Source organism: Melitaea cinxia, chromosome 24 (genome assembly GCF_905220565.1).
Source record: "Melitaea cinxia chromosome 24, ilMelCinx1.1, whole genome shotgun sequence".
NCBI lineage: Eukaryota > Metazoa > Arthropoda > Insecta > Lepidoptera > Nymphalidae > Melitaea > Melitaea cinxia.
The window spans coordinates 91,613-163,701 of NC_059417.1; the positions used below are offsets into that span (position 1 = coordinate 91,613).

At 40.4% G+C, this 72,089-nt stretch overlaps 3 protein-coding genes and 1 non-coding gene across 4 annotated transcripts in view; 2 read left to right on the top strand and 2 right to left on the bottom strand.

The window, feature by feature from the left end:
* Positions 1-11,375: 11,375 nt before the first annotated feature.
* LOC123665787 lies at positions 11,376-11,494 on the bottom strand. The gene has a single exon (XR_006745106.1). It is a non-coding gene; the product is annotated as a 5S ribosomal RNA (ribosomal RNA).
* A 1,141-nt stretch (positions 11,495-12,635) lies between these two features.
* Positions 12,636-17,986, top strand: LOC123665727 (influenza virus NS1A-binding protein homolog B-like). The gene is made up of 6 exons (XM_045599988.1): positions 12,636-12,657; positions 12,732-13,255; positions 13,339-13,497; positions 15,403-15,987; positions 16,977-17,660; positions 17,954-17,986. The coding sequence occupies exons 1-6, from the start codon at positions 12,636-12,638 to the stop codon at positions 17,984-17,986; spliced, it is 2,007 nt and encodes a 668-aa protein (XP_045455944.1).
* A 4,834-nt stretch (positions 17,987-22,820) lies between these two features.
* On the bottom strand, positions 22,821-31,380 carry LOC123665728 (chondroitin sulfate glucuronyltransferase). The gene is made up of 9 exons (XM_045599989.1): positions 31,113-31,380; positions 26,298-26,645; positions 25,702-25,997; positions 25,244-25,395; positions 25,065-25,170; positions 24,598-24,984; positions 24,260-24,553; positions 23,856-24,039; positions 22,821-23,328 (listed from the first exon to the last, which is right to left on the bottom strand). Exons 1-9 carry the CDS (start codon positions 31,378-31,380, stop codon positions 23,078-23,080), a joined length of 2,286 nt encoding a protein of 761 aa, XP_045455945.1. The 3' UTR covers positions 22,821-23,077.
* Positions 31,381-52,570: 21,190 nt separating this feature from the next.
* LOC123665729 (solute carrier family 2, facilitated glucose transporter member 6-like) overlaps positions 52,571-72,089 on the top strand; it is a 25,648-nt gene continuing 6,129 nt past the window's right edge. The window contains exons 1-10 of the mRNA XM_045599990.1: positions 52,571-52,646; positions 56,215-56,453; positions 57,823-57,863; positions 57,986-58,082; positions 59,416-59,522; positions 63,500-63,602; positions 64,687-64,813; positions 65,318-65,706; positions 67,363-67,536; positions 68,756-69,009. Of these exons, the coding sequence (XP_045455946.1) occupies positions 52,571-52,646; positions 56,215-56,453; positions 57,823-57,863; positions 57,986-58,082; positions 59,416-59,522; positions 63,500-63,602; positions 64,687-64,813; positions 65,318-65,706; positions 67,363-67,536; positions 68,756-69,009 (1,607 nt within the window). The remainder of the gene's footprint in view (positions 52,647-56,214; positions 56,454-57,822; positions 57,864-57,985; positions 58,083-59,415; positions 59,523-63,499; positions 63,603-64,686; positions 64,814-65,317; positions 65,707-67,362; positions 67,537-68,755; positions 69,010-72,089) is intronic.

Here is a 72,089-nt window from a genome sequence, read left to right on the forward strand (position 1 = left end):
TTTAAAAGTCACGCACTGACACTGTATCCGCAGATCTTGACACTAAATATCCGTATCCGGATCCTGATCTGAGGATATACTTTTTTGACGATCCGAAAATATATAAAAAATATAAAAATACTAATATACATATGACAGAAGAAATGAAGGACCGGCTAAAGTCATAAAACAAGAAAGTTATTTATATTATTACGTTCTTACAATGTTTAGCATTTTAACTACATTATCATTATCATTATACTTACAAGACAAAATTTAAAGCATTTACTTAAACAGATTTTCTTAATGTTTATATATAAAAATATTTATGTCATCACAACACATCAGATTATTATTTCCTGACAATAAATTAACAAAAAGATACTAACTTAAGAAAACCACGAAATATAACACAAGTGTTGTGTTTTTTTACACATATATATATATATATATATATATATATAGTAATTCCTGTATGTAAAATAAATTATACTAATAAATTGCATAATGAAGTCAAACAGTACCCAAAAACACTTTTATAGCCTCAACAAAACATAGCTTAATGATTCAAATAAGTTGAAAAAGCCATATAAGCAAATCAACACACGTATATAAAATAAGTTAAATAAATTTACCTAATCTCATCCGTGGTGAGCTTTATTCTTCTGCCAGATGAACTAGTAGGTTTACACCACATCGTAACAAACGCCGGCATCGTAACAAACTCGTCCTCGTCCGAAGGACTAGCGATAGCCAGTTGGCTATCATCGGAACCAGATGCTATGCCATTATGACCAGCAACCGGTTCATCGAGGATAGATTGCACAGTAGGCACAAGCGGCTCTATTGAGTCCATCACTCGCGCACTACTCGAGGACGGCGTAGAAGAGGCCGTGACAAGCGGCTCCATTGAGTCCATCATTTGCACTTCACTCGACTCTTCAAACACAGAAGCATGGGGCTTCGGAGACGCCATGGTAATCACACGTCGGTATCGAACAGGAGTACGTGAAAACGATCTCGACTGCAAGAGCAACAAACGATAACCAAAAGAGTATAGCAGAGAGTATATTAATAAAATACAGGAGAATTTAGTACCTAGTCTCAATTCTAACAGATTGGCGCTTTTAAACAAAATGGCGTTGGCGCCACATTTCATTTTCACGTTTCGTTCTGTGCTGCCAACCCCAAGAAGCTAAAAAACAGCAGCTCATTATTTTCCAATTAAAGAGCATAAAATTTATTGTGAATATAGTTTGTCAACTTAAATAAATAAAAAAAATGAAAAAAAAAATGCGGCTCAGTGACGCTGAATGCCAAACTGTGCTAAACGCTTAAATGGAATGTGAATTTTTTCAAGTGCATCAGCAGAATGCGCTAACAGTGTTGCCGTTAGGACAATCTAGTTTGTGGCTACATCAAAGAAAAAAGTTGCCAGTTTTGTAAATAAATCACTTCCGAAATTCCGCTAGAAGTGGCTAAAGTGTGCATTTTCCAATTACAGAGCATAATGTGACTCAGTGGAGCACAATGCTAAATTGTGCTGATGCTTAATTGGAACTTGAATTAGTTTTGAAATACACCTAAAAAAACTACGACGACTTTACTTTGAATTACTAACTATAATATACTAGCTGTGCCCCGTGGTTTCACACGCTTTAATTTAAAAAAAAATGCGTATTGCGTATGCGTAAACAATAACAACATTGCGCTCCGTTTGACATTTTGACATGAGTAGTATTGACGTTATGCAAAACAAACTAGGCTCAACAGCAATAGCAATACGGTCCATTTTCATTCGATCGAACGTAAATTACGTTAAAGATAAACACTCATTCGGTAATCCCCCTGCCATAATGCGGATATTTTAGTTTGGTAGTATTGGTACCGTATGGTGGTATGTATTAGTCGGTAGACTTTTTATAGTAATAAAAATGTGTATGTAGTAACAATCTAAAAAGCAGCCAGAAGTAGCTAGATTTATTTTGGTGGCTAAAATGGATTGTTTTTTGGCTAAAACCGTTGAAAATCCGCTAGATCTAGCCACTAAATGGCTAAAACGGCAACACTGTGCGCTAATATCAATGTTGAAAAAAATAAAAGACTTAGCAACATCGTCAATGTATAAATAAAGTGATATGTAATAAAATAATTGGTCGAAAACTACTTACGGTTATTTTAAGTAATTTGGATTTTGATTATTTCATTATCACTTTTATATGTTTTCAATATTTTTTTTGGGCTATGCTTGGGTTCTCTCTCAAAGATAGGATTAGAAATGAGACTATTCGCGAGAGAACGAAAGTAACCGACATAGCCCACGGAATTCGCAAGTTGAAGTGGCAGTGGGCTGGTCATCTGTGTCGCAGGACCGATGGCCGTTGGAGTAGACGGGTTCTAGAGTGGAGACCGCGTCTTGGCAAACGCAGTGTGGGACGTCCTCCAGCCCGTTGAACCGACGATCTACGTAAGATTGCCGGCGTAGGCTGGATGAGGATTGCGGAAGACCGGGATGTCTGGCGTGAATTTGGGGAAGCCTATGTCCAGCAGTGGACTGCGATAGGCTGAAGTAAGTAATTTTTTTTAAATGAGTTTTAAAAGAATTATATACATTTTAATTGAATCATCTTACCCAGATGATAGTGATGATGATGATTTATCTAGTACTACGAGCTTAAATCAATCAATTCGTTCAGTACCTATCATGTGATATATTTATTGAAAATATGTCACCATCATCAACATCACTTCAGCCTATCGCAGTCCAATGGTGGCCATAGAACTCCACAAGTTCGCGCCAAACAATGGCGTGAACTCATGTGTGTTGCCCATTGATAGTCACCAAGCTGGGCAGGCGGGTTGGTGACCGCAGGGCTGGCTTTATCGCACCGAAGACGCTGCTCTTTGACCTGTGTATTTCAAAGCCTGCAGTCGGATGGTTATTTTATTTATTTATTTTTATTTATTTAACATTAACACCAACAAGACATACACTAACAAGAACAGAAAAAGAATGAATTTTTACAAAAATATTAAGTATAAGTATTGCCTTAATTATAGGCGTTACACACAACTCGCAAAAAGAAAACAAACGCACAATATACAAAGTTATATATAACAAATTCATATTAAATTAAATCAGCGTAAAAAAAAATTCTATCATATAAATCATAAAATTATAACACTATTAAATTTAACATTAAAATTTATCACAAAATATTAAAAAATTTATAAGGAATTCTAAGGACATTAATTAATAATCACAATATCATTCATACACATAATAGATAATAACAATAAAAATCATCATCATACTTAATCATATAGCATAAATGAACGAAGATACAAACAATATAACCAAGAAACATTATACCTAGTCCAGCCATAAGTTCTGTTACAAATGCAAATGCATTTTTTTTTTAAATGAAGTAATATAATATTACTAAAACTTATACCTACATATTTATTAACGTCTCAGTAAAAAATAAAAAATATTCTATTCGAAATGGCCACCTTTAGTTTTTATACAGGCCTTTAATCTCTTTGGCCACGAATCTATAGATTTACGCACTGTTTCCAAGAGAAATTTCGCCACTGCTTGCTCTAAAGATTTTTTAAGAGACTCAATGTCGCCGTGTCGTTTAGAGCAGGCCATGTCCTCTAAAACTGACCATAATTTGAAGTCTAAAAGGTTGAGGTCTGGGCTAGACGAGGGCCAGTTTTCAACTCTTATAAAGTCCGGAACGTTGGTTGCAAGCCAGGCTTGGGTAGTTTGTGCCTTGTGACCAGGTGCAGAGTCCTGCTGGAAAATCAACGGTATATTTTTAAAAAGTGTATTGCTTAGAGGTTTCACAATATGGTCCGAGACTGTATTTTGATACACTTTGGCTGAAGTTTTCACTCCTTTTTTATAAAAATGTAGTTTTGTGACTCTTTGATAAGACGCGCCCCACCAAACCATCACTGACGCAGGATGACCTGCACGTTGTACCTTTCTGACAACTTGAGCAGCTTCTTTAGAACTGTGAGCGTACACTTTATCATTTTGCTTATTGTAGTGTTCTTCAATCGTGAAAATTTTTTCATCGGTAAAGAGGATATTTCTGTACCTTTCACCTGCGTATCGCGACAGAAGGCGTTTTGATCGATCCACTCTCTTTAATTGTAAAAATTGATTTAGGGCATGTCCTGTATATCGGCGACAAGCACCGAGCTTCAGGTCTTGTTTTATAATACGCGACAGAGTCCTAGCGGGAAACTTCATTTCTCGCGGTAAGATTTTTTGCTTCCTAATAGGGTTTCGACGCAGTCTGGCTTTAACAGCATTAACAGCCTTTGTAGTTCTATCAACACGCGGCCGCCCCGATTTTTTCTGGTCTTCGACAGACGAAGTGTGGCTGTATCTGTTGATAGAACGATATACGAGCATATGGCTGATACCAAGCTTTTGAAGTGTCTGGAATATGATCGACAGCTCCATTCCCATTCTGTGCAAGGCGATCACTGCAATCCTATTTTCTTTAACGCTCCATTCCATTTTGTAATTTGATAACACGAAAAAATATGTGAAATGGCGCAAAATCGAAATAACTTTTTAAAATAATATACGTGTTCCAATTTCAAAACAATTCAAAAGTTGAAAAAGAGAAGTTTTTATGTAACAGTATTTATGGCCAGACTAGTTAATTATAAAAATTTTGCAAATTGTACTTACATTTAAAAAGATAGTCTGAAAAAATATCGATATCTGCTTTTATGTTTTTTTTGTTGATCATTAGGAGTTGATGCACAAAAACCATTTCCCTGAATCGATTTATAAATGGCGTTGTAACTCAATATTAACCTATTAATCGGAGAATAGCGGCCCTGACGTGAGCGTGTAGGTTTTTTCACGAAAGGTGTAAAAGCTGACGGTCTTATAGTTCTTGTTTGGGCGCGAATATTTAATTGAGTCAGTAAGTTGGGACAGTCAATGGCGCCATTCATTAATTTGTACAAGAATGTAAGATCAAAAAATCGTCTCCGACTCGAAAGTGACTGGAGTTGAATGTACTCAAGGCTATCTTCATAGTGTCCAAGATTTTTAACTACCCTATTTTCGTACGAGAGATGCCAAATAAATCTCTTGGATTCTTTCTATTCTCTGCGAATAAACATTAAAGTGAGGATTTCAAACAACGCTGCAGTATTCTAAATTACTTCGTACCAAGGCCGAGTAAATAATTATTTTAGTGTGAGAGTCCCTGAATTGCTTACAATTACGGAAGAGCCTAAAACGCCAAAGGTAAAACCACTGCTGAGAATGTTATTAACATGAATATTGAAACGGAGTTTATTATCAAGTGTAGATCCTAGATCACGTATGTAAGAGACTTCCGACAGTGCACTACTACCAATAAAATACGTTATCCCACCATCGGTCGGCTTTTTAAGTTCCAAGGTGGTAGTGGAACTGTGTTATTCCCTAGTCGCCTCTTACGACACCCAAGGTAAGAGAGGGGGCTGCTATATTCGTTACTGCCGTAGCCACACAATTGAAAGATTTCTCTCTCCTCGGTCGTTTGCTTCATTGCTGAAGGTCGATTCCACTCTGATCCAGGATTGAAAGATTTATTGAGCTTTATTGAAAATATATGTGATAATCAAACAGATAAGTTATTTGAGACATTGATAAAATATTTGATGACGGGTTTTTGAAAGCAAAGAATAGAAAATTATCTCATATCGTAGTAAAAGCTTGGATGGATACTGAATTTAAAGAAAATTTTCGACTATCGCGAACTACTGCATATTATCTGATAAGTACGTTATTTAAGAATAAGTATTTTTGATTTTTAGGTATTTATCCTACATAATATATTACTGAATCTTTTTTTGTAGATGAACTTTAAATGTCGATTTTTATTCCCAAGAATACCTTTGGAATGAAACCCATGAGCGCTGAAATAAGCTTCTTAATATTTTTGTGGTTTATTAGAAATACTGAACCATTGCAGACTATATAAAATATATTTGATACATCAATTTTTATCAATATTCTGAGTCATTCGCCGTGTCATAACTTGGATTTTAACGAAATTGGATGATGTTATCAAGTGGCTTCAGACTAATCATAAAATAATGAATACATGTAAAGGTTTTAACACAAAAAAATACATCAGATATCTTAGGAACAATTGATTGAACATATATAAGGATTGCAAAGCCTTCTAATTTGTAAAAACTAATAGATTTGATAAGGTAGATCGCCCCCTAACGAATCTGTGGTGCTCCTCGATAACAGTATGCTTAAGCCTCGATGATATGAAGTTGTGAACTAGTGTCTCAAACATCTTCGGAATAGTCGATAGGATGGATATTGGCCGATGATTTGGTATTTATTGGATTGCAGTGCGATCGCGCGGTACGAAGCAATCATAACTGCACACTTGAGCATTTAGGCACATTTTAGCATGCAGCGGTTCCTGACGCGACGAAGTAGGCTATTATAGCAGTGGGTATTAGAAATTTTCTACTGAGTGAAGTATCGGTACAAAATTACATCTATACAAATAAATAAAATCTGAGTGTCCGTTTGTAATGTTAAAATAAACACTTTTTATTAAATGCATTGGCTGTGTGGCTACGGCATCAAAGAATTTGAAGGCACTTCCTTAACCGCCTCGGCCAGCCTCGAAGAAACTTGGTGTGCTCAGTAGGGAGAAGTAGTATTTCATGCCTTCCCACCGCCTACAATTACACATGGAATACTGGTCTCACCTGTGGGCTGGAGCGTCCCAATATCAGCTCCTTCCATTTGACCGTATTCAACGCCGTGTCAAAACGTGACAGGAATTTTTAAAAAACAACTGTTAATGTCAAGTTGTGAATGTCCCGGGAATTCATGTTGAATTAATTTTTACTTCAATCCATGCAGAATAATCACTCACAACCTCCACAGCTGCATGTTTTCATCATGTCGCCATATTGCGAGCACACTACTGACCATAACAGCGCTCAAATATGCGTTCCACTTATAAAATTCGCCTAAAACGCCTGCGGCGTTTTTTACGTCAGTGGAATGGAACAGTAATTCCAGCGGTCGTGATCGATGGTATTGTGTGCCTTAGGTGGAACGCGGCCATTATCGAGTACCAATATTGTGTCATTGTCAGTGTCAAAGTGACAACAAAGTGAGTTCAAAACACGTTCAAAACAAGGCGCGTGCATCAAACAACGGTGGTGTCGCCTTGTTCCGTCGAGTTCCATGAGCGAATTGAGGGCTGATCTGCTGAGTTCACGTGTAATCAATTTAATTATATTGCGACGTCGACAGGCTGGGTCGCGGTGCGGCCATCTGACGAGCCATGTGACTAGGCGAGTCGAAACTGCGCCGCGGCCTTCGCCGCTGTGTGCTCTAGAGTAATCCGGTTAGCGAGCGGTCGGGCACAGGCCGGCGAGTGCCTCTGCACCGCTCGGTGTGCAGTGCGCTCATTCTGTGTGCGTGTGCAGGTCGTGCTCGCGGCAAAGCCGGCCACCGGCGACATGAAGCCGCAGGACGACTTCGGTAACGGAGACGGTGAGCGAGCCCTTGTCTCTCAATTGTATATTACTTACAAGTAAATTTATTATTTGCTTTCAAATAATATTCAACACTAGGAAGTTATCTCATTAAGGTGTAAACAACATATTACTTATCATTAATTCAATAACTATAATTTGTTTATTGTCTTATCATTATTAAATAAAAATACTCTTAACAAACTAAACAAATATATAACTATACAAATAAATTGTTACACCTTGTAATGTGAATGAAATATAATTTAAACAAAATTGGAAATAATATTGTTTTGTGTCCAGCTTTTATGTCATAAAAAGACCATGACCATGTTGTAAGTATGTTGCAAAAAAGTGGAGTGCTAAAGCAACTGCAGTATATTACTCTGTCGTAAATATAATTTAGCATCATTCAAGAAACTTCTCAAGTAATTACAAAGGGACTATTGACAAATTAAGACGTTAGTCAGCTGTGGCATGTTGGTTAGAGTACCAGATCTTTAATAATGTGTCGGATAGGGTTGAATGAAACTGTTTCAATGTGTGACCTTGAAACTACAGTTGACTCAGTATTAGATGGTTGTTTGAGTAATATTATGCGTTTTAACTTACAAGTTCTGCAGTACAATTTAATTGCATTGTCAGAATCATCTTTGAAAACAATGAAAAGAGGCTTTAAATAATACTTAGACAAAGCCACACTGTGGGACTATATAAATTAAATCTGTTACAATTTCCTATTTTGATGGAATTTAACAGTATTTTGATGCAAGCTTTCCTTGCTTATAAATTTGTGTATGTAATGAAGCTTAATATGCAAAAGTCAGTTATGGTCTTAGTTTAATTAATGCAATAGGCACAGGCAGAAGTACAGATCTTTCTATTCCCAGGCTATCTACAGATATGAGTATAAATACAAAGCCAGTACATCAATAGCTCGGCAAGGACTTTGTAAAAAGCCTAAATAGGTATATAATGCTATTCATGTCTGCTCCCAGTGTCAAATTTAAATATGACTGAAATCACATTATACATTGTTTTGAAAGATATTAATAGTGAAATTATCAGTGTATCAATTAACAAAATCATTATCATTAGTACTTAATGATTTAAAAATGGCTCTGTACAAAGCAACAGTTTACAAACCAGATTTAAATTAATTGTTACATCATATACTATTAGTGTGTACAGCTATTAGTAGAATGATGTTCTAATAGCAACAGTAGGCAGAGATCACTTCACTACGTCTCCTCGCACTGAGCTCATATTTCATTTCCTTTTATTATATTCTTTTATCAGTTATTTTTGTGAGTTGCTTATCTACATAGTATCTGTCATGAGGTACACTCCGTTCTTGTCCAGTTATATTGGTATGTATCACAAGCTTTGTATATTACCAGATCTTTTGCTTTGGAATTATTGTTGTTGATAATTTTAATAACATGGTTGTTTGATAACTTCATGTTGCAATACAAAAGTATTTTTTGTATGGAATGAATTATAAATGATTAAATTTCATATTTATTCAGCACAAAAATAATTGTTTGCTAGCAAACGAAAATAAACTGACTTTAATTACATCGACAAGTAATACAATGTAGGTAGATGAAAAAATAGTCAAGTAAATACGCATTATCAAAGATTGCTCCAAAAGTTGTAATCAGATCTCGAGGCAATTTAAATGTGACCACAAGATGATATATATATATATATATATATATATATAAAATATAATAAAATATAGTAATAAAATAATTACCGTGTGATAGACATTTCTTTACAATTTGTGTTTACTAATGTTCCCCTCTTATCTGACATCGCATGTTCTCACTAACTACCGAGTAACTTGATCAAACGTGTTTATATGATTTTTTTCAACCGACTTCAAAAAAGAAGGAGGTTACTCAATTCGACCGTATATATATATATATTATGTATGTTCGGGGATAACTTCATCGTTTATGAACCGATTTTGATAATTCTTTTTTTATTGGAAAGAACATATTCTAAGTTGGTACCATGATAAGGAGACCAGGATCTGATGATGGGATCCCAGAGAAATTGAGGAAAATCCTCGAAAATCCGCTAAAATAACTTTTTACTGGGTGTACCGATTTTGATAATTTTTAATTTAATCGAAAGCCGATGTGGTCACATTTAAATTTTATCGAGGTCTGGTTACAACTTTTGGAGTAATCTTTGATAATGCGTATTTACTTGACACATTTTTCGTCTACCTACGTTGTATTACTTGTCTCGTTGTAATAATTGAAGTAGGTTTTTTTTTTCGTTTTCCTGTAAACAATTATTATTTTATGTGTTACCTCAGAACTTTTTACTGGGCGGACCTATTTCGATAATTCTTTTTTTTTAAACGAAAGGTCGCGCTTCTCATGTGGTACTATTCAATTTAATGGAGATCTGAGAAGTACTTCCCGAGTTGTTATCAATGAATGCGAATGTACTTGACTATTTTTTCATCCACCTACGTTGTATTATTCCTCATAACCTTTTACTGGGTGTACCGATTTTGATGATTATTGTGTTTAATTGAAAGCTTGCCCTGATGCTTGTCATTTAATCTCATTTAAATTTGTGAGATCTGACGAGTACTTTTAGAGTAATCTTTGATAGCGCGTACATACTGGATTATTTTTTATCTACTTACGTTGTATTATTTGTCGATACAATTAGAGGTTTTTTTTCGTTTGCGAGTAAATATAACTAAAGTGTACAAAGGTCAAGTAAAACGGAATTTATAAGTAGTTTATTGTTACGTCGTGTCAAAAAAAAGGGTAAAATGTAAAATGAATGTTTTCGCCGGAGCTCGATGCAGACGAGGAAGTGGCTTTATTGCTTTACCGTTGAACGAAATCCAATAGATTGAAGTCCGCGAACTGGAAATTGATGCCGCATAAACAAGTCAAGGCTTTTGCAAAGTCAATTACGAGATTTCCACGGTAACGTGACGCCGCAGTCGCGACCGCCGCGCTCGACTGTCCGTCGCTACATTCCAACTACTGCAACACTGCACATGATATGTATATCCGAAACATACAGCCTCTATCACTACTTTACTTTGGAGGATGCCTTGCGTGTCATTCCTAGAAGCAGAATCGGTTCCAACTTACGGCAGGCGGCCTTGCCGATAATTTGATGGAAAATTTATGGAGTTTCTTATGTGATTTCAACTTATTGTCGATCATTTTCATTTTGTGATTTTAATAACGAACATGACTAGCAAATGTTCACGTGAATTATTCATTATAAAGTTTTTATAGCAGACTGCAGAACTAGCTGTGCCCGCGACTTCGTCCGCGTGGAATTGAACAAAAACGTTATTGTTCAATTTTCAGAGTAAAAAAATAATTAAATTTCTAAAATAAAGGTAGACTAAGTTACTCCTTATTACATCAGGTATCTGCCAGTGAAGTTGTCAAAATCGGTTCAGTTGTTTCAGAAATTAGCCGGAACAAACAGACAGAAAGAAAGACAAAAATTGTAAAAAAAAAATGTTACTGAAAAATGTTACATGTACTGTGTACATATACATCCAACGGACATTCCAATTTTATTTATTTGTATAGATGTTAAATCGAATTGTGGCATATATGGTGTGCGCTGACGCTTTCTACTCCAGAGTTCTAGATTTGATGTCAATCTCTAGTTTGGTTTGGTTTGGTTTGCCTATACTCGTATTATGTTTTTTACACCTATTCAAAAAAGACAAACGCGAGAGCGGGCTCTTACTTAACGACTGTATATAAAAAAAAAAATGCGTGCGTACAAAGTACTTCTTTGGCAAACTAATTGAATAAAATAAAATAAAAAAATGAATAAAAAAAAACAAAACAAAAATCCAACGTCACGCGGTGTTCCCAGGCGGTCACCCATCAAAGTATTGACCGCGCCCGACGTTGCTTAACTTCGGTGATCGGACGAGAACCGGTGTATTCAACGTGGTATGGACGTTTAAATATTCGTGACTCGTGACAAGTAGTAAAAAATTTACCCCCCTCATGCGCCTAACGAAGATTCACTTAAAAAAAAAACATGCTCTAGGCATTATCGGTCAAGAATGACCGTTGTAATAAGATGAACGATCTCGCGAGTAGTTCGCGGCGAGCAAACTGGAATCATTTAGCCAATTGACGGCGCATTAAACTATTGCTCCCGCATCGGTTCGTCTTCGGGCTCTCAATTACGATGAGATCATAAAACTGCGCGTTCTCGCTCCTCGGACACTCGCACCTCTACGTCTTAACGAAATAAGCACGTGTCGTATGTTATTGTTGTTTGTTACGTGAACGGAGCGACCGCGGCTCGCGCGAGCAATGTTTATGTAACGTATTGTTTACGACCGCGTTCTTCTTTTGATGAACGTTTCAAGGTAAACGCAGCGATCGCTCATGTCGGCCCGAGCCTATCAGCGGTAATATCAGATAACGTCGCACAATCGTAAGATAAATAACATTCAAATGTAAGGCAATTGAATTTTAGTTATGGTTATTGACAAATTATTTTTACAAATTTTGGTCAGTGCCGCGCCACAGACCGCAGTAGTGCGTGTCCGGGAGCTATGTTATGCGCTCCGTGCAGCCTAATGTTGAGTTCGTTAAATTTCCTTCTTGGCTATTGGTGTGAAGTTGGGAAGCGTTATAGTAAAGCTTGAAATTATAGTAACATATGTTAAACAAACAAAATGAATTGTTTCGTGTCACTATTCAAGTTCTGATTTTTAAAAGAACTCTCTTTTCTTTGTAGCGATAATTTCATTTGTTTCTAGTGTCTACCTGACAGCTTTAATAATAGGGGTTTTTACACAAAAAAAAAATGAGAGTGGACAAAGACGAAACTCGTGTTACAGGTAGAAATTCTTTTGTATGATTCGTAAGCGATGAACAATATGAGTAACCGAACACAAAACGTCGTGTCAACGACTGCGACCATGTTGTAAGTCTGCATTCTGTGATCTGCACTGCGACCGGCTGTCGTCTCGTGCGTTAGCAGCTTACGTTGCGGAGTCGATCGGTCGAACCTACCGATATCGTAAATATTGTCTCGGCATCCGCGGAGACGCTACTGCCCACGAAGACCACTGCGAGCTTTTCGGAACGATGTCTAGACTCGTGCTACTGGGTAATCGAGGACGCCACGTCTCATCGAATTTGTCGCCTTCGAAAACCGTGTCGCTGAAGTGAGTGTGTGTCCAGGTGGAGCGGCGTCGGCGGCGTCGCACTCGGACGACAGCGAGGGCGAGGAGGCGAGCGCGCTCGAGCAGGAGCTGTCGCTGGACGACCGCGAGGCGCCGGCGCGCGCGCTGGGCGCGCTCAACGCGCTGCGCAAGGCGCGCCAGCACTACGACGTGCTGCTGGCGGCCGCGGGCGCCGAGGTGGCCGCGCACCGCGCCGTGCTGGCCGCCGTGGCGCCGCGCCTGCTGGCCGCGCTGGCGCCGCCCGCCGCCGCGCCCGACACGCTGCGCCTGCCCGGCCTGGACGCCGACGCGCTGCGCGAGCTCGTGGAGTACGCCTACACCGGGCGCCTGCGCGTGCGCGACGCGGCCGCCGCGCGCCGCCTGTACCGCGCCGCGGCGCGCCTGCGCATGGAGCCGGCGCGCGCGCACCTGGCCGAGCGCCTGCTGCGCCGCCTGGCGCCGCCCGACTGCCTGGCGCTGCGCGAGCTGCCCGACCTGGCGCCCGAGCACCGCGCGCTGCTGGACGCCTACATCGCGCAGCACGTGAGTGGCGGCCCGCGCGAGCGCCGTGGAGCGCTGCGGAGCGCTGTGGAGACTACCTCGCTCATCGCACTCTCCGCTCCCAGTTCGACGAGATCTGCGAGAGCGGCGCGCTGGCGGCGCTGCCGCTGATCCGCATCGAGCTGCTGCGGGAGACGAGCGCCGACGGCGGCGAGGAGGCGCCCGCCGCGGTCGCCGACGCCGCGCTCGCCTGGCTGCGCGACCACCACGCCGCCGACGTCGACGTACGTTTGTCGCCACTTTTTTATACGGCTAGGTGATAACGAGCGTACGGATCACCTAATTGTAAGCGATTACCAACTTATAGACGCCTGCAACACCAGAAGTATCCCGAGTGCTTTGCCGACCCTCCCCAGTGTATAATATGTAAATTTTAATTGGTCTTTAATAGATGGCGGTACTTGTATTTGTAATCTCCCTATCGTTTAGATTTTTCTTTTTTTTTTGAAGTTAAAATGTTACATTCATGTATGCATGCACTTGGAAATATATACATAATAATAATATAATCCTATTGTCTGGTTATTGATCCACTGTAGCCGACCGATGGCGAGATAACCATCCGACTGCTGGCTTTGAAATACTCAGGCCGAAGACGGGCAGCAGCGTCTTTGGTGTGATAAAGTCATACCTGCGGTCACCAACCCGCCTGCCCAGCGTGGTGGTATGGTATGGGCAACACATATGAGTTCACGCCATTTTTGGCGCAAACTTGTGGAGGCCTATGTCTAGCAGTGAACTGCAATAGGCTGGAATCATGATGATGATCTTCTGTAAGGTCGAGGTACTTGCCCAGTCGGGCTGCTTTAAATTTTGAAGTGATTAATCATCCTGAGTTTGAGCTTGTTAATTTTTGCTGTGCCCTTACTAATTACTGGTATCGGTTCACTTTTTTGTAACTCGGCGTGCAGAACTCACTAACTATAATATAGCCAATTGACTAAAGGGGTACGAACCTTTGTGGCATATCTAGCCGCCGCCATCTTGGTTTTTTTTTCAAAATTTCCGAGTACGGTAAAAGTGGTATATTTGGATAGAGGACACTTATACAATCAAAAAATGTTATATAACATGTTATTTTAAAGTGTCACGTTTCCGAGATATTTAGAAGTAAAGATCGCCATATGAGTCCAAAGGCGATCATTGAAAATCGAGTAATTACGCGTGTATGTGCATTCCATTGTCTTCAAATTTTAGTTTGTACCTATGTACAAAATGAGGTGTCGGCAAACATTTGCAAACTACATACTATGGATATTTAAATAAAATGCGTATACACATGCGTATTTACTTATTTTGTTTATAACAATCAATATTTTTATATGTAGTTGCAAACATGTTAATAGCTAAATATACTTGGGGGCTGCTAGTATTTGAAGACAATGGAGTGCTCACTCACACACGCGTAATAACTCGATTTTCAATGATCGCCTTTGGACAGTCGGAAATTTTGAAAAAAAATCAAGATGGCGGCGGTTAGATATGCCAGGCTCCATACAAAAATGTTCGAACCCATTTACTCACTAAGCAAGTTCGTCTCGTATTGTGTTAATTTTTTTAAGCTCACAAGAATTATAATCATGCGCGCCACATAGCTAAATACGGCATTCCACTATGTTTGAAAAATTACTTCAAAATGTTGATTTTCCAATTAAAAGCCACAAAAAGAAATATATTTCGGCGAAATAAACACGCTTTCATGCCATAAAATTAAATTACATTTTAAACCTTTTGTATTTCTGCGAAAACGCTATCAGCCATTTTGGTGACGTAACATGGTTAATAACAAAAGTCGTATAAGACCGAACTTTAATACTTCAAAAGTTTGAAGTTGGTTGAATTTTGTTTTTGCTCGTATGACGTCATACCATGGCGAGTCGTGTTTTAGGTCACGTGATATACAGATTAAAATATACGACTCTTGATTTCAATATAACAAAACAATAATGTGATTTTATGATTCCAAATCTACATAAATTTTAATAATTATTAAATTTTATAATTTATTTTTTACTACTGAAAGTACCCTTTTTTTTCTTTTTTTGATATGTATCATTTCTGTTTTTGGTGTACAATAAAGTGTATTATTATTATTATTATTACTCTATTCGAACCGATTGTAATTCCAGCTGGAGGAGCTGTGCTCGCGCACGCACCTGCTGTTCGTGGACGCGAGCGGCGAGCTGCGCGACTGCGGCGAGCTGCCGGCGGCGCTGGGCGACGCGCCCGAGCTGCAGGAGTACCGGCGCCAGGCGCGCGAGCGCGGCCGCGCGCGCCGCCGCGACGCGCCCGAGCCCGCGGGCGAGAGCGCCGTCATCGCGGCGCGCGCCGGCGCCGGCGCCACGCGCGCCGTGCTGGCGCTGCGCGGCCGGCTGGCGGCGGCGCGCGTGGCGTGGCGCGCGGCCGGCGCCGCGGGCCCGCGCGGCGGCCGCCTGGGCGGCGCCGGCCCGCCCTGCGCCGCCGAGCGCGCGCCCATGGCCGTGGGGCGCTGCGCGGTGGGCGCGGCGGCGCTGGGCGCGCGCCTGGTGGTGTGCGGCGGCTACGACCGCGCGCGCGTGCTGCGCTCCGCCGAGGCCTACGACCCGCAGACCAACGCCTGGGCGCCGCTGCCCGACATGACGCGGGCGCGCGCGCGCTTCCCGGCCGCGAGGCTCGGCGACGCGCTCTACGTGTTCGGCGGCTCCGACGGCCAGACGGAGCTGGACTCGGTCGACGTGTACGAGGAGGTAAAGAGTGTATATGTGTCAGCTCCGACGAACGACTGGAGTTTACTCCTTCCATTACCAGTAGTAAATAAACAAATCAAATTGCGCCATCTATCGGAACCCTATTGGTTTCCATTAAAAGGCGTTATTAGAAAACGTCGTCGTCTTTCGGAACCATATCACCCGATAGGGTTTCGATAGATGGCGTTACAATAAACGTAACTAGGTCGTTCGTTCAGTAGGTTTTACTCCTCATATGTTTTTCATACTAAGGGTCTTATATTATGATAACCAATTCTTAAGGAGTAAAAATAATGCGAACTCGTGTGTGTTGCTCATAGTCACCACACTGGGCAGGCGGGATGGTGATCGCAGGGCTGGCTTTGTCGCACACACATAAAGTGCATATAATAATAATAATAATAAAAACTCTTTATTGTACACCAAGAGTGAGCAAAAATACAAAAACAAAAACAGAAGTTAAGTACAAAAGGCGGCCTTATCGCTAATGAGCGATCTCTTCCAGGCAACCTTTGGGTAAAGGAAATGGTATACATGTAGACAGTTTAGGTGTACAGTTTTACCTAAACATATACAATATATTTAGACAAATAAATAATGTAAGAAAAATAGTAAAAATTAAAATAAAGTATATGTATATACATCGCATATAGCTTTTTCAAGTAAAATTTCTTTACGTACGTTTGACTTGAGGAGTGCGCGACGAGAGCGTTACAAGAAGTGTGATCGGATGAGGCGAATGGAACAATAGAAAGAGATGCGATCACACATTTTCTTTCTTTCACAGCAAGTTACGTTTCGTATATGTAAGACAGTGCATGCTCATTCTGCAGAAGTTTTACTCCTGTCGTGTAGTCTAAAGCACATTGGTATTTTATACAATTATACATACAGTTCGACAAACAAGCGTACGGCTCATACGACGGTAAGCGATTGCCGTAGTTTACAGATCTCACTCCCCCCTCTTGAACCCCCAGAGTGCGGGGGCGGGCGGCGCGTGGAGCGCGCGGGCGCGCATGCCGCTGGCGCGCTCGTACGCGGCGGCGGCGGCGGACGAGGCGCGCGGCGAGCTGTACGTGCTGGGCGGCTGGGCGGGCGGCCGCAGCCTGCGCGCCGTGCACCGCTACTCGCCCGCGACCGACCGCTGGGACGAGGCGCCGGCGCTGCTCACGGGCCGCAGCCAGTGCGCCGGCGCGGTCTGGCAGGACGCGCTGTGGGCGCTCGGCGGCTGCGACGCCTGGAACTGCATCGCGTCCACCGAGACGCTGCCGCTGGGCGGGCGCGCGGCCGGCTGGGCGGAGGGGCCGGCGCTGCCCACGGCGCGGCGCTCGGCGGGCGCGGCCGTGTGGCGCGGCCAGCTGGTGGCGGCGGGCGGCTCGGCGGGCGCCGCCTCGCTGCGCGGCACGGCGCTGCTGGCGCCCGGCGCCGCGGCCTGGCGCGCCGGGCCCGCGCTGCGCCGCCCGCGCGCCGCGCCCGCGCTGGCCGAGCTGCGCGACGTGCTGTTCGCGGCGGGCGGCTTCTCGGGCAAGGACTTCCTGGCCTGCGTCGAGTGCCTGTACGAGCCGGACGGCGAGTGGACCCTGCTGTGCGCGCCGCCGCCGCCGCCGCCCGCCCTCGCCGCCCCCGCCGCCCCCGCCGCCCCCGCCGCGGAGGACGCCGAGGTGAGTGCCGCCGCCGCCGGCGCCCCGCCCGCGGCGCGGCACACAATAATAATAATAATAATAATAAATTTATTTGTGAAAACAGACTGCATTAGGTTAAAATTATATAAAAAGAAAACACATAGTACATAATTTACAACAAGGACTAAATACAAAGAGTAAAACGTAAAACAAAACAAAAAAAGAGATACAACATAAGCTTATCGATTTAAAGTATTTAACAAAATACATTGTTATATTATGATAATCAATTCTTATTGTTATACACGACGCTCACGGCCGACCGCTTGCAGGCGCAGAACGGCGAGCTGTCGCCGGCCGCCTAGTGCGCGCCCGCCGCGGGCCGTCTTCGCGCCGCACCTACCTCAAGAATTGTTCTCGCGTCGCGCTGGACGCTCGCACTACGACGATGGCAGATTTGGATGGAGTCGGTCGCCGCTTTTTGTATTAGTGATGATTTGTAATGACTATTTATAGATATATTCGTAAAGTATCATTTCGTCCTCGACGACACGGCTAACATTCCACGCAACGTCCGACTCCGGTTTTGTGTATATTGGTGTTTTACATATTTTACTAGGAACTAAATGGTCGATTTTTAAAAGGACCAAATATTTGCATTTTATCTACACTATAAAATTATTCCAGAGCGTCTAGCGACCTTGTGACACTATCGTGCTTTAAGTTGATATGTATAATGTAAGATGCGGCCGGCGCGGACGGGAACGCGTCGCTGTGTCGGCTATCTCGAACAGCTTTGCTTCCTTGTATTTCGTGCGGTCCAAATCCGTTGTAACTGCTAACAGACTAAAATTAAAAAAAGAAGACGTGTATTCCACCGCGCCGCGCCGGTCAGTGTGACGAGGATTCACTTTTTATTTGTATCGGGCGGCAGTGTTGCCAGATGGGGCGATTTGTCGCGAATTGGGCGATTTTTTTCATGGATACGCTCCTTTTTTTAAGTTTGGGCGACAAGTCGCAAATTAGGCTCTCTTTAATCCTCAGCGTTGGCAACAAGTTAAAAGTACAAAAACCGTTACAAAAAATATTGTTTTTTTTTAATGTCCCAATAAGCTTCCTTTAATTTTGAAATTGAGTCAATATATTTTATGTGTATCTTTTATTTTATCTTTTGTATCTTGGGACATCATGTAAGTTAATAATATTTTAAATAAATAATTTTTAATTTCGAGTCTGTTATGATAGACTGTCATAAAAAACTGACAGACAGATCCTAGGGTATTTTCAAACTTTCATTGGGCGACTGCTAAGAATATTTTGCGACTTTCGACCATAGATGGGGCGACTTGAATCAAAACTTTCTGGCAAGCCTGTCGGGCGGCGGCCAATAGACGACGACTACTTAAGCTCGTCAGGTCGCGTGTAGAAGTCCGGCCGCCGCCGCGTTATTTAGTAAAAGACATTACTTCTATTGTGATGTAAACGTGATGGTTGTAAGCCGGGACCGCGGCCCTCTGCGCGCCTCGCTCGAGCGCTTGTTACAGACCGTTAGGGAAATGTTTGTTACGATGATTCGTTGTTATAGTTTAAAGAGAGCGAGGCTGGAAGGGTCGCGGCTCGCGGCTCGCGAGGACTTGCTTCCTGTACTGTATTTTATGTTCCATTAAATAAATTGGGTTAAGATTTCTTTTTTGTTTTCTTTACACTCCTACTAGCTGTGCTGACTTCGTTAGATCGCAGTTTGCGTTGTTCAGTTCGCAGAGGTATAAAATAAGTATATTCCGTATTTTTGGAAGAGTCATATTTGGTAAACAAACCCCTGTCAATCGTAATTCACGTTTTTTTCCGCGTTTATCACTCACTTTCATAACACATTAGTTTACGGACATTTGTAAAACTCCATTTACTATTTATTTCACCTAAAACAAATATCAATTTATCATTTTAAACACATCAAAACAACCAAAATACGAATTCCGAGCGTATAAGCGAACTAATATTTTTTAATATGACATTTCAATATATTTTTGTAAAAGGCAAATAGAGATGTGGTCATAATATTTTTAGAGGCGAATGAGTATAAGTGAATGAACAGCAGAAGCGATAAAATAGGCCATGTTCTTTACCTATATTTTAAAATTTCACGAATTATAATTTGTTAAATAATGTTACCGTAAAGCGATTTGTTATTAATTTATTTTTTGTTATTGTTTTTTTTCTTTTTTTTTTATGTTGAGTGCAAAAAAAAAATCCTTATAAAATATTGCAAATGTCAATCTTTTATGGTAAAACATTGTAAAGGTTTTATTGTAAATTATGAATATTTCTGAATATCAATTTCACCCTGAACATTTTAACGCTATCCCATATAATATTAACCCTTTCACCGCCTGAGTCGGATTTATCCGACAAAAACTTTCGGGCTCATTCCGCCTGAGTCGAATTTATCCGACCCCCTGTGTATTATATATTCAATTTCTAAACGTATTATGATGTTTTAGCCTAAAATACATTTTTTTTTTCAAAAGTTTATCTATTCAACCTTTTAATTAGTGTTACAATTCAGATTTACTATATTCAAAAACAAAATAAAATACTATTTCAATTAAGGTAAATTTACTAATATTATCCCGGAGAATCATAGGTGTATGAACATTTTTAACCAACTTCAAAAAAAGGAGGAGGTTACTCAATCCGACCGTAAATTGTATATATTATGTATGTTCGGGGATAACTCCGTCCTTTATGAACCGATTTTGATAATTCTTTTTTTTTTAATAAAACACTTTTTTCGGATTTTATCGCGGTTTATTGTTAACTTTTGATTCCCGACGTTTCGGATACTTTACAGCAACCATGGTCACGGGAGGACTGAGTCCGGCCGTGACCATGGTTGCTGTAAAGTATCCGAAACGTCGGGAATCAAAAGTTAACAATAAACCGCGATAAAATCCGAAAAAAGTGTTTTATTAAATGAGTAAAATTCGCGTAAACATTAGAAAACAATTCTTTTTTTGTTGGAAAGGAGATTTTCCTAGTTTGGTACCATGATAAGGAAACCAGGTTCTGATGATGGGATCCTAGAGAAATCGAGGGAAACTCATAAATCCGCATAACTTTTTACTGGGTTTACCGATTTTGATGATTTTTAATTTAACCGAAAGCCGATGCTTATCATTTGGTCACATTTAAATTTCATCGAGATCTGATTACAACTTTTGAAGTTATGTTTGATAGTGCGTATTTACTCGAGTATTTTTTCGTCTACTTACGTTGTACTACTTGTCGATATAATTGAAGTTGGTTTTTCTCCGTTTGCCTGCAAACACAATTATAATACGTAATGCTCGTGCAAAAGACTTAACACAAATTAACACAAAATCAAGAGACTTTCAGCCCGTGTCCATCTCCAGAGTATTAATTTTTTATGAAAAAATAACAATCAAGACTGATTAAGCATGTTTAAAGACTGATTCACGAATATTTGAAGATTAATTAATGTGCAGTACTATACTTAATAAAGAAATTTTGTAATTTTTATTTATTTCATTACTTTGTTTATCGATAACTATACTTTACAACACTATGCAAATTTGTACCTAAAGGTTGCTGGCAGGCACTTCACGCGAATTATTGCACGGCGGTTAAAGTATACCACATAGCAATGGCATAAAAGTTTACTGTAGTTCATAGGAAACATTTTGGACACTTTAGAATGAGACTTAGGATTACCCTATGAGAGCTTCGTGGAGAACAATGTTATTAGTCCTTTTTTTAGATGTTAGAGAGAGTGTGCCGCCGGCGCAAGGTTTGTTATCATAGTAAATACAAATAATGTGACAATAATATTAATAGGGTCAACTTTTTTTCTAGACACAGGCAAAAATGGGACATTTTGTTGTAAATTTTATTTTGGACGTCTTTTTTTACCGACCATTTCACATAAACGAAATATAAATTTGTTGCCTTTTATGCTCGATGCTCAATTAATTTTTTTTTCCCAATTCTGTACCTCTACTAATTCTTAGCAAAAATATTCAATATATTATTAGGTTTTGAAATAATTTTAGCAATATGTTAGCGTTAAATATTTGAACATAAAATGAATTTTATATTCGTCTATGGCTTATTAATATTGTTCATTCATTTGCTCTTTGTGTCACTTTACTAGACTTACAATATTACTCTATTGTCTGTGGTCGGAAGTACGCCACATTTGTTTACTATTTAGGACTATTCCAAAAAAAAAAAAAAAAAATAGAATATAAATTTCATGCCATGCATTTATTATTTGGCCACGCCCTTGCGTTGCTTCTGGTGTTGTAGCGTCTATAACCCAATGAACGCATTGACATCATGATGATGTCCGCTTGATATTATTCAACGTCATAATATGGTCATAATACATAAAACGTGAGTCCTGACTGACTCATAATTTCGCACTTGCATCAGATGTAACATTAATGATATAAAAATTATGTCAGCCTGAAATCATTATGATCCCTCTTTATTAGATTTTACGTACCGATGATATAATAATGATTCTCATGTTTATGGTCAAAGCTGTGATATATATGTGACTTGCAAAGTAAATTGTTAAAAAAGCAAATTTCAACTTTGAAAGATTTTATTTTTACTCAGAGAAAACGAACTTTTTTTTTCTTTATGACTAGATAGTTATAGGGATTTATATGACCTACCTATGACGTCATATGAAAGTTGTTTTTTTTTTTTTATGTCACTAGGTCGGCAAACAAGCGTACGGCTCACCTGATGGTAAGCGACTACCGCAGCCTATAGACACATGCAATACCAGAAGCATCGCAAGCGCGTTTGGGCTCTCTGGTCACCTTACTCACCAACAGGAACACAATACTGCTTGAAAACAGTATTATTTTGCTGTTATCTTCTGTAAGGTCGAGGTACTACCCCAGTCGGGCTGCTCCATATTTTGAGCAGGAAATTCCTGCTGTGCCCTACCTCAGTGATTCAGAGTTCACTGGGAAGCTACGGTAATCGCTAACCATCAACTACCCTAACTTGATTGTCAACCTAGTGTATATAAAAAATAAAAATTATAACTGATTTGATTTTTAAGGAGAGCGTGAAGGCAATGAAACAAAATACTGTTACAAAAATATATATATTATAGTTTATGTCTTAACTGGATCGAGTGTTTTTTTAATAAAAATTCAATGATTGTATTATTATTGTGTTTTATTAAAAGTTCATCCAAATTTAGTGATGAACAATTAAATCATAACAGATACTGTTGTATCTGTTATGATTTAAAAGCATTTAAACAATTCGACTGCGGTATCAGTAGTCTTCATACATTATACATTTTTAGTTAGAAATAGGCATAAATCTAGCAAAGTGACTACTTCGATATATAGTCAGTCGTCAATATCGTACGGGACAGCGTTCGAGACGAAACATAAGTGCCGGAGCGGCGCTCAGGCTTGCTCGGCCTGCGTCTGCAGCAGCAGCTTGGCGAGCGAGTGGCGCGCGCCCAGCTGCAGGTCGGAGAAGTTGCGCTCGCGCAGGCGCCGCAGGCACGCGCCGGCGCCGGCAGCGCACGGCGCGCCGCGCGGCGCCAGCAGCAGCGCGGGCTCGGGCGCGCGCAGCACGCGCAGCGGCGCGGCGCTCAGCACGTCGGCCGGCGCAGCGCCCGGGGCGCCGCCGCGCTGCGCCCAGCGCGCCGCCGCTGCGCGTTGATGTTGTTAGTGGCGTTAAACATTTCATTGTTACAGTCATATCTATACGATTTACGGCGCCCAAAATATCATTATCATAATGTTTCACATACTATAAATTACTTATATATATTTCTAATTAATTACGTAGTCGAGTGAATAAATTTATTGCGTAGTTTACATTTAATAATTTTTAAAAGTTGACTTTCATAACAATCGATTTAAAGCATAATGCGCAGTAAATGTTTTTGTGATATTCCTACTCAATGGAATGACGAGATAAGATAGAGCGACCGATGTGATAACACCAAAGCGAAGATTTAAATGAACGTGCACTATTCGACGGAACGTAAGCTGGAGTAATGACGATTACAGGTAGTTCTGCACGTTTCACCACATCTTCGTACTATGAAGATCATTTAAACTAATATTAATAACAGATAAATATGAGAATTAACTTTTGTAAAATATCAGCTCGGTAAAGAAAGTGTGGGGTGAGATTCGCGAGCCGGTGAGTGAGCGCCGAGCCGGTCCGTACCCGCGTCGTAGTCGCGGCGCGCCACGGCCAGCAGCGGCGCGGCGCGCGCGTAGCGCCCGGCGTCCGGCGCGGGCCGCCCGCCCACCGGCCGCCCGCCCACCGGCCGCCCGCCCGCCGACTGAGAGAAGCGCGCGAAGGGCAGCGGCTGGAACCACTGCTCGCCCGGGATGGTGTTCATGCGCACCTGGGGGCGTGGCTTATAGCGTTACTGCGAGCTCCAGCGAGTTCATTGTATCACATTTATAGAACGGGACCTAAAGGAGGCACTACTAATGGTGCCTTCCGTTGCTGTCGACGTATGATTCCATTATAGTTTCGATCAATAACGTCGAGAGTGACGTCTGGGAACTGCACATTATTCTTACTGATGTAAGGTACAATATAAATATATATAGTGTGCGTACCCTATTGAGGAAATCTTCGGTGAACTCCATGTGCGGCAGCGCCAGCAGCAGCAGCGCGTCACGTGACACTCGCGGCAGCACCGTGGGCAGCGCCACGCGCGCCGCGTAGTGCTGTAGCTCCGCCTCGCTGGGGTCCGGTGGCAGCGCCTCGCCCGCCGCCAGCGCCTCGCTCGCTGCCTGCAGCACCTCCAGCACGGCGCCCGGGTGGCGCTCCGCCAGCGCGCCCAGCGCCTCGCGCGCTGCGTTCAGCGCCGCATCCACCTCCGTCGCGTTCTCGTTCGTCGGTACCACCACCTTTTTTTGTACCAGTAGATTAGCAAACCGGCTTTATGGCCTACGTGATAGAAGACGGAGTCGAGAGTAGGGAGGTAGCTCACGACGTAGAGCGCCGTGTTGGCGTCGCGCTGCAGGCACACGGGATCGTAGCGGCGCAGGAAGGCGGGCAGCGCGGCGGCGCGCGCGGCCGCCAGCGGCAGCAGCAGCAGCACGCGCGCGCTCTCCGTCACGTAGCGCGCCGGCGCCAGGCGGGCGGCGCCCAGCGCGCGCGCCGCCTCCAGCTGCAGCAGCGCGCCCGCCCCCGCGCCCGCCCGCCGCACGCGCAGCAGCAGCCGGTAGCGCAGCGCGCGCGCCGGCTCCCAGCACCACGCGCCCTCCTCCAGCGCCACGGCCGCGCCCGCCGCGCCCCAGCGCCGCGCCACCCACGCGCTCGCCTCCTCCACCACGAGCTGCAACAGGCCAGCGTGCACTGCGACTGTCGGGCGAAGGGAGGCGCGTCGTTCTAGGGAGCGGTGGGACGGGAACGTACGTCGACGGCGCGCTTGTACGCGGAGGACAGCGGTGCCAGCGCGCGGTGGTCGTCCGGCATGAACGCGTGCGTCAGGTTGAAGCGCGTCCAGCGCAGGTGGTCGAACCTGGCGAGCGAGAACAGAATCGTCATAGAGGCTCGAGCAGTGCACCGGTGCGGCCGCCGGAGCGCTCGCGTACCGTGTGGGCGGCGCGGCGGGCGCCAGGCCCGCGTCGCCGCGCAGGGCGGGCGGCCACGTGCTGTTCCGGTAGCCGCGCGGGTGCCGGCGCGCGCTCAGCGCCGCGGCCGCGCGCGCGCGCCCCGCCTCCGCCTGCGCGCGCTGCAGCTGCACCTGCGGACAGCTGCGGCTTACACACTCGCCTACACCGCGCTCGGAGCTCGCCTAACGCCTCGTGTGTACAATACGACGGCGCCTTCGGGGCATCGTCGGAGCTGCCGTAGTAGTATCTCTCGTACTTCCTCGCCAAAAAAAGGCGCTCACTTTTATTTCGAGTGCGAGGCAGCCCAACGATGTCTCGAAGGTCATCGCCGTGAAGAGTAAGGCTAGGCGAGCTCAGGAGATTCAATTTTTACCAACATTAATGGATTTTTGTATAACTATCTTCATTGATTTGATTTAGCAGGCCGAGGCGCTCACCCGCGACACGAAGGCGTGCAGCTGGTAGAAGTGCTCGGCGCGCTGCACGGGGTAGGCCACCACGGCGTCGGCCAGCGCGTCCACCAGCGCGGCCTGCACGCCGTCCCCGTCGCCGGGCACGCGCAGCGCGGCGTACTGCTGCGCCTGCGCGGCCGGCGTGCACGCGCAGTGCGCGGCGTGCAGCACGCAGCGGCCGAGGTTCTCGTGGTGGTGCGGCGAGTACGAGTTGCGCACGCACCAGTCCAGCTCGCCGTGCACGGCGCGCAGCACGGAGTTCGACAGCAGGATGCCGCCCTCTGCGCCCGTCAGTTTTCATGTACGATAAGAACTACCAAGATTGCCACACATCGAGATTACCGTATATACCCAATAGTAATAAGAATGTAAGCCTTTACTCACACACAGTTTACGATATTTGTTGTACTTAATTTATCTTAAATATCTAGAAATACAAGTCAGTAACACCAACAGCGAAGTCTGTCAAAGCTTTGGCAAAGGCCATCTCTATTTTCTTCTCTCGTCTCGTTCTATTTAGCGCTCGTGTAGTCCACGTGTCCCCCGCTACGCCCTTCACGGCACACAGCTAAGGAACTCACCCAGAGTGCAGTAGTGCGTGTCGTCCTCGGCCACGGTGCCCATGTAGACGTCCTGGCTGACGCTGAGCTTGGACACGAGCTCGAGCAGCCGGCGCGCGTTGACGAAGGACGCGTCGGAGACGAGGAAGAAGAAGTCGTACTCCTCGAGGTAGTTGTCGGCGAGGTACTTGAGCGCGTGGAAGGGCTTGAGCATCTCGCGCGTGTCGGTGAAGCCCACGACGTTGGCGCCGGGCGCGGCGCGCGGCGCGCTGGCCGTGATGAAGAAGCGCAGCGCGGGCTGCAGGCGCGCCGCCGTGCGGTTCAGCGCCGCCGCGCGCCCCGCCAGCGCCGCCTCCGAGCTCAGCACGCCTGGCGTCCACCACGTTTCAATATTTAATATTCACCGGAAGTGTACATGGTGTACACTTCTGAACGAACAGTCAGGTAGAGCAAAAACATCAATCGATTAAAAAGTACTACTTCTCAACACTACACTACAAACCTAGGTAATGTAGCTAGTGTTATCTAGCAACTTTAAGAGCCATTTCACAAAAATCGGTAACAATCCGCGAAATTGTAATATTTTGACGTCGTTAATCTCAGTGTTGGATGCAATAATGTAATTTATATTCTTGAAATATAATAGAGCAACCTTTGTTGTAGTCCATAGTCAGATCAGAATTTTGATTTATATTATGTGTATAAAATTATTAACCTTTTCATCAGCCTCCTCCCTGGGTAAACGGTCGCAATGTATACTTTGAAGTCCTACTTTTCAATAATCTCTACGTTGAAACCATTTTTAAATAATTGTGTTTGCTCGCAAACGAAAAAAAAACCGACTTCAATTACATCGACGAGTAATACAACGTAGATCGACGACAAAATAGTCAAGTAACTACGCGTTATCAAAGATTACTCAAAAAGTAGTTATCAGATCTCAATAAAATTCATATGTGACCACATGACAAACATCAGCTTTCGATTAAATTAAAAATTATTAAAATCGGTACACCCAGTAAAAAGTTATAGTGGATTTTCAAGAGTTTCCCTCGATTTCTCTGGGATCCCATCATCAGATCCTGGTTTCCTTATCATGGTATCAAACTACAGATATCCCCTTTCCAACAAAAAAAGAATTATCAAAATCGGTACATCCAGTAGAAAGTTATTGCGGATTTTCGAGAGTTTCCCTCAATTTCTCCGGGATCCCATCATCAGATCCTAGTTTCGTTATCATGGTACCAAACTAGGGATATCCTCTTTCCAACAAAAAAAGAATTATCAAAATCGGTACATCCAGTAGAAAGTTATGCGGTATATTACAACGTAGGTCGACGAAAAAAGCGTCAAGTAAAAACGCATTATTAGATATAACTCGAAAAGTAGTTGTTAGATCTCAAATAAATTTAAATGGGACCAATTGGCACACAAAACCTTTCGATTAAAACAAAATTTGTCGAAATCGGTCCACACGGGCAAAAGTTCTGATGTAACATACATAAAAAAAAAAAAAAAAAAAATACAGTCGAATTGAGAACCTCCTCCTTTTTTGGAAGTCGGTTAAAAATATCATAATAATTATGTGGAATATAATTTTGTTGTCCACTATCATAGATTTTTATTCCATTTGTATCTCTATTAAAGGATAAAAAAAAATTAAAGTTACGAATATTTTCCAAATAAGTACAATTTTAAAAGCGATATTTCTCTTAGAAAACTAAGAAATTTTAACGAACTATCTTCATCAAAGTAAACTTACATCATTAAGGAATACAAAAAAAATAATTAAAAGATGTAATTATTTTTAATACATTTTATATTAAATAATAAAAAGATAGTATATATTGCCACGCATCAAGCCCGGTAAATCAGTCGAGCGCTAGCGTTCTTAGAGGTAAGGTCCACGCCAAATTCTGCGCAGCCGTCTCTTTCGCTCACACGCGCCAAGCGCCTGTTGTTATAGCGGATAAAACGCATTTGATACTTTCATAATAAAATATAGATAAAATAAACATATTACGAAAATGACTGTAAAATAATATAATGATAATTTCTGTAAACAAATGTATAATTTAATTTTCTTTTCTCACACTATCAATACAAATAGGCATTTCAATCTGTTTGTCTTGTTATTTGTTAATTAATATGTTTGTCGGTGTCGATGTCATTAAATGCTTTTTTATTCATATCGTAAATATTAGATTCATTCGTAAACTGAAAAAACTAAATCAATTTAAAAAAATTGTTTCATAAAATTGATTTTTTTAATTTTATTTTAAATTTATTGACTGTTGTTATATAACATACTTGAAATTTTTAACAAATTAATTATGTAAAAAACATTTCATACCATAGTTATAATTTTTATTATACATCAGAAAATGATCACGATGGTCTTTTGGTTGTCACACTATACGTACTAGCACAAAGATCGCGCGGCTCGTACGACTCGCGCGATGCGACCAAATTTACCTAAACTTGCAGAGCGTAAAATTGTGAAATGGCTCTTAATACGTATATGATGAAAAGCGGACACCGTAGCTTTCGACTCTTTCGATTTCGTAATTATCTTGTTCTATTTATTGTATGTGTACCTAACAGTTCAATACATCTTCATTTCACTACACTTCGAAATGGTTCTGTACATAAAACAAAATAATGTCTATAGTTGGCCAGTTCTATGGAAACCATTGTAAATGAAAAGCCTGTATAAGTGATAAAATATTCTAGGCCCCTTCAGATCTCAGTTATAAGTGTCAGTAAATGCTCAAAATAAATCTATTTTTTTTTTAATTTTAAACAAGTTTTTATTTAAATACAATTAGAAATAATTTTTTCCTTTAAAACTTTTATTATCATACAGTGTTATTACACAATTTGTATAATACAAAAGTCGTACGGTTCAGCCAAATATATACATATATTATCCGATCAGAATTAGTTAACGCATCACTATCATACAAAGTGTTTGTGAGCTCACTCATGGCATTTGAATATAATAAAACTAGCGACCCGCCCCAGCTTCGCACGGTTGCTAAAACTATCAATGTTTCTCTATTATATTATGCATGTATTATACATATAAACATTCCTCTTTAATCACTCTATCTATTAAAAAAAAAAACCGCATCAAAATCCGTTGCATAGTTTTAAAGATTTAAGCATACATAGGGACATAGGGATATAGGGACAGAAAAAGCGACTTTGTTTTATACTATGTAGTGATATATTTATACTTTAACTTTCATATCTTTTATTTTTATCACTGCCATCCAGCCTGTTATCGTAGCATATTAAAATAGTTTAGATTTAATCGTTTATTTATTTATTTCGTCTATTGTTTATGTTTGTAAAACTATAATTGAAATGTGTAAAGTACACCGTACCGCATGTTGCAAGTGTTCTAGAGTTCAATTTTACTCATACAAAATATATATTTGTAATAATAAGCAACTTACAATAGCTGTTAACAGTATGAACAGTCTCTTTTACAAAATATTTACATCGGAGAGACAAATTAAATTAAAAAAAAATATTAATCTGGGAAACATAAATGAGTCAGGACGTGTTCCACTTAAAAAAGTGCTGTTACATGTTTTCTTATCAAAACAAATTCTACTAAATTATTATTATCTAAATTTACAATGCATATTTTGTTTAAATGTGCTTGTTTGAATTCAGGCTGAAGCCTGTAACATCCCACTGCTGGGCATAGGCCTCTTTCTCCATGTAGGAGAAGGATCGGAACTTAATCCAGCACACTGCTCCACTGCGAGTTAGCGGATGTGTTCCCTACCATGAGTAACAATCACTATCATGTATTTTTAATAAGAACTGAGACCGACAGCTTAACATGCTCTCTGAGGCATGGTGGGGAGAGCCACAAAGACGAACATCCAAACCAGAAACAAATATTTGTATAAATATATGACTAGTCCGTTGGGGCAGTTTGTAGTGACCCTGCTTTCTGCTCCGAGGGCTGTAGGTTCGATTTGCACACGAGTCTAGGTGTAATACATATATATATATTTATATGTGTATTATTTATGTATGCTTATTGAAAAAAAAAATGTAGCTATACCAGTCAGCTGTTACCGGCACTAAGTTGCTTACTTTAGGAACAGACGATCGTGTGTGTATGTTGATATTTATTTATTATTATATATTTATAAATACAAATATCCATCCCAAGTGGGATTCAAACCCACAAACCTTAGGCGTTTTAGGTGACTACTCACACCACAACACCAGAGCAGCTGATAATATGCTTACTTGATTAAAAAGAAAACCATAGACGTGGGTACTCAACTATTATAGGAGATATTGTGAAACATGTTTAACCAATTTTTTCCTCAATGCTTCTTAAAAATTCATAAAACTTTCCGCAATACCACAGACACTTTTTATTGATTGTTGGAGTGTATAAGAATTTCATGCTATCTTTGTTACACTGATGTTTTATGACAGTATAATTGATCGTTATCTTTCAAAGATATTTATCAATCTTTCAATGCCACAAATTGAAACAGAGTTTACTAGCACTAATAAGAGAACAATGAGCCAAAAAGTATTTGAATATTTCTCTTATTGGTTTATAGTGTAGTGCAGCAGAATGTAGTGTCCTTGTGGGGCTCTACACTGTGCCTCGGAGAGTATGTTAGTAGTAGTATCAGGTAGTAGCAATCATTGGTGTGGTGGGTTAATCTCCGAGCCTCCTCTTGCACGGAGACAGAGACCTATTCCCAGGAGCGGGATGTTAGAGGTTGTAAGTAGGTACTGAGGTAGCTTAATAACTGATATAAATAATAAATAAAGGTGTAATATAGTACGAACCCGCTAGCAAGCCACTGCGCATGCCCAGCTCAGTGCTGTAGTAGCGCGGGCGCTGTACACTGCGGCCTGGCTGGCCCGCGGGCCCCAGTGGGCGGTCCTCCCGCTGTGGCTCGAACTCATCGCTAGTCGCCACAGTACCCACCGCCTCGCAAGTGACCACCTCCTCCTCCAGCGGCACCGTCGCCAGCGCCAGCCATAGCCCTATAGCTAGTCCCACGAGGAAGTACGAATTGTGCTTGACTTGCGACACCACGTAGCGCGAAAACATTTTGACTGATGCTACGCGAAAGTTATCACGTCGGCATGCCTATGATATGTGGCAACGCTCGATAATTGCTTAGTTACTTATCTATTACTATCAAACACAATTTTTAATACAAGACAATAATTGAGTCTAGTTTATTTTTTTTTAATTTAATAGAGCTTTATAATAGGTACTAAAACGTCACCCCGTGAAGGTGTGACAGTGACATTTGACAATTCACGTCAAATTAATTGTCCTGATAAATGGACTGAAATTAAATGGAAATTAACATGAAAACGGTTAGTTTCACCGGGAAACTCTGATTAAGAATTATTTCTAAGCAATAAAATGTATCTTGCAATTAGTCATATTGCTCTAGTTTACTTTGATACTGTTAATGGTTTTTTGTGCAGTGTTTATCACATAAAATCATATTGTATTTTTTTTTTCTGTAAATGAAGAAATAAATATTTTAAAAACTTGCGTAATATAACAACCGCTCTGATGTAGTGGTGCAAGTAGTCACCTACGTAGTACGAGTAAGAGGCCTATGCCCAGCAATGGGATCTTAAAGGCATGCATACATATTAAATGTAGGTAATTACATATTACTTTTTTTTTAATAACAATACAATTGCAATTACAGATTAATAATGTTAGTTAATTATTAATTTTAAAAGAATATTATAATTTTCAAGTCTTACAAACAATACAATACTTTTTTGCACTTATTATTATTTTTAAATTTTAACTCATAATCGTATCTAACAATGAGATTTTCCTTCCTCATCGCGGGAAATGCCGCGCTCGAGGAAACACGCCGTGAAATATCCCACGCGATACCAAACTAGATCGTGAGCTGAATCTGATACACTCGTTATGTGGATGCTGGCATTCATATTTTCTGCCATCCCTGGACATCGCGTCAAACATCTCGCATTTGAAACTGCATCCTAGAATTCTTTTGAACTGTAATTAATGTAAAGGGTCGAATAGACCATGCGTAAGTTATATTTTTTATCTTTGAATTTCTTAATCAAAAACATAAAAAAAAATGTTTATTCATTAATTTTTGAGAGAACTTTTATATTGCCACTTACAATTATTTGAATACGTCGATAAGTCGATAATAGTACTTAATTAATTATTTATTGTTATGGCGAAGTTATCACTGATTCGGAATGTAAATTCTGCGCATCTTCACTCTAAGCCGTTAATACATTCTTCAGTATAAATTCTATAAACTGTCCTGTATATAAAGTCTGAATTATCGTGCTCAAAATCTGGCGCAACCTGATTAAGGAAGTACCTTAACTTTATAGAAGATCATAGAATAAGGCGGCTAAAGCTTATGGGAAGGGTCAGCTGCTTACTATCAGGTGGGTCGAATGTTTGTTTCCCACCCAAGTCGTGTAAAATAATTACATCCCAAAAAGGCCATTTAAAATTTTTCCAACTGCTTTCTATTGAACATGTAAATAATAATAAAACTAAAATAAATAAAGTGCAACAATACAATTTATTCTACTAATATTTGCATATAAACGATCTCGGAGCAAGTCGCGTGGTAATAACGTCATGTTTTTAATTGTTTCATTTGTGACAAGTTCGCTTGTGAGAATATTGTGGTCGCATCACAAGAGTGGGAAAATATTACGCAGCGCACGGAGTAGTCTTGCAGTTATTTGAAATTTATATTACGAATTACGCAATATCGATATCAGATATCGAAATGGTTGCAAAATTTTATTCTGAGTATGTAAGCTGTGTAGCTATAGATCGTCCATACTCGCATTTCCCGGGTACAGATATTTTAGGACGTTCAAAATATTATAAGCGTTCGCGCTCTTGTCGAGCAATTGTGAAAATATAAACTACTATACTACTATAATTATAAACTACGGACATTTAACTTTTATTTATCTGGTAGATGATTATTATATATAAATTACAGCTACGGATTTTTACGGAAAAGTCGTATTCTTTTTAACCGACTTCCAAAAAAGGAGGAGGTTCTCAATTCGACTGTATTTTTTTTTATTTTTTTTATTTTTATTTTTTTTTTATGTATGTTACATCAGAACTTTTGACTGGGTGGACCGATTTCGACAAATTTTCTTTTAATCGAAAGGTGGTGTGTGCCAATTGGTCCCATTTAAATTTATTTGAGATCTAACAACTACTTTTCGAGCTATATCTAATAATGCGTTTTTACTTGACGCTTTTTTCGTCGACCTACGTTGTATTATACCGCATAACTTTCTACTGGATGTACCGATTTTGATAATTCTTTTTTTGTTGGAAAGGAGATATCCCAAGTTTAGTACCATGATAAGGAAACCAGGATCTGATGATGGGATCCTAGAGAAATCGAGGGAACTTATTACTAGGTGTACCGATTTTGATAATTCTTTTTTTGTTGGAAAGAAGATATCCCTAGTTTAGTACCATGATAAGGAAACCAGGATCTGATGATGGGATCCCAGAGAAATCGAGAGAACTTCTTGAAAATTTGCAATAACTTTTTATTAGGTGTACCGATTTTAATGATTTTTAATTTAATCGAAAGCCCATGATTATCATGTCAGTCACATTTAAATTTCATCGAGATCTGATAACTACTTTTTGAGTAATCTTTGATAATGCGTTGTTTCTTGACTATTATTTCGTCGATCTGCGTTGTATTACTCGTCGATGTAATTGAAGTCGGTTTTTTTTTCGTTTGAGAGCAAACACAATTATTTATTATGATAATTAGATGCCGGACAGACTAAATCAGGTAGTAGTAACAAAGAAAAGTAAGTATGAAAACCTTCCGTGGGCCTTAAGGAACATGAAAAAAAAAAACAGCCGAATTGGTCGAGCCATTCTCGACTTATGCGCTTAGCAACATTCATTTTTATTTATAATTATAGAAGATGTGACGTACCAGCAAAACCGTACACAGAACGTTACATTTGTTGTTGAAGTTTTCATACAAAAATTAATAAAACCAAATCATAGATATTCCACTGTGTTTTCCAAACAAACTCTCTTATACAAACCGTCAAGGTTAATTACAGACTTAACAAAAAAAGTCATCCAAATCAGCCGTGTCGATCTCGAACGGTGATCTTTGACACAGGTGGCGGTAGGTGATTATTTGAACATGTTTGAATGTAGTTAGACTAGTTAGATAGACAACGCGACTTTACTTGCGTTTTATTTTGGAACTAGACATAATAATAATATTTCATTTTACAGATACTCTGTATTGCGGCGTATTACAGCACCGACCCCTCAGATAACGACAAAATTACCGACTGTTCAATGAATAATAATTATTAATTTTTCAATATATATTTACTAGCAGTTGCTCGTGGTTTCACTCGCGTAGATAACGTAGATGTTTACAAAAGACGGGCTAAAGTAGTGTATAGTAAAAATTACATCAAGATTATTAGATACCTGGGTCGAATATGGCCAGCTGGAAAATATGGCGACATGCCATTATTTAAAAAACTAAACTTTGTAATAACTTCAAAGTGATCATAACTTGTCGCTAATGCCGAATGATCAGAACAGCGTATTTGTCACCCCTCTCGCGCACCGCTAGTCGCCCAGCGTCCATTATTGTAAAACATACTATTGTGGTTATAAAAACATGAAGTAAATATTGTCTTGTATTTCATTACTTTTCTGATAAAAATCGTTGTTACTCACATTACAATATTGTGTGACGATTGTAATTTAATATTTCTTTGTTTATTTATCAAAACATTGTGTGTTTTTTTATTTATTAATATAAAAGCAAAAAAAAAATTTATGACTGTAAATATGGCCAGCGTTTGACCATATTTACAGAAACGTTTGCTCCACAACATTTAATGAGTCACATTCATATTTTTGTGAAATTTTAAAAACTACTACACCAAAGGCAAGGCTATTAATAGTCTGAAACAGGAGATAACAAAATCGATGTTTACAGAGAAAAATAATGAGCCAGGATCATCTAAAGTTTCTTCCCAAAAAAGGAAACAATATTCTGCTAATATGAACAAGAGTGAAGCCGTCACTTCTAAGGTTTCTAACCAAAAGTTAAATGACATTCTAAAGAAATCTAAAGACTTGGTATTGTTACGTTTGCAATGAGGATAGAGTAGCAGACATTTAAGTAAAACGTATGTCCACGAAGACTGCGTTGGGTTAACATAATTGTGTTTGCAGGCAAACGGAGAAAAAACCAACTTCAATTATATCGACAAGTAGTACAACGTAAGTAGACGAAAAAATACTCGAGTAAATACGCACTATCAAAGATTACTCCAAAAGTTGTAATCAGATCTCGATGAAATTTAAATGTGATCAAATGATAAGCATCGGCTTTCGATTAAATTAAAAATCATCAAAATCTGTAAACCCAGTAAAAAGTTATGCAGATTTATGAGTTTCCCTCGATTTCTCTAGGATCCCATCATCAGAACCTGGTTTCCTTATCATGGTACCAAACTAGGAAAATCTCCTTTCCAACAGAAAAAGAATTATCAAAATCGGTACATCCAGTAGAAAGTTATGCGGTATAATACAACGTAGGTCGACGAAAAAAGCGTCAAGTAAAAACGCATTATTAGATATAGCTCGAAAAGTAGTTGTTAGATCTCAAATAAATTTAAATGGGACCAATTGGCACACACCACCTTTCGATTAAAAGAAAATTTGTCGAAATCGCTCCACACGGTCAAAAGTTTTGATGTAACATACATAAAAAAAAATACAGTCGAATTGAGAACCTCCTCCTTTTTTGGAAGTCAGTTAAAAAGAACATACTGACTAATTTGTATGAACTCGTTTATCTATGAAGGATCTCAAATGTTACGTTTTCTTTTTTTATTGTTTGAATATCATTTTTGATATTTTTAAATTTACATTACTTGTAAAATATTTAAATAGTTCTTTCTTTGTAATGAATATCGTCTAAAGAATACCTTTTAAATAAACACTATATATACACTATTTGATGTCAACTTCAAAAATATTCTCTCTAAATTTTATTTTTATATTTTATTATTTCGATCATATTTCTTGATTAAATTGACATCAAATTGCATAAAATAATTCCGACAATATCGGAATTATATATAAATTACAAGATTCCGCTTTAACGTTTTTTCTTTTTCAGATTTCCTGAGCGTGGCGTTGCCGAGCAATGACGGCGGCCTGAGGCAAGCAGCCGGGTGCCCCTGCAGCGGGTCTCCGTGCTGCCGACGCCGCAGCAACGCCATTATAGTGACTTTATGTGTGTGTATTTAAGTGTACATTGTTTAGTGCGATAATATGTCAAATAGTTTTAAAACAACCAATGTATCTCAACCGGAACTTTTCACTTGTCCAGAATGCACTAACGGAAAGTTGTTTAGGGGCCGCAAAGGCTTAAAAATTCACACCACCCGTTGCCACAGCGACCCATTAGTGCATTCATTACCTATTTTAACTGATACTTCATCAACCGTAACCAGTGATAATAATTCGGTTCCATTTGAAAAATTTATTTTAAAATGTCACCAAAATATCCCGCTTGTTAAACGAGTTCCTAGAGGAGCGAGGATGTCTCTAGCTAGATCACTATCATCTGTAATTAAAAAATGTATTTCGGACACTGATTCGGCCTGGCAAAATCTTTTTTTATTTTCCTACAAATTTTTACATGTTGATAAAACCAAAAATGGTTCTTTATCAACTAAATTAAAACAGAATAGCTTGTTAGACATTCCGATTATCATTCCTAAAAACCCACGACCTTTATATTCTGATTCTAGTAAAATTATTGAAAATAAAGCAATGGATGGAGATCTTAAGAATGCAGCTCGCATTCTTTTCTCTAGTGATACCCTCGCACCTTTTGATAATAAAACGCTAGAAGCCTTACGTGAAAAGCATCCCTTACCGAATCCGGCGTCCTTGCTCCCACGTCCACCTATTTTCAATAATGTTTTACAGGTTAAAGATGAAGACACCTATGCTGCAATTATGTCGTTCACAAGTGGCTCTGCTAGCGGCATAGACGGCATCACACCACAACATCTTAAAGATCTTGTGAGTGTCTCAGCCGGTGACGCTGGCAGGGCTCTCTTGAATGACATAACCAATCTTTGTAATTTCATGTTATCTGGCAAGGTATCTTCATCTTTTTTGTCTCATATTTACGGTGCAAGACTATGTGCCTTTAACAAAAAAGACGGTAGTATCCGTCCGATTGCTATTGGGACCACATTTCGCCGTCTGGCGTCTAAATTGGCATGTAGACACATAGTCTCCAGCCTAAAAACAAAATTTCAACCAATACAATTAGGCTTTGGAAGCAAAGGAGGCTGTGAAGCAGCAGTTCACGCGGCTCGTACTTTTTTAAAAAGTAATGAGGCTGAAGTTCTGCTGAAAGTTGATGTAAAGAATGCTTTTAATTCTTTAGACAGAGCAACCTTGCTTAACGAAGTTTCATTACATCTTCCTGAAATTTATCCTTATGTTTGGCAATGTTACAGTTCACCATCTAAACTACTTTTTGGCGAAAATACAATTTTTTCTAATGTCGGCGTTCAGCAAGGAGACCCACTAGGTTCGGCTCTTTTTAGTCTAGGTATCCACAAATGTATCTCAAATTTAAAATCAAAATTGAACATATGGTACCTAGATGATGGAACCATAGGAGGTAAAGTGGACGATGTCGTTGAAGACTTAATTAAAATTAAAAACGAGTTTGATAAAATTGGTCTCAAATTAAATTTTTCAAAATGTGAAATTTTCTTCACAGATATTCTATCACTTTCCAAAATTAATTTGGCAACGGAATTATTTAATAAAATTGCTCCTAATTTAAAAATACTTCAAAGAAGTACACTTTGTCTTCTAGGTGCACCGCTTTTTGATGAAGGCATAGAGCCAATTTTGGATAATAAAATTAAAATATTTGTTGAAAACACTGACAAATTGGGCACTCTAAATTCTCATATTGCCTACACTATATTAAAATATTGTCTATTTGTCCCAAAATTAATGTATATTTTACGCGCAAGCCCAATTTGGAAATTTCCTGGAATGACCGAAAAACTTGATGCCACTTTAAAAAATTCATTAGAAAAAATTGTAAATTTATCTTTTGATGAAAATTCATGGACCCAAGCTACTTTACCAATTAGAGATGGTGGCATCGGCGTGAGAAAAATTTCTAGTGTCGCTCTTCCTGCGTTTCTTGCTTCTGTGCATAGTATCAAGAGTTTATGTTCTGACATCTTAAAATCTAATTCAGTCCAAATTACAGATGCTACAGATGCAATAGAAAACTGGAAGTTAATGTGTCCTAATGGCAATATCCCGAAGGACGTTACAAAACAAAAACTTTGGGATATACCAATAGTTCACAATACTCATATAAGTTTGACGCAAAATCTTACAAGTGACAAAAACCGTGCCAGGCTTCTAGCTGTGTCAAATAAAGAGTCAGGTCACTGGTTACACGCAATGCCGTCAAAAAATCTTGGGACACTTTTAGACAATGAAAGTTTTAGAATTGCTCTCGGTCTCCGGTTGGGAGCTCCACTGTGCTTTGAACACAGATGTCCGTGCGGAAAAGAGGTCGATTCTTTCGGACTACACGGCCTTTCCTGTAACAAGAGTTCAGGTAGGTTTTCCCGCCACGGTTCCCTAAACGATACCATAAAAAGGAATCTTGCCACCATCGACGTTCCTGCTCTTATCGAGCCAACTGGAATTAGTCGCAATGATGGCAAGAGACCTGATGGATTGACGTTGGTTCCCTGGGAAAGGGGACGGGCGCTTTTGTGGGACGCAACCTGCGTTGACACACTTGCTCCGTCTCATGTCAGGGAAACAGCCTTAAAAGCGGGAGCCGCAGCGGAAAAAGCTGAAACGACTAAACGGCACAAATATTCGTCACTAATTCCAAATTACATCTTTGTGCCGTTTGCAGTCGAAACACTTGGACCTTGGAGTAGCAGTGCTAAAAATTTTTTAAATGAGATAACACCTCGCCTTATTGCCTCCACTGGTGACAAGAGGGCTGGTGCATTTTTTGCCCAGAGAATCGGCATAGCGATTCAACGGGGAAATGCTGCCAGCATTCTTGGCACAATTCCACGCGGACATGATTTATACCAAAACTATCTGTAAATATTTAGTTCTTAAGTTGTGAATTGTAAATATGTATAATATTTTGTATTAACACTATTAAAATATAATATCCATTTTTATTTCAGTTATTACTGAATAGTGGTTTTTAAACAAGTAAATACACACAACAAATATTTTCACTCATGTGGGCATATTAACCTACCCCGTCGGAAATATGGCCAATTTCTATTTTTTTTAACTGTTTAAAATATTATTTATCGTTTGTATCGTATTTTTTTGCCTTAATTATAAAGACAAATAGCCACTCTTCATGAATAAATGCTAAAACTGGCTTTTTTAACTTTGAAATTATAAAAAAAGGATAACAAACCTTAAGGTGGCCATATTCGACCCAGGTACTTACATCAATATTTATATCATACGAAAAACGAAAGATCTTCATATGAACTTGTTCGAGTCCTTAGACCACCTTAATCCAGTCCTGTCTTAGAATCCGTTCTTAGTGAACGGTCACTAACTGGTAACTCTCTCCCCGCCAAATTTCAAGTTTTTAGCACAAAAATGAAGGACTTTCGTACAAATTTTCTAGAGACCACATTAATCCGGTCCTGGTAAAAATCCGTTCTTAGCGGACTTTTACTAACTTTAAACTGGTTTGAGTCATATTTCAATCTTGTAGCATAAAATATGGACTTTTATAAAAGTCCTTAGACATTCTTAATGCGGCCTTGTCACAAAATTCGTTCTATATGGACTCCCACTATTAAATATTTTTTTTTATATCACTAGGTCGGCAAACAAGCGTACGGCTCACCTGATGGTAAGCGATTACCGTAGCTTATAGACGTCTGCAACACCAGAAGCATCGCAAGAGCGTTGCCGACCCAATCCCCAATCCCCCCCGCAGGAGCTCTGGTCACCGTACTCACCAACAGGAACACAATACTGCTTGAAAACAGTATTATGTAGCTGTGATCTTCTGTAAGGTCGAGGTACTTTCCCAGTTGGGCTACTCCATAATTTGAGCAGGAAATTCCTGCTGTGCCCTACCTCAGTTAGACGAAAATAACAATCTCTCTGCCAATAAGTTTCAAGCTTGTAGCATAAAGCATGAAGGATTTTGACACAAACTCATAAGAGTCCTTAGACTCCTTTAATCTGGTCCTATCGAAAAATCCGTTTTCAGAGAACGTCTTCTAACTATAAACGACCTCTCTGACAAATTTCATCTTTATGCGTCCAGGGGTTTTTGAGATTTCGTGATGAGTCAATGGCCTAAGAACTTTATATAGTAAACCACTTTGTTTTACATTTACTACATGATCTAAATAAAGATGTATTCTGTCTGTGTGAGTTAGTTAACAGTTTTTTATTCCGGATCCCGACCCACTGTGTAACGAATAACTTAAATCTCCTCTTCGATCTCTTCAAACGGTTGTCTCAAACGAAAATATAAATGTCATCTAGATTTAGAATTTAACAAAATTGAAAACAAATAAACAAGCTCTTCCGCTCTATTGTAAATAGTTAATTTACATAAACGTAATATTCGACAAGGTTAGGTTCAAACAGAATACCGAATTAATTTATAACAAAAACATTCAGATCATTTTATTGTTCTCAAAACGGCGCAGAAGTGACTTGAAAACCGATTATTGTTTGTTTATGTAGAGACTTATTTACATTTTGCTCCGGGGGTTGTGGGTTCGATTCCCACCCCGAGTCTGGGTGTCATATATATATTTATATGTGTATTATTTATAAGTATGTTTATCGAAAAAAAATATATATGTAGCTATATCATTCGGCTGTTACCTATAACACAAGCATTAAGTTGCTTAATTTAGGAACAGACGACTGTGTGTGTATTGTGTAGATACTTTTGGTTTTGGAGCGTTTTGAAAACAATTTATAGTACTTAACTATTAACTTAATTTACATTAAAAAAATGAAAGACATTTAACCGATTTGGAGGATTTAATATCTCTCTGTCTTAACTTCTATAGTCTCGGCCCAGCGGATGTCAGGGGGGGACCAGACGCTGAGTTTGCGCCTCTTATTCTACGAATCTTATTTTATATATCTTATTTTATATATCTTATTCTATGCATCTTAATGATGATGATGAAGGACGAGTCGTAATTATAACTAGATATTTATTTATTTATTTATTTCAATTACCATGACTATATTCGTGTTGTTATATTATATTGTTATATTTATTTAGCGAGTTGGTTTAGTCTTTTGGTTTCAGAATACCAATAAATAATAATAACAATATCCTTACAGCAAGTCACTTGTATTATAATTGTGTTTGATTGCAATGAAAAAAAAAAACCGACTTTAATTACATCGACAAGTAATACAACGTAAGTAGACGAAAAATTAACAAAGCACTAGTCGTCACTACGATTTTCGAGGGCTTCCCTTGATTTCTCCGGGATTTCATCATCAGATCCTGGTTTCCTTATCATGGTGCCACACTTGGGATATCTCCTTTCCAACAAAAAAAAAAAAGAATTATCAAAATCGGTTCATAAATGACGAAGTTATCCCCGAACATAATATATAGGGTTATAAATATATATACGGTTTATATACGGTTGAATTGAGTAACCTCCTTCTTTTTTGAAGTCGGTTAAAAACAATATCAGTCAATGTAAGACTTCAAAAAAAAAGGCAAACTTAGGTGCAATACTGTAGAAAAAAAATATCTTTATTTAAATCCATGTATCAAAATAAATATTTCGATAAAGTCGGGTTTTCCTGTTCTTTTTAACCAATGTTTTTTTAATTACTATTTTGTCTTTTGTTTTCACTTTGAAATAGCTCGTAATAATATTCTTCTAAGTCGTCTAAACCACGAGCGTGTAGATACGAGACGATATTTATAATTTATTTATAGCCATGTGTGAGGTAACGATGAAAAACATTAAGAAAAAATAATATCGTAACATTGCATGAAGCGTGACCGCGCGAACATTTACCGACGAGCTAATCAAGTACCTGGAATTGATCGACACAATCAATACCTTCGTACTTTTCCACAAATTTGCTTATTACTATAATAATGAAAAAAACCAATGAATTATATTACATGAGTTGTAAAAAATATGAACTGAACTAAATCAGCTTGTAAAAGTCGAACAAATGGCTTTGCCAGCCTGTTTGTGTGAACATGACGCCACCCCTGGTACCACTGTAACATTTCGAAACCCCATGGTTATGGAGATATCCATGGTTAAACTTTTGAAGTTAGAAGAAGAATTTCGCAGCTTTAACGCATTATTTTCACATTTTACGCGTGTTTTTTTCACATTTCAGTTTATTTTATATGACAATAAATAAATAAATAAATAAAATATAATGAAGTGAAACCATGACATGAATAAAAAAAAATACCATAATCTGACTTCAGAAAGGGGCCGTTTATAGGCATAATTCCGTTACAAAAAAACCCTAACCTATCTAATTTAAAAATTATACCGTTTATAGACAGTTTTGTTACTAAAAAATTAATAATCCTAACCTATCTAATTTAAAAATTACACCGTTTGTCGACGTAATTTTATAACAGTAAATGAAATAAAATATATTTAATTAAACAACATAACATGAAACAAGGCTGTATGGTCTTAGACCTTTGCCTTTACACTTATTTAAACAAAAAATGAATTTATGCTAACATTGCTTTGGAGCGAAACGATAAGTGGCGCGCCATTTTTTTTAAAGCATCTATATCTCAGTCATTAAACATCAGTTGTATCGTTTGTTAAAAAACCGTGTGAAAACAATAACTTAACGTCTGAAATGTTAATATCAAGTGCGAAATGTGAATATAACATCTGAAAGCTACGGAACTAAGCATCGTTATCGCAAGTTGTATCGTTTGTTGATCTTGGAGTCGAGATCGTTTTTACGTACTCCTGTTCGAAAATAACTTATAAAGTTGCGAAGCGGCGCATAGATTGCACTGTCCGCAGCGCCGGAGCTAAGGTGAAGTCAGACGCGGAGCTCAAAGGTATTATAATAGCTTTAAATTCTTCTTCTAATCTCAAAACATTAACCATGGATATCTCCATAACCATGGGGTTTCGAAGTGTGGCAGTGTTATAGTTCGCGTCATGTAAAAAGAACGCTGGCCTTGAAGCTGCGCAGAAGCGATTTATCGGTCTATTTGGTGGTATGGGGTAGGGGACGGGAGTGTTTATCACGTGTCGCATGCTTGCCGGTGTGCTATTGGTTGGACAGTTCGACGTCGACTCAAAATACTATCGCGCACAAAAGTTTTAAATTACGAAATAGTTTTACATAGAGAAGTGAGAAAAATTATTTATAACATATAATTCGCGTCACATAAAAAGAACGCTGGCTATCAAAATGCGCAAAGGTGATTTACAGTGTTGCCAACTCTTGAAAAAACTTTTTCGTACTGTCCATTTTTTGGAACAGTCTTATTTGGTAAACAAACCACTGTCAATCATAATTCACGTTTTTTCCGCATTTATCACTCGTCTTCACAACACATAAGCATACGGACACTTGTAAAAGTCCATTTACTATTTATTTCACTAAAACACTTCCTAGTCGTCTCTTGGCATTGTCGCTAAACACACGCTTGTTCGTTTGAATAGTTATTTCAGTGTTTCTCAAACTTTTCACGATGTTTTCCTGCTCGAGTTGCGGTCTTCAACACTCTGACGGTCCAGTGTGCAGTTTGTGTAAAAATCGGTACGACTTCGGTTGTGCTGGAGTTACTGAGGCCGGGTTTCGGAAGCTTGGTGACAGAAGGAATAACTGGCGCTGTCCGAAGTGCAAGGCGGGCCCATCACTTTCGCCGACTCCTAACTCACCAGCGGTTAGTCAGATGGACAATATACTTGAACAACTAAACTATATTAATCTGCAGTTGGCTCCATTGGCATCCCTGATGGAAGACATCAAATCCATCAAATCTGATGTCAACAGTCTGAAGTCATCGCTAGAAATGGCACACGAGTCAATAAATCAATTTTCTAGCACTATAAAGTCCTTGGAATCGAGGGTAGCTAAAGCTGAGGAGATGGTGAATGATGTGCCGAGGCTGCGGGAGGAATTAATCAAGTTAAACCAAGAACTTGACGTTAGGGATCAGTGGGCTAGATCCAATAATGTTGAAATCAGGGGAATACCACAAAAAAATAATGAAGATCTCTATGATTTAACTCAGAGAATTGGTAATAAGTGTAATTTTCCTATAAAAAAAGAAGACATCAATTATATTGCCAGAGTGCCCACTCGTGTACCGAATGTTGAGAAACCAATAATTGTTTCTTTTAACAACCGATATATTAAGGAAAATTTTGTTTCGTCTTCGCGCAAGACTCGGCTGTCGGTGTCGGACTTGGGCTTTGCATCTACTGGATATTGTTACGTGAATGACCACCTAACCCAACGGAACAAGGTTTTGCTGAGTAAAGCCAAATCTTTGGCAAAGAATAATAACTTCAAATACATATGGGTTAAGCACTCAAAAATTATGGCTAGGAAGTCTGATACTTCTCCAATATTTTTTATAAGGTGCGAGAAGGATCTTGTCAGAATAATTTGAATATCATTTAATAAAACACCTCGGGAGTCCTCCCGTGACCATGGTTGCTGTAAAGTATCCGAAACGTCGGGAATCAAAAGTTAACAATAAACCGCGATAAAATCCGAAAAAAGTGTTTTATTAAATGAGTAAAATTCGCGTAAACATTAGAAAACAATTTGAATATCAGTTCGACCTCTTCGTTATTATACTTAAATCTTTTATTTTTATATGAAGCATTGTTACAAGGTTTGAGAGCCGTCACCGTTTATTTGTTATCGTTTAATATTATTTATAAATACAATTGTGTTGCAGAGTTCAAGCTAATATCATACGTGAGTATGCAGCCTTTGACGCAAAGTTCACCTGTATGGGTACGTTTATACATTATCGTAGTGCCCATTTTAGTTTGCGCGCTACTTAACTTAAGTTTAATTTCGCCTGTCAATGACCTCGACTACTCAAGACCCATTATTAACTATTTCAAATCTACCCTACTGTTTAATGGTGTTATTATTTGTTATTTTAATATGAAATTGGTTCGAATTAATACTAATATAATTCTAAATACCTATCCCTCCAAGTACTATACGCGTAACGGTATATTATTATTACCATTATTACAAAATATATATTATATACTTTTATATTTTACAGATGTGTATTCTTTGTTATTAAATGTGAGTACCCGTCCCTCCGGGGATTATCTGCCTGACAGTATATTTATATTGTTATATATACATACCTATATATATGTAATAATGAAGTTATACTTCATTTTGTTATGTGGGAGAGTGAGTGATTGTTGCACTCCTACGTCAACTGGTCTTGTGGTTGTCTATAGTGATAATTGGTACCTCATATTATTATTATTTTACCCTTTTGATAATCCTATTATTTGCGGTTTTGCTCAGATCGTTGATTCTATTTATATGTATTTATGTATGTGCGTGTATATGTATATAAGTTTTTACACGTATATGTATGCGTATGTATGTATGCGTATGTATGTATGTGTGTGCATGTTTCTGTATGTGTGTGTGGGTATATATGGATATATATGTGTGTATATGTGTATCATGATTACTGATGGCTTCGTACGACCTTAAAGTGTATTACCAAAATGCTCGGGGACTACGCACCAAGACTCACGCGTTCAAACGGGGTGTGCTCCTGTCCTCTTACGATATTATCTCACTAACGGAAACCTGGCTTCCGGATGGTCTAGGTGATAATGAATTATTCGATGATAGGTATATTGTCTGGCGGCGTGATAGGAATTATCAATCAACACAGTTGAGGTATGGAGGTGGAGTATTGCTAGCTACTCACCGTCGGTTAACCGCAGTGGGACGCCCAGAATGGCACTCCTCTGCTGAAGACATCTGGGTTACAATCACAACGAAAAAAACTATACGGGGATCACACTCAATTAAAATTCACATCTGCACTCTATACTTATGTAAGGAAAATTTAGGTAATTCTTTCAATACACAATTGCAAAACTTCTCAGAGAAGCTGTCGCTCATTGTTAGTTCATGTCCGAACGACTTATTTCTAATTTTGGGTGACTTTAACTTAAGCAACATCAACTGGAATGGTGAGATTAACTGTTTGCAGCCTAATGGGATCGTTGGCGAATCGCAGGTATTATTTTTCGATACTCTAGCAGAGTGCAACCTTAATCAGTTTAACTTAAATAGAAATATTAACAATAGAATACTTGATTATGTTTTGTGTAACGAATACGTGTGTGTATCGGCATGTGACGATCCTCTGGTACCAGAGGACCCTCACCATAAGTCGTTAGATCTAACTTTGACCTGTGCTCTGGATGACTCACTTGGAACTAATCGCAGACTTAAATATTTTTATGACAAAGCAAATTACGAGGCCATTTCTTCCTCACTAAATGAAGTGAACTGGGTGATGGACCTGAACAATAGCCCTTTGGACAATGCCGTTGATATATTTTACCACCACTTATACAATATTAGGGATAAACATGTCCCTCATAAAATAATAAGTTCTTCATCATTTCCACCGTGGTATAGCTGTTCACTTAAGAAACTACTGAAAGAAAAATATAAATATAATAAAAGATATCAAGTTTATGGTAATATGGCTGACCTCGACACTTTTCGACTTCTTCGAACTAGGGCTAAACGTCTGGAACAGGAGTGCTACAATAATTACATAAAACGCACGGAAGATGCGATAGTTAGGCAACCAAAAAAGTTTTGGTCGTTTGTAAAATCCAACAATAAGGGTTCTAACTCCCTTCCGTCTAAATTATTCTATGAGGGACAGTCTGCGGATACTGGACAAGGTGTTTGTGATCTTTTTGCTTCATTTTTCCAATCCACTTTTCTTTCTCCATTGTCACATAGGAACAACTTAAATTATCCACCTTTAAACCCAAATAACGTCTCTGTTTGTATTAGTAATATAGAAATCAGTATAGATTCAATTAAGAAATTATTAAAGGCATTGGACTTAACCAAGTGTTCAGGACCAGACCAGATTGTACCCATCTTTGCCGTCAAATGCGCTGAATCAATTTCCGTGCCTTTATCTATTATATTCAAGCGCTCAATCTCGGAGGGACTCGTACCTCGTATTTGGAAATCCGCATTTATTTCCCCGATACATAAAAGTGGTAGTAAAAATGATGTCAAGAATTACAGACCTATATCTAAATTATGCCTCTTCGCTAAAGTGTTTGAACGCATAGTGTATTCTCAAGTTTATCAATCATTATCATCATTCTTTATTCCAGAACAGCATGGATTTTTAGCGATGCGTTCTACTTCGTCTAATCTTTTATCTTTCACAGATTTTGTTACAACTGGCATGGATTCTGGGGGTCAAGTTGACGCAATTTTTACGGATTTTAGCAAAGCTTTTGATTGCATTGATCATCAAATATTGCTACAAAAACTTCTCTTTGCTGGAATTCATGGTAATTTATACCGATGGTTTACCTCCTACATCGAAAAGAGATCGCAAGCAGTAGTAGTGAACGGATTCTCATCAAACTGGAATAATGTCCCTTCTGGAGTTCCCCAGGGGTCATTGCTTGGGCCCTTGCTTTTTAATATTTTTATAAACGATGTAGCCTCCTGTTTCCAACACTCTAACTTCCTTCTGTACGCCGATGACATGAAAATATTTAAAAATATCGATTCACCAAGCGATTCTAAGCTATTACAGGAGGATTTGGAACGTTTCGAGCAATATTGCCTTCGTAATAACTTACAGCTAAACATTCAGAAATGTTACTGTATGACTTTCACTCGTAAATTTAAATTCCTGAAAACTCTATATAAATTTACAGATCAGGTGTTACACAGGGTAAATGAGATCCGTGATCTGGGTATTATGCATGATTCTAAATTAACATACGACAGGCATATAGACCTGATCTGTAAAAAGGCTAATAAAACTATGGGCTTTGTTTTTCGGTCAAGTTCCCAATTTAATAGTATAAAGGTAATTAAGGTCCTTTATTGTTCCTTGGTGCGTAGTATTCTCGAGTATTGTTCACAGGTTTGGAATCCACGATATAATGTCTACATTGATAGGATTGAGTCCATACAGCGTAGATTTTTGAAATATCTACAGTACAGGCTGGAAATCAACGATTGCAATTATGAGGCAAGGTGCCGTAGACACCATTTACTACCCTTACGGGAACGGCGACAAATTGCCGACGTTGTCTTTCTAGCCAAAATTGCTCAAAATCGTGTAGATTCTCCACATTTACTCTCGAAGATTAATTTGAGGGTGCCTTATAAAACATCTAGGCAACCTTTATGTTTGGACATTCCGCAGTCCGCATCAAATTATAGACAAAACTCTTTTTTTATTCGTGGAGCTAAAAGTTTAAATAGTGTGGTGGCATCCACTCAGCTTGACCTCTTTACTTCTTCAACACTTCATTTCAAAACTACTTTGACGAACACTTGGTTTGACGGCTCTCGAACTGATCCGTAGGTGGCATTTATTATTTTAATACAACTGTATCAAGTGAACAAGCTTTTGTAATTTAATTGTGAAAACATGTAATTGGTGTATAGTTTTCATTTGGATATGTTTTTTTGTAATGAAACACTGTTTGTTTTCCGAATAAATAAAAATAAATAAAAATAAAATAAATAAATAAAAATAAAAAACAAATATCAATTTATCGTTTTAAACACACAAAAACTATTAATATACGAATATCGAGAGTACAGATAATTATTTTTTTTTTAAATACGACATTTCAATAACTAAAAAATTTGTTATTGCTTTTGTTTAAAAAAAAATGTAATTTTGTAAAGTGATAATTATTATACTTATTTAGTTCGAATTATTCGCACTTGTATTTTTATTATTTTTAATGTATCTACCAATAACCATTATAGGAAGCCGCGAGTGAAAGCCTAATTAAAAAATAAAACAGTAGTACTTTTGTTCGCGAGTATACGCATGCGCAAACGCACCCCCTCCATTATCCTTCAGCGTTCTTTTTACATGACGCGAACTATACCCTGTATAGCTTCCCCTACACCCTCCGCCCTCCACACCCAAAAACCCCATAATTCGGTTTTTCCTAATCTAGAGCTTAGCCCGGTACGTTAACAAATATAATCACATTAAGAACACTAAAGTCTAATTAAATTACAATCAATATAAACTTTTAAAATTATTAGAAGCATAAATTTGAATGATAACAGTATTTATTGGGCAACTACCCTACAAAACAAACAATAAAGATGGCGACTGACTAATCGTTAACTAATATTAACCATTCGGAAGATCGTGTCGACATTTTTGTACTGTTCCGGTATTAAACGAATAATAAGAGTAATATCAATACAAAATCCAATATTTTCATGATTGTTAGAATTAGAAATTTAAATGCTAACACTTTATTCTTTAATGCCTAGGGCTTCGTATTATTCTCAACGCTTAGGACCCATTTGACAGAATATAGACGGCAAAAAAGATGAGTCCGAAATCACAATCGACTAGACAACAACTTTTTTTCCATCACACAGTTTAAGTTAATTTTTTTTGTTTGTTAGTACTGTGACCACATTTAAATAAAAACTGAAGTGGTCGGCAGTTCGGGTAAATAACCAACGTAAACGAATCGCTTAATATTCGTTGTCATTAGTACGAGCTCACGACTTGTACAAACAAAGTTTAAGTAATCTATACAAATAAATAAAATTAGACTGTCTGTTTGTGAAATTAAAATAATCGCTTTTTACTAAATGTATATAGTATGTTTGTACTAGTATGTATACACGGTACGTGTAACAAAATAAGATTTTTTACAATTTTTGTCTGTCTGTCCGTCTATCTGTTTGTTCCGGCTAATCTCTGAAATGGCTGGACCGATTTTGACGGGACTTTCACTAGCAGATAGCAGATATAATAAGGAGTAATAGTATGTTACTTAGACTACTTTTATTCCAGAAATTTATTTTAAAACTCTGCGAACTAAACAACGACTTTTTGTAAGATTCCAGGCGGACGAAGTTGCGGGCACAGCTAGTTTTTTTTATAAATTACCTTTCATTTTTGTTCACTTAAACAATAAGTATTAGAAACATAATATACGATTTTGAAAAACGACACGAAACATATACGATTTTGTTATATGTAAAGTATGTTGTGTATATATATATATATATGTATATATATATATATATATATATATATACACTTTTTTTTTAAATTAAATACTCAAAAAAATATATTTGCTCGGACGTCCTCGCATTAGCGCTTTCCTTAGCAGCCACGTGGAGCTCTAATTTCAGCGTTAAATTAAAATTATAAATATTACTCGTAGAGAATGAAATTCACGAATCAGGAGGTTTTCATTGGAAACTTATTTTTCTTTAAGGAGCTTTTGGCTAGTCTCTAGATTAAGACATATCGAATTAATTTTGAACAGAAATTATGCCGATAAACGGTCAAATTTGAGCTTAGATAGGTTAGGGTTATTTTATTTTTATTCCACGGATTTTTAATGTGAAGCTACATCGAATTCAAATTGCAGATTTGATTGTTTATTTGTTTAATTGTAGTTTATTTGGCTCGTATGAATTTGTTATCTGCTTGTCTCGAGTTGCCTGCGTGGAACTCGCGTTGAATTCGTTTTGTATTGTAACCGCGCTGACCCTTAAGCATGCAGTGTAGTGATGATTGTAACTCCAGTCAATATTTTCTAACAAAATAAAATATGACTATCATTGATTTAATAAAGTGTACATTTTTAGAGCTTCAATGTTTGGGATATTTAATTTTTCAATTTAGAAAATTGTTACAATATATACATGACTCTATCACTAGTCACTAGCGACTGCGAGTGGGAATTTGACTTCTGAGAGTTGTTCACGGGCGCGTGACTGGCGAACATTGGAGTAACAGCGGAGTACGACTGATCGCGTACTTGGTATTACATTGATATAGTTTGGAAATAAATATTGAAATAATTATTATTAATTAAAGTTTGAAAGTTAAAAGTTAACTGATTCACAGCAGGATACATCCTGATCATAATCTGGAGCTTACATAATAATACTGCTTTCAAGCAGTGTTGTGTTCCAGTGGTGAGTAAGGTGACCAGAGCTCCTGGCGGGATTGGGGGATAGTATCGGCAACGGACTTGCGATGTCTCTGGTGTTGCAGGCGTCTATAAGCTACGATGATCGCTTACCATCACGTGAGCCGTAGGCTTGTTTGCCAAACAGGTTGTATAAAAAAGAAATGTGTATGAACTTATGTCGCGCAAGTAAGAAGTTATACTTCATTGCCTAGCTAACTTCACGTTGCTAACTTCTTCTTCGTTGATTTATAAGACCTGTACAATAAATAAATTAGCTAACTTCAGGGTGTCGGTTTTTTGACGATTTGCGCGCGCATCGTAATAATTTAAAAAAAATATTTTTTCGATTTTTTTTGAATTCCATCTTCGAATGTTGAAGTTGTCAGTTATGTCACGCATATTATCTACCACGAGTCTGTGCTTAAACTGCTCATCCATACCAGTTCTCGCATTTATTCTTCTCGCACTTTCATTCTGCATAGTAATTTCTTTCTTTCATACTTTCCACATTCACACACTGGGTGTACGATTAGTGGTTTGAAAAAAGTGATTTTATTGTAATTTTTTTTTCCTAATAGCTTTAGCTTTTATCTCATTCTTAATACGCACAAGGTATTAGGAAAAGCATATAATAATGATACAAAAATGTAATGTTTACCTCAATGATCTGCGACGACGGTGGAATACCTAATCGCAGCGGGCGCGTGTAGTCGGGCGGGTTTATATCGCGGCGCCGCGGGCCCGCGGACAAGTCCCGCAGACGCGCGCGCTCGCCCGGTCGCGTGTCAGCCGTCATTACTCAAGCAACTCGCGCGCGTAATCGTTTACGATAATTGTTGCAAATTTTGGTGGAATTATCTAAGTAAACGGAGTTGAGTAAAGTGTGATTATTTCGCTAGAGCGACCAAGATAGTGAAATGACAGTGAAGACGCAGTGGGCGCAGCTGGCTGCAGTTCGGGGAGCGATCAACCAAGTACTGCTTGTGTTTTTGAGTGAGTTTCTTAGTGATAAAGTTTAGTTAGATATGTATATTTACGGCTTTTTTTATTTTTTTCATTTTGGATAATGTCTGACAAATATAGAAAAAGTATTTTAATTCGAGAGGAAAACAAGATTTTATGAATATTTGGGAATTAAAATATTGCTTTGTTTTCTTTATATTTACATTACAAATTTCGAAAGATAGGCTTCCAGGACAAGCGTGGATTTGAACCAGTGTACTTTTTATTGCATCTCTGAATTCTGTCACAGCTCTGTCTCGGACATTGAGGAGTTGTAATCAGTTACGCTAGTAGCGAAAACTTTTTAAATTTTAAGTGTTGACTTAAATAACCATTTAAGAATTCTAAGATTATTATTTAACCGCTCGTGGTCGTTCTTCTGTATCTGTATTCTTTTTTAAAGGATAACACAAAGAAAGGATGAGATTCACAGCATTTTTTAAAAATGATAATAACAATAGATACCAAGGCATCAATAGTCTCAGCTACCTACTTGACCGGCGTGTCTTCTTGGGTCATACCCGTCGTTTATTTCATTTATATGTTTACAAGTACGGTTCAAATCATGGCATCAGGCATGTTGACATGTATATAAATTCTTTATCTTGTCACTTTTTTACGCCAATTTATCGATTTTGAAAGGACTTTCCGACTTTAACATTGATTGTTTTAGCAAAAACTAATGAAGTAAGGTAAATATAAACTTAATCATTTGTTGAAGTTGTAAATATCGAGTAGTGTTTGTGTGTGTAATGTAATAAGTATCACATATCATTGTTATATTGATGGTTGTGGTCATTGGATCGGATTTCAACTGAAATATAGCTAAATAATGAAAAATTACCGTTTTCGCAATTATTCCTTTATCTGTGCTATAAAACGTAGCTTCGTACCAAATTTCAAAATTCTGAGTTTACGGGAAGTACCCTGTAGGTTTTGATTCCCTTGTGAGTGTCGAAAATTTGCAGCATAATCGGCTGTATCTTTTTGATTGCGTTGGCTTAGATGTTTGATGAATTTCAGTTTAATACTTTTACGCGTTTCTGAGAAAAAAGGTCTTTACAGATAGACGGACAACAAAGTGATCCTATAAGGTTCCGTTATTTCCTTTTGAGGTACGGAACACTAAAAACTACAAAAGTAATAACGAAGTTATAGTTTTATTTCAATATAATGATGTAGTTAGGCATTTATTTACAATGTTCTGCATGACCGACTACCGCTTCACTGTAATCGCATTTTCCTCTCCTTTCGATCACAATGTGTGGATTATAATTAATGATGTAACTGAACAGGCGCGTGGCATTCCGCGCCGCGGAACCAATTGCTTAACTTATTTATATTATATGTATTTTCTCTTTATTTAGTTGGTGTATTGGAGTAGGGCACAGCTGGATTTACATCCTGTTAAAAATCTGGATCAGACCCTCTTTGAATTACCTTAACCTTACAGAAAATAATTTCAAAATAACATTGGTCTCAAACAGTGTTGTGTTCCTGTAGTGAGTATGTTGGCCAAAGATCCTGGGGAAGTACAGGGGTAGCGTCCGCAACGCGCTTACGATGCTTTTGGTGTTGTAGTCGTCTATAGGCTACGGTACTTTTCATATGATATGTATAAAAAAGCATACGCGTATAATGTGTTTTATCTCTAAAGGATCACTTCTTACGTTAAGTTGCCTCGCTCTCTGTTGAGGAAGATACAGGAAGGCAAGGTTTGATCCGTAATGCTCCGTTAGAAAAAGACATGATTTTAAATATAAACAAATGAAAGACGAGATCGATCGTGAGTAGAACACGTGGTACTGAAGTCTGCGGTCGTAGTGCTTTTTGGAAAGTACATTATTAAATGTTGTGTTTAGTACTTTTCAACCGACTTCCAAATAGGAGGGGTTCTCAATTCGATTGTATTTTTTATGTACGTTACCTCAGAACTTTCAACTGGATGGACCGATTTCAGTAAATTTATCTTAATCGAAATGGCGCGTGTCATGTAGTCCTATTTAAATTTGGTTGGGATCTAATGAGTACTTTTCGAGTTATAACTAATAATGAGTTTTTATTTGACTGTCGACCTACGTTACATTACATTACTGCATAACTTTTCACTGGGTATATTGATTTTGATAATTCTTGTTTTAATCGAAAGTAATGCTTGTCTTGTGGTTCCATTTAAATTAATTTTGATTGAGATCTGCTGACTGCTTTTTGAGTAATATTTGATAGCTTTACTATTTTGTCGTCTACTTACGTTGTTTTACGTTGACGGTTAAGGGTTCGATCCCCGCACATGACAAACATTTGTATTGGCCATACAGGTGTTTTCCGTGGTCTGGGTGTTTGTGCAGTCCTTGTGGGTCTCCCCACCGTGCCTCGGAGAGCACGTTAAGCCGTCGGTCCCGGTTGTTATCATGTACACCTGATAGCGATCGTTACTCATAGTAGGGATATATCCACCAACCCGCATTGGAGCAGCGTGGTGTATTAAGATCTGATCCTTCTCCTACATGAGGAAAGAGGCCTATGCCCAGTAGTGGGATATTACAGACTGAAGCGTACGCTGTAGTACTCGTCAATGTAATTCAAGTCGGTTTTGTTTTTCGTTGAAAGCAAACAAGATTATAAAGTTACAAGCTGTAGTACAGTACAGTGCTCATTAACACATAGATATCGTTTAGATTTTATAAGTGATAATATCAATCTATAAATCCTAGCTCCGACAGCGGGGGAAAGGTCTAGGTCGCAGTATAAGTGTTGCCAACTTGACACGTGCTCGCGAAGTTTGTCAATCGCGTGCCCTTAACGTTCATTCAACATCTCATTTATTTGACAACGTATAACAAACATCTATTAGCTCTCAATATTGACCACATCCGAGTTGCGCCACTCTTCGGATGTTCTGCGAAGTCTTGCAAAAGATGTGTACTTGGCCCAGAGCGGCAACTCTAAACAAATATGATGCTCGCTCGCTAGAACAGAGCGCACGCCGATGTTAAAGATTACGATTTATTTAAGTATTTTAATGTACGTGTGTAATGGTATGCTAAATAGCATTCATTAACCAGTTGCTCCATCAAAACTAACAAGCCGCTGATCGCCTATAAACACAATACTTCGATTTGCTGTGATGTGTATTGATACAGTGTCGTGTCAATGAATGTGTTCAGTAGAATCGGAAATGCGCGTCGAATGTTTTGTCCACAAACAAATGGCGTGATATTTTTTATGACGACTCGGTTTATTTTTGACTTACAGCACACAAAAGTATGATCAAAGAAAGTTCAGCAAACGGAATAAATAGTGGTCTATAATATAAATACATTTTTGTTAGTAGATAGTTAAAGAGGCTACTGAGGATATAATTTACGTGTAACAAATCAAGTCAATGTTATAAACCCTTGTTACAGTTTCTATACGGCTACGTGAGCCGTAAGCTTGTGCATCTGACAGTGGTTACCGTGGCCTGCAACACCAGAAGCATCGCAAGCACGGTGTCAACCTAATTCCCGAAACCGAACTATTTAAACGCACCATAAAATCTACATATCCTTGTCCGCAGTCAATGTACCGACGGTGTCGTTCGGGCTGGCGCTGGGCTGGGTGTCGCTGGTCAGCGGCGAGACAGCGGCGGGCGAGGGCGGTGGCGCGGGAGGCAAGGGTGGCGATGAAGCGGGGCGAGCCGCTGTGATAGCCTCCGTGACCACGTTCACCGCGTCGCTGGTGGGCGTGCCTCTGAGCGCACGCGCGCTGCTCGCCGGCAGGAAGGTCGCGCTCATCGCCACTTCAGCTTGCTTCGTGGTCGGTACGACTAAGGCCTTTCCCAGCATATGATAATCGTTTAGTATTACGCGTTGGCTTTAAACACACAGGCCGAAGACGGGCAGCAGCGTCTTAGGTGCGACAAAGCCAGCTCTGCGGTCATCAACCCGCCTGCCCAGCGTGGTGACTATGGGCAACACACATGAGTTCACGCATTTTTGGCACGAACTTGTGGAGGCCTATGTCCAGCAGTGGACTTCAATAGGCTGGAATGATGATGATGATGATTACGCGTTGAGTATCACGATTAAATATACTTGTGACACCATTTAAAATATAAAAACGACCAACTTTGGGTATCATCTATTAAACTATATTAATTAAATCCTTTATCTGTTCACGATTGTAATATTTTTTTATTATAAACACATTATTTATTTTCAATTGATTACACATGATGCCTAGTTTCATCACAAAGGCATCTTGTGCACAACAAAAAAAACCGACTTCAATTACATCGACAAGTAATACAACGTAGATCGACGAAAAAATAGTCAAGTAACTACGCGTTATCAAAGACTACTCAAAAAGTAGTTATCAGATCTCGATAAAATTTAAATGTGACCACATGATAAACATCAGCTTTTGATTAAATTAAAAATTATCAAAATCGGTACATCCAGTAAAAAGTTATGCGGATTTTCGAGAGTTTCCCTCGATTTCTCTTGGATCCCATCATCAAATCCTGGTTTTCTTATCACGGTACAAAACTAGGGATATCTCCTTTCCAACAAAAAAAAAAGAATTATCAAAATCAGTACACCCAGTAAAAAGTTATGTGGTATAATACAACGTAGGTCGACGAAAAAAGCGTCAAGTAAAAACGCATTATTAGATATAACTCGAAAAGTAGTTGTTAGATCTGAAATAAATTTAAATGGGACCAATTGACACACACCACCTTTCGATTAGAAAAAAATTGTGGAAATCGGTCTACCCGGTCAAAAGTTCTGATGTAACATACATAAAAAAAAAAATAATACAGTCGAATTGAGAACCTCCTCCTTTTTTGGAAGTCGGTTAAAAAGCGGTTATTTCAATATTACAAATAGACATTCCAATTATAGTTATTTGTATAGATTTTATGGTTTTGAGTTATATTGTGGAAATACGAGTAAATTAGACTTTTCTTATGCATTATTCTCTATTTTATTCCATTCTTCGTCGTTGCTTATCATAGGAACAGATGACTGTGTGTGTATGTTATAAGATATTTATTTGTATTTATATGTATATCAATATATACATATCATTGTTATGTACACTTAATGCATACATCACAGGTGACCGGAACAGTAGCGGCAGTTGTTTGGTATTGGGTAGCTAAGGGCGCGTGTGGTGTCGCCAGGTGTGCTGGTCGCTGAAGCTGGCCAGCGTGTGGGGCGGCGCGTGGCTGGTGCTGGCGGCGCGCGCGGCGGCCGGGCTGGGGGGCGCCGCCGCCTGGGCCCTGGCGCCGCTGCTGGCCGGCGAGGTGAGCGCGCCTCTACTGTACTGCAACTGAAGCTGGCCAGCGTGTGGGGCGGCGCGTGGCTGGTGCTGGCGGCGCGCGCGGCGGCCGGGCTGGGGGGCGCCGCCGCCTGGGCCCTGGCGCCGCTGCTGGCCGGCGAGGTGAGCGCGCCTCTACTGTACTGCAACTGAAGCTGGCCAGCGTGTGGGGCGGCGCGTGGCTGGTGCTGGCGGCGCGCGCGGCGGCCGGGCTGGGGGGCGCCGCCGCCTGGGCCCTGGCGCCGCTGCTGGCCGGCGAGGTGAGCGCGCCTCTACTGTACTGCAACTGAAGCTGGCCAGCGTGTGGGGCGGCGCGTGGCTGGTGCTGGCGGCGCGCGCGGCGGCCGGGCTGGGGGGCGCCGCCGCCTGGGCCCTGGCGCCGCTGCTGGCCGGCGAGGTGAGCGCGCCTCTACTGTACTGCAACTGAAGCTGGCCAGCGTGTGGGGCGGCGCGTGGCTGGTGCTGGCGGCGCGCGCGGCGGCCGGGCTGGGGGGCGCCGCCGCCTGGGCCCTGGCGCCGCTGCTGGCCGGCGAGGTGAGCGCGCCTCTACTGTACTGCAACTGAAGCTGGCCAGCGTGTGGGGCGGCGCGTGGCTGGTGCTGGCGGCGCGCGCGGCGGCCGGGCTGGGGGGCGCCGCCGCCTGGGCCCTGGCGCCGCTGCTGGCCGGCGAGGTGAGCGCGCCTCTACTGTACTGAGACTGAGGTAGTGCACACCTGGACATATTCTACCCGACTGGGGAGGTACCTCAATCTCACTCAAGGTGTCAGCCTGTAACATCACATTGCTGGGTATAGTATAGACCTTTCTCTACATGCAGGAGGAAGTACTACTCACTATATACCCTTACATCATGTATCAAAGAGTCAGTTCAGTTTCAGTATGGATCTCAAACAGAGCAGTATTAAAAACTGTCACAAGAGTGGAAACCGACTGGAACCACTTCGTTTACTATGCTGTGAATCAAAGTAACTAGTAAGAAGTAACAATAACAATACACTTTATTGTACACCAATACAGAAATAATACATATCAGATTGATTTTCACAGAGTATCATAAGGTATAAAGTGCGGCCTTAACGCTGAAAAGCGATCTCTTCCAGGCAACCTAGCGGCAGAGGAGATGGTATTTTTAGATAGATAGATACTCTTTATTGTACACAACAACGATCAACACAATGACATATTACAAATAAAAAACAGTGTACAAAGGCGGTCTTATCGCTAGAGTAGCGATCTCTTCCAGACAACCTTTGGGCATATAGGACACAGCGTAGTGAAAAAGCGGTAGGGAAGTGTACACAGAGAAGTGACAATTAGTGTCACCTAGAACAATATCAACTATCGAGTACAAATACACATACATATACAGCACAATTATTACACGGTATTGTGTAATGAGTATAATATAAGAACGAGTGTGTGAGTATAATGTAAGAACGAGTGTGTCGCGCCGCAGATGTGCAGCCCGCGGTTCCGCGGCGCGGCGGTGGCGGCGCTGGCGCTGGCGCACAACTGCGGCGCGCTGCTCATGTACCTGGCGGCCGACGCGGCCGCGCCGCAGCGGTGGGTATGTCACATGACATACGGTATACACACACAGCAGCCCATCGCAGTACACTGCTGGGCATAGGCCTCCATAAGTTTACGCCAAAAATAACGCGAACTCATATGGTTTGCCCATAGTCACCACGCTGGGCAGGCGGGTTGGTGACCGCAGTACTGGCTTTGTCGCACCGAAGACGCTGCTGCCCGTCTTCGGCCTGTGTATTTCAAAGCCAGCAGTTGGACGGTTATCCCGCCATCGGTCGGCTTTTTAAGTTCCAAGGTGGTAGCGGAACTGTGTTATCCCTTGTCGCCTCTTACGACACCCACGTGAAGAGAGGGGGTGACTATATTCTTTAGTACCGTAGCCACACAGTAGATACTGCTGGACATAGGCCTCCCCAAGTTCGCGCCACACATCCCGGTCTTCCGCAATCCTCATCCAGTCTACGCCGGCAATCTTACGTAGATCGTCGGTCCAACGGGCCGGAGGACGTCCCACACTGCGTTTGCCAAGACGCAATAACATACGGTATATCAGTTGATTATAAAAAATAAATTGTTAACTGAATTACTTACCGAGTTCACCAAAGTATTGATTTTTAAGTTTATAAGTTTAATTTATTTTTGCTTTCAAAAATTATTTAAATATTTTAAATAAATGATAGTTGTGTTAGATATTTTTTTATATATGTGTCGTGAAAAAATAATAATTAATATTGTATAATATATGTTGACAAGCGTTAATTCCGCCGATAAACTGTCACGCAGTTTGGAGCGTAAGGAATTGTAAAGTATTTATTTGGTCTAAAAAATATTATTTATTTATTTATTTATATATGTATATCTTATGCTGTGTGGTTACGGCATCAAAGAATATAGCCACCCCCTCTCTTCCCGTGGGTGTCGTAAGAGGCGACTAAGGGATAACACAGTTCCACTACTATCCTGGAACTTAAAAAGCCGACCAATGGCGGGATAACCATCCAACACAGCCCGAAAACGGGCGGAAGCGTCTTCGGTGCGACAAAGCCAGCCCTGTGGTCACCAATCCGCCTGCCCAGCGTGGTGATTATAGGCAAGACACATGAGTTTGCGCCATTTTTGGCGTGAACTTGTGGAGGCCTGTGTCCAGTAGTGGACTGCGAAAGACTGCTGCGATGTGCTGTGATATGTATGTCTTAAGTTTTTCTTAGTATCATATTATTTTTTATACGATGAAGTCGATAAAAGAGCGTACGTTCCAACACCAGAAGCATCGCGTGTTGCGTATCTTACCTCTAACCCTCCTCACGAGCATTGACTCCCTTACTCACTACAGGAACACAACACTACTTGAAGGCAATATCAATAGGCTTTGATCTTCTGTAAGGTTGAAAAGTTCCCCAGACGGGCTGCTCCAGATTTTGAACTTGTTAATTGTTGGTGTAAGATTATACCAGACTAGCTGTGCCCGCGGCTTCGCTCGCGTTGAAATCAGTTTGTCACAAAGTTTTCCCGGCAAACTTCCAGTGAAACTCTTATCAAAATCGGCTTAGCCATTCCGTAAACCTTCCTCTTGAAGCCCTCTCTCCATTGGTGAAACCTTATGAAAATCCGTTCAGTAGATTTTGAGGGAATCGATCACATACGCTTTTAGGCACTTTGCTTTATGATACATTAACTGTTGACGCCGCATTGGTGCAACGGTCACAGCTAAAACACATGGATTGTGCCGGTTGCGCTGGCGGTTGCGGGTTCGATCCCCGCACATGACATACATTTGTATTGGCCATACAGGTGTTTGCCGTGGTCTGGGTGTTTGTGCAGTCCTTGTGGGTCTCCCCACCGTGCCTCGGAGAGCACGTTAAGCCGTCGGTCCCGGTTGTTATCATGTACACCTGATAGCGATCGTTACTCATAGTAGGGAATATATCCGCCAACCCGCATTGGAGCAGCGTGGTAGATTAAGCTCTGATCATTTTCCTACATGGGGAAAGAGGCCTATGCCCAACAGTGGGATATTACAGGCTGAAGCGAACTGTTGCCCGCGTCTACGTCCCCGTGGTTAGGACGATATGCTTTACTATTAAGATGCTTAACGCAAATTCTTATTTTATTTCAGTCACTTGAAATGCTTATCACTCTGAGTAACTTTTTCAAAGGCACAATTTAGTATAATTTAATAGTTATTTTTATATAATCTCTCTATACACCACATGTTTAGTTATATTTCCAGCCTGCAGTATAAATAACCTATCAGGCGAACTTAGAGCTGCTGTATATGTTTCATACAAACTATCAACCCCAATTAAACCCCCTTAGTGGTAGAATAGCGCAAAATCCGTTCTTAGCGGACGTCTACTAACTATACCTCCCTTCCAAATTTCATGGCCATCCAGCGGTTTTTGAGTTCTCGTGATGAGTGAGTCAGTGACCTTTCTCTTTTATATATATAAATTACGATGTATTATTTGGACACTTCCTCACCATCTATAGAGCATTCATTTTAAATTTCAAGTCTCTTACTTCAAAAACATAGGACTTTCATACAAACTTCCAACCCTCGTTTTACCCCCTTAGGGGTCGAATTTTGTAAAACCCGTTCTTAAAGAATGTCTATCCCCTATAAGAAGCCTATCTGCCAAATTCCAAGTTTGTAAGTGTTATAGTTCCGGAGATTTCGTGATGAATGAGTAAACCTACCATCACCCGTTTTAACCCCAAAAGGGAGTTAATTTCTAAAGATATGTTATTTGGACACCTTCTCATTATCTATAAGGCATACATTTTAAATTTCAAGTCTCTTACTTCAAAAACACGGGACTTTCACACAAACTTCCAACCCCCGTTTTACCCTCTTAGGGGTCGAATTTCGTAAAATCCGTTCTTAGCGGATGTTTACGACCTATAAGGAGCCTTTCTGCCAAATTTCAATTTTGTAGGTGTTATAGTTTCGGAGATTTCGTGATGAGTGAGTCAACCTAATATACCCCGTTTTAACCCCAAAAGGGAGTTGCTTTCTAGAGATACATTATTTGGACACCCTCTCATTATATATAGAGCATACATTTTAAATTTCAAGTCTCTTATTTCAAAAACATAGGACTTTCATACAAACTTGCAACCCCCGTTTTACCCCCTTAGGGGTTGAGTTTCGTAAAATCCGTTCTTAGCGGATGTCTACATCCTATAAGGAGCCTACCTGCCGAATTTCAAGTTTGTAGGTATTATAGTTTCTGAGATTTCGTGATGAGTGAGTGACCTTTCGCTTTTATATATATTATTATAGATTATAGATTATAGATTATAATTATAATAATATAAGATTCTACCAGATTATAATATACCAGATTTATAATTTGAATGCTTAAAATTAGGTAACGAAAAAACAACGCACTTGGTTTTTTTTGGCGTTTAAAACCAAGTTGTTTATTTTAAACCAATCTTGAACCCGCGACAAAGAAGTGTTCACGTCATCATAATTTCCTTTTTACTATCAACTTCAAATATAAGAGACGTGTCATCTGCAAATAGCACTATATCACAAGTATACTTAACATAAAATGGCAGATCATTATTATATATTAAAAAAAAACGGATTTAGAATCGACCCCTGTGGAACGCCCATTTTTAGTACAGATCCAGAAGACTTCGTTCCGTTTATCGATATCGTTTGTCTATAATTACTGGGATCACTTCGACCTCACTTTTTAAAAAGTGGTAGTCATTATGTCTGATGTGTTTATCGCTAAAAGAGGCTTTAGATAAGAAAGAAAGGAGTCTGTTCTTAAACGACATTCTTTTTTTTCATGCCCTGGCTATTAGAAGGTTTATTATTATAAAGTAATACAAATTAGGACATAATTATCATGCTATGACTAGTAAGACTTAAAAAAGGGCTACAATCACCTTAGCGCGTAAAATTGCAAGATATAGCTAGTTTCCTTCAAAATAAATTGAATATTTCGTTTAAACTTTTATTCCATGCGCGTTCGAATGTATTTGAATACTTCCAGAACAATCCTGTGGTGGTGTCTGGGTTTGTCGGTTACGCACTGCGTCGTCTTCTCGTTTCTACCTGAGTCGCCCTCGTTCCTCGCGGCCAAAGGAAGAGTTAAGGTATGTGTGCTGTATGATTGTTGTATTCTACTCACAAGTTTCTTTTCTAAATACAAAGTGTGGCAAACAAGCGTACGGCCCACCTGATTGTAAGAGTATATCATAGCCTATGGACGCCTGCAACGCCAGTGCAAACTCGTTAGCGACCCTGCTCCCGCCCCTCCCCAGGAGTTCTGGCCTCCTTACTCAACATAGGAACACAGCACTACTTGAGACCACTGTTATTAAGCCGTGATCGGCAGGATGAGGTAATGTTCATCTTCCCTTCGTGACCAACCTAAATATAACACGTTGTCCCATTAAATCAAGAAGGTGATAATATTTTGCGAATATACAAAAAAGAGGACATTTCGTTTTTAGAGTGCTTAACAGGTAATGTAGAAAAATATTTTGCATTTTTATATATTTGATGTTTCTGGATCAATTTTCGTATAATGTGGCGATGATCTGATCATATTTATTCTGCACTGCTCATACTCATTTGCTCGTAGCAACAATAGCTCTATTAATGAAGTTTGTATTTTAATCAAATAATTAAATCAAACAATGATTATCTTATGATAATATCAAGTAATATCGTATGATTACGATACTTGTAGTACTACATAATTTATTTAAATTAACCTCGTGTTTACAATCGTAAAAAATAATCTTCAATTATTATTTACTCATAGTAAATACAACTGTGTACACAAACGCGACATCGAGTATATTAGAACCGGTTTCAATTTGTTTGACAACGTAAAAATTTCCTAAAATATACGAGTAAATATTTGCTATGCTTTAAATTTAACTACTTACTAGGTCACTACGTAAGACTCGGATACTCGACTTAACTTGATTTGAAAAAGATACAAATAAATATATAAATGCTGGCTTTGAAATACGCAGGCCGAAGACGGGCAGCAGCGTCTTCGGTGCGACAAAGCCAGCCCTGCGGTCACCAAACCGCCTGCCCAGCGTGGTGACTATGGGCAGCATACGAGTTCGCGCCAACTTTGGTGCGAACTTGTGGAGGCCTATGTCCAGCAGTGGACTGTGATAGGCTGAAATGATGATGATGATGAATGACGGTTCCCCGCAGGAGGCGAGCGCGGCGCTGGCGTGGCTCCGCGGGCTGTCGGTGGCCGACCCCGCGCTGGAGGCCGAGCTGCGCGCGCTGCCTCCCATAGAGCGCGCGCAGTCCTCCTGGAGCCTCACCAGAGAAATGTGTGGGTACACTATAGCAATCCAGTCTGCAGGTATCCCGCCATTCGATAAGGATTTTATTCAGTTATGGGATGTGGTCGTCGGTTTATCTATATCTACTGTGAATAGGCGGATAACGTTAAGCGTCAATCCTTTTAAGAAGTTTTAAATTCTTGCTACTGTTACCAGGTTTTTATTTTTCGTTTGATAGAACTTACCTTTTTTGTATACGAATAGGGGAGAAAATAGCGTATGGCTTATCTTACCTGAGCGTAATTGTCGCGGGTAGACTTTGTAACAGTAGAAGCATCGCAGATGTGTTGCCTTACCTTTGACACTGCCTCGGAGTTCTGGCAACCTCACTCACCATACGAACACAACTCTGTTGAGAGCAGTATTACTAAGCCGTGGTCTTCTGTAAGGTTGCGGTATTCTTCCAGTCGGTCCAGATTTTAAGCAGGATATTAGTGCTTGTACCCTTATTCAGAAAACTTGTTTGTACTGAAGCTATAACATTTGAACCACAGTGAGCGACCCGCAAAGACGTCGCGCCTTTATAATCGGTGCGCTGGCGGTGATTGGGCAGGAGGCGTGCGGCGTGCTCGCCATCCTGCAGTACGCGGAGCGCGTGTTCGTACTGGCGCGAGACGAGGAAGCCCACGTGACGTCACAGCTGTCGCCCGCGCTCAACGTGACGTCACAGCTGTCGCCCACGCTCAACGTGACGTCACAGCTGTCGCCCGCGCTCAACGTGACGTCACAGCTGTCGCCCGCGCTCAACGTGACGTCACAGCTGTTGCCCGCGCTCGACGTGACGTCGCCGTTGTCGCCCGCAAGACAAGCTGTCATAGTGGGCGCTGTCCAGCTCGTCGCGTCCGCGCTGGCGCTGTATCTCGTCGAGCGAGTAGGAAGGAGGGTTCGTTACTAATAGTTATATACTAAGTCAAGATATATTTTATTTTAAGTAAGGTACTAAGATAGGTGTGTAGGGTACTATTCTTGAATCTATTTTCGAACTAGACTAGATTTATAATAGAAAAACCTGCTTTAACCACACATCTCTATCAAGGTTGTTAAGTTGTAACGAGTAAAAGACACACTTGACAAAGTTGTCATATTGTTTTGGCAGCTATAATGGTAAACAATAAAAACAAATTAAATTTAAGTTAAACGGAAACAAGAAATTTGTGTTTCTGTAGTTTTTAACTCGGTCCTAACAGATATACGAGTATATGTAGTGTTTAGACAAGTAATACGACGTAGGTAGACAAAAAAATAGTCAAGTAAATACGCGCTATCAAAGATTACTCAAAAAAAGGTACCTAATTTAATCTCGACCAAATTTAAATGGATCATTTAAGTCAAGTAAAGCATTTACTTTCAGCTAAAATAAGAACCATCAAAATCGGTACACCCAGTGGAAAGTTATGCGGTATAATACAACGTAGTTCGGAAAAAAAATAGTCAAGTAAATACGCATTATTAGTAACTCAAAAAGTACTTGTCAGATCTCAATTAAATTTGAACGGGACCATATGAAACGTATAATCTTTCGTTTAAAAATTTTTTTCTCAAGTATGAGTAAAAGATTTATATTGGTTTGATGTAAAGAATAATGTATTCAGTTCCTTCATCTACTGATAGATGGCGTTGTGCGTCCGAGTCAAAAACTAACGTATTTAGTTCCTTCATCTATACTATAAAAATGAGTCGCTGAATGTGTTGCTAAGCGCAAAACTCGAGAACGGTTGGACCGATTTCGCTAATTCTTTTTTTTAAAATATTCCTTGAAGTACGAGGATGGTTCTTACGGAGAGAAAAATTCAAAAAAAAAATTACACTTTTCTATACTCCCATACAAAAGATTTGTGATAATACTTAAAAGTCAATTTGAACTTTAATACCATACGATAAAGTTTGTGTTAGGCGATACGAAGTTCGCCGGGTCAGCTAGTTTACTAATAGATGGCGTTATGTCGTCTGTTAAATCGCGCTGTCAAGATCATTTTATAGATGTACTTAAAATACTTCTGATTGTATTTATACGAGTTTGAATATATGAATTAAGTGAACGTGTGTTTCATTTTTAAACCGACTTCAAAAAAGGAGGAGGTTACTCAATTCGACCGTATATATGTGTAGATTTTTTTAATGTGTGTTCGGGGATAACTTCGTCGTTTATGAACCGATTTTGATAATTCATTTTAGTTGGAAAGGAGATATCTCAGGTGTGGTACCATGATAAGAAAGCCAGGATCTGATGGTGGAATCACAAAGAAATCGATGGAATCCCTCAAAAATCGCAGTGAGGATCAACTTACGTTATATTACTTGTCGATGTAATTGAAGTTGTTTTTTTTTTGTGTTTGCGAGGAAACACAATTATTAACAAGTAATACATTAAAAAATACAATTAAATTGACAACCTCCGTCTTTTCTGGAAGTCGGTCAAAAATAATTATCAGATATTATAAAATACACAAACACGTTCCTGAACGTAAACGAAAGTAGGTCAAATATGATCTTTGCTCGAGTAGTAGTAGTAAGTGAGGGACGGGCGCTGTGGACGCAGCCGCTGCTGGTGTGGAGCGCGGGCGCGGCGGGCGGCGCGCTGGCGCTGGCGGCGGCGCTGGCGGGGCGCAGCGCGCGCGGCGCCGCGGCCGCGCTCGCGCTCGCCGTCGCCGCGGACTCCGCCGGCCTGCAGCCCGCGCCCTACGCGCTGCTGGCCGACATGTTCCACTACCAGGTGGGCCCGGCTCCGCTCACACTCTCGTCACTCACGGCGGGGCGCAGCGCGCGCGGCGCCGCGGCCGCGCTCGCGCTCGCCGTCGCCGCGGACTCCGCCGGCCTGCAGCCCGCGCCCTACGCGCTGCTGGCCGACATGTTCCACTACCAGGTGGGCCCGGCTCCGCTCACACTCTCGTCACTCACGGCGGGGCGCAGCGCGCGCGGCGCCGCGGCCGCGCTCGCGCTCGCCGTCGCCGCGGACTCCGCCGGCCTGCAGCCCGCGCCCTACGCGCTGCTGGCCGACATGTTCCACTACCAGGTGGGCCCGGCTCCGCTCACACTCTCGTCACTCACGGCGGGGCGCAGCGCGCGCGGCGCCGCGGCCGCGCTCGCGCTCGCCGTCGCCGCGGACTCCGCCGGCCTGCAGCCCGCGCCCTACGCGCTGCTGGCCGACATGTTCCACTACCAGGTGGGCCCGGCTCCGCTCACACTCTCGTCACTCACGGCGGGGCGCAGCGCGCGCGGCGCCGCGGCCGCGCTCGCGCTCGCCGTCGCCGCGGACTCCGCCGGCCTGCAGCCCGCGCCCTACGCGCTGCTGGCCGACATGTTCCACTACCAGGTGGGCCCGGCTCCGCTCACACTCTCGTCACTCACGGCGGGGCGCAGCGCGCGCGGCGCCGCGGCCGCGCTCGCGCTCGCCGTCGCCGCGGACTCCGCCGGCCTGCAGCCCGCGCCCTACGCGCTGCTGGCCGACATGTTCCACTACCAGGTGGGCCCGGCTCCGCTCACACTCTCGTCACTCACGGCGGGGCGCAGCGCGCGCGGCGCCGCGGCCGCGCTCGCGCTCGCCGTCGCCGCGGACTCCGCCGGCCTGCAGCCCGCGCCCTACGCGCTGCTGGCCGACATGTTCCACTACCAGGTGGGCCCGGCTCCGCTCACACTCTCGTCACTCACGGCGGGGCGCAGCGCGTTGTTCTACCTTTGACACTCCCTCGGAGCTCTGGCCACCTCACTCACCACACGATCACACAACTATTTGAGAGCAGTATTATTAAGCCGTGGTATTCTGTAAGGTTGCAGTATTCCTCCAGTCGGGCTGGTCCAGATTTTAAGCAGAATATTAGTGTGTACCCTTATTCAGAATACTTGTTTGTACTGAAGCTATAATATTTGAGCCACAGTGAGCGACCCGCAAAGACGTCGCGCCTTTATAATCCTCACACGCGCGCCTCCCGCAGTTCCGCGGCTGCGCGCTGCTGCTGGCCAGCGCGGGCGCGAGCGCCGGCAACGCGCTGGAGGTGGCGCTGTTCCCGCTGGCGGCGCGCGCCGGCCTGCGCGCCGCGCTGGCGCTGGCCGCCGCGCTCACGCTCGCCTACGCGCTGTTCGCGGCGCTGCTCGTGCCCGAGACGCGCGGCCGCCAGCCCGAGCAGATCTACGCGGAAGTGGGGCCCGCGCCGCCGGGCGCCGGTGGGCGGACAGAGTGCACGGGCGTGTGATAGCCTTTAGCTTAGTTTAAGATTCTTGTAATATATTTTTGTAATATATTTTGTATTTCAACTTGGTATTTTATTCTTTAGCAACACCTCGATAATATATCTGTTATGTACCCGATCATATAAGAAAAGCTAAGGATAATATGAAAAAAGCTCAATAACTAAATAAATTTGCCCTCACACGCGACTGGAGACTCCTTGAGAACAATTACTATGACATTTGAAAACTAAAATATACTATGAAGTTAATCAAATTATAATCAATTAAAACACGAAATTTCTCAAATCAAACCATAAATTGACGCTCACTATTCGTATCGGCACAGTACATACATACATACATACTGGTATACTATTACGCCTATCTCGCTGCAGCTAAAAACGTTAACATTACTCTCAAGGTCATTACTGTATCGTTCTTGTTTTTCAAACCGCATGCTTTATATTTAGTAAGTACGCGCAACGACGATAAAATTACTCAACAATATTAGGAAGGTAGGTATGTAATGAATCCTCGTGAGGTCGTAAGTTGACGACAGACCCCGGCGGTGCCGACGTGGACCGCTCGCATATTTCGTCTTTACCTCCGTTGAATTTCTTCGCTATTCCGTGACGTGGGACGAATTCTGCATAAATATCTCGTAGTTTAGAGCTTCTCTTTGTACCCTTAATCTTCAATTGATGAAAATTTTCCTTTTTTGAAAAATCCTCTCACGAGCCTTTTATTTTATCTTATTAAAAGTATAAAAAACAAGCAAAAAAAATCTTTGGATTCGATATGAATTTAGAGTACTATCCAAAACAAATTTTAAGCAGAAATAAAATTGACGACGCGTTGGCGCAGCGGTAATAGCACTGGCTGTTGCGCTGACGGTAGCGGGTTCGATTCCCGCTCACGACACATTTATATCGACCATATAGATGTTAGTCGTGGGCTGGGCGTTGTGTTTGTGTATTGTGTGTGTTTCCGGACCTCCGACACAGGAGAAAATCCTACTGGGGGCCATTGAGTTTGAAGCGTTTTATATAAAATGTTCAAACAGAGACTTATGCTTTTAACTCAACAAAAGTTACATACAATATAATTACGATAAGCAATTATTTATAAGATAATCAAAGAAACTTAACATTCAAACCGCATTAATTAATTTAGACTAACTACAGAAAACTGTAGCACGTAACAAACTTTAGCGAAAGTCACTTCAAAGGGAATATAGTTTGTCTTCCGGTAACCATGGCAACGCGGCCGCTACGTCGATACCAACTAGCGTAGAACAGAATGATTGCGAAAATACGCCAATCCGCGTCCATTTGTCGCTGGACTGGCTTCAATTGAGCGAGAGACATTCATAGCCGAGTCAATGGGAAGTGATAAAATATGTGATCGTGAAGCAGGGATCAGTGATGCAGTGATTTGTGTTGCTGCGACAAACGTGCGAGTACACGAGGACGAGCGGAGGAAACAGCGCTAGCAAAGGTACCCAGTGGAGCAGTCGTAAGTAATAGGAAATTAGAAGTTAATAAATAATAATAATTAATTAATAAAATAAAAATAAATAAAAATAATTAATATTTAAAGTAAAAACATAAATAAATAATACATTGGAAAAAATAAACGGAAATAAATATCATAATAATTATGTTAAGTAACATATTTATAATATCAATTCGCTTTTTTTTTGTTAAACAATTTTTTCAAGAATATAAATTCGTGTTTTTTAAAAGGACCGGACCTAACCGGCTGATCAGGATGAGATGAGATTTCCTGATCTGGACCCGATCAGAAAATATCATCTCATCATGATCAGGTCCAGACCAATCATCTGCGTTACATGCCTTATCGAGTCCTGATCAGGCATGCCTGGTCCGGTCTTTCTAAGGAAGACGAAAAAATTTCTACTCGGGACTGTACATGTAACCGTGTGTACCATTGCTATTTATATTAACAGGCTTTCTAAGCAATTGATGATTCAACATTCTAAGTGAAGTTTCAGTAATTGTAGGTTTCGAAGTTCAAGCTATTTTTAGCCGACTTCAAATAGGAGGAAGTTTTCAATTCGACTGTATTTTTATGTGTAATCTCATCACTTTTGCAATCCAAAGTCGTGCTTGTTATGTAAATTAGATTGACACTGATGAATACTTTTTGATGCATCCTTAATTATGTGTTTTCATTGATTATTTTTTCGTCTACCGATGTTGTACTCATCCATGTAAATTGAAGTCGATTTTTTTTTATTTCATTATTATCTTATACATTTTGCGTGTGGTACATATACATTCAGATTCATTACATACAACTAATTCCAACAAACACTGACAGAGTTAAAATTTGTAATTTATGTGTATTTTTCTTGATAATTCCTACCAATATTATAAATGTGAATGTAAGTTTGTTTGTTACGTTTTCACGCATCTTGAAACTTTGTACACATATTCTTAGAGGTATTAGAAGTAACATAGGATCATCATCATCATCATCATTACAACCTATACAGTCCACTGCTGGACATAGGCCTCCACAAGTTTACGCCAAAAATAACGTGAACTCATGTGTTTTGCCCATAGTCACCACGCTGGGCAGGCGGGTTGGTGACCGCAGTACTGGCTTTGTCGCACCGAAGACGCTGCTGCCCGTCTTCGGCCTGTGTATTTCAAAGCCAGCAGTTAGATGGTTATCCCGCCATCGGTCGGCTTCTTAAGTTCCAAGGTGGTTGTGGAACCTTGTTATCCCTTAGTCGCCTCTTACGACACCCACGGGAAGAGAGGGGGTGGCTAAATTCTTGAGTGCCGTAGCCACACAGCACATAATAACACATAACATAGGATACTTTTTATTAAAAAAAATCAACGTGAGCGAAGCCGCGGGTAAAAGCTAGTATAGCAATATTACGGCTCCATCGTACTGATCTGATAATTAAAGTAAAATGTAAGGACTGAAACTCTTCGACGGCAAACGGTGTATATCTCCAGTTGGGGCTACAAAACTATGCTGGAAAGTTTTGGAATTCTTATTATAGGGCTTAAGTGTGACAGTATTTTACCACCACAAATGATTAAGTACGTGATCATTCTAGTA

What these genes read in the sequence shown, in the direction of transcription:
- LOC123665727 (XM_045599988.1), top strand. Translation starts at nt 12,636, where the DNA reads ATGTCTAGACTCGTGCTACTGG. An exon ending in ACCACGCCGCCGACGTCGAC is followed by an intron (nt 13,498 to 15,402) that starts GTACGTTTGTCG and finishes TTGTAATTCCAG; the next exon opens with CTGGAGGAGCTGTGCTCGCG. An exon ending in CGGAGCTGGACTCGGTCGAC is followed by an intron (nt 15,988 to 16,976) that starts GTGTACGAGGAG and finishes TTGAACCCCCAG; the next exon opens with AGTGCGGGGGCGGGCGGCGC.
- LOC123665728 (XM_045599989.1), bottom strand. Translation starts at nt 31,380, where the DNA reads ATGTTTTCGCGCTACGTGGTGTCGCAAGTCAAGCACAATTCGTACTTC. An exon ending in TCGACTCCGTCTTCTATCAC is followed by an intron (nt 24,554 to 24,597) that starts GTAGGCCATAAA and finishes GTACAAAAAAAG; the next exon opens with GTGGTGGTACCGACGAACGA. An exon ending in GCGCCGCGACTACGACGCGG is followed by an intron (nt 23,329 to 23,855) that starts GTACGGACCGGC and finishes ATCAACGCGCAG; the next exon opens with CGGCGGCGCGCTGGGCGCAG.